Genomic DNA, 72,089 nt, shown 5'->3' with positions numbered 1-72,089 from the left:
TTAGCTTAGCACCCGATCGTTTAGTATGTTGCTATTGCTTTCTTCATAACTTATACATGTTCCTATGACTATGAGATTATGCAACTCCCGTTTACCGGAGGAACACTTTATGTGCTACCAAACGTCACAACGTAACTGGGTGATTATAAAGGATCTCTACAGGTGTCTCCAATGGTAGATGTTGGGTTGGCGTATTTTGAGAATAGGATTTGTCACTCCGATTGTCGGAGAGGTATCTCTGGGCCCTCTCGGTAATGCACATCACATAAGCCTTGCAAGCATTGCAACTAATGAGTTAGTTGCGGGATGATGTATTACAGAACGAGTAAAGAGGATTGCCAGTAACGAGATTGAACTAGGTATTGGATACCGACGATCGAATCTCGGGCAAGTAACATACCGATGACAAAGGGAACAACGTATGTTGTTATGCGGTCTGACCGATAAAGATCTTTGTAGAATATGTAGGAGCCAATATGGGCATCCAGGTCCCGCTATTGGTTATTGACCGGAGACGTGTCTCGGTCATGTCTACATTGTTCTCGAACCGTAGGGTCCGCACGCTTAACGTTACGATGACAGTTATTATGAGTTTATGCATTTTGATGTACCGAAGATTGTTCGGAGTCCCGGATGTGATCATGGACATGACGAGGAGTCTCGAAATGGTCGAGACATAAAGATTGATATATTGGAAGCCTATGTTTGGATATCGGAAGTGTTCCGGGTGAAATTGGGATTTTACCGGAGTACCGGGAGATTACCTGAACCCCCCGGGAGCTATATGGGCCTTAGTGGGCTTTAGTGGAAAGGAGAAAGGGGCAGCCCAAGGACGGCTGTGCGCCTCCCCCTCCCCTAGTCCTATCAGTACAAGGAGAGGTGGCCGGCCCCCCTCTCTCTCTTTCCCCCCTCAAGGAATCCTATTCCAACTAGGATTGGGGGGGGGAATCCTACTCCCAGAGGGAGTAGGACTCTCCTGGCGCGCCCTCCCTTGGTCGGCCAGCCTCCCCACCTCTAGTCCTTTATATATGGAGGCAGGGCACCCCAAAGGACACACAAGTTGATCCTTGAGATCGTTCCTTAGCCGTGTGCGGTGCCCCCTGCCACCATATTCCACCTCGATCATATTGTAGCGGTGCTTAGGCGAAGCCCTGCGACGGTAGAACATCAAGATCGTCACCACGCCGTCGTGCTGACGGAACTCCTCCCCGACGCTTTGCTGGATCAGAGCCCGGGGATCGTCATCGAGCTGTACGTGTGTTAAGAACTCGGAGGTGCCGGAGTAACGGTGCTTGGATCTGTCGGATCGGGAAGACGTACGACTACTTCCTCTACGTTGTGTCAACGCTTCTGCAGTCGGTCTGCGTGGGTACGTAGACAACACTCTCCCCTCTCGTTGCTATGCATCACCATGACCTTGTGTGTGCGTAGGAATTTTTTTTGAAATTACTATGTTCCCCAACAAAAACACCAGGAGTTGCAGTCGTGGGCGACACATGCAGTTGCATGCCAAGTGTCGGACATGCAACTTCTCCCTCCCCGACAAAATACCACAGAGTTGCAGTCTCGTTTAAGACATGCAGTTGCAGTCTGAGGCAACACTTGCAGTTGCATGCGTAGTGTCGGGCATGCAACTACCCCCTCCTCTCCCCATCGCTCTCCGACAAAAACATAAAGGACATTTGCAGTTGGGAGGGAGGCGTGCAATTGCAGTCGAGGGCAGCACGTGGAGTTGCAAGCCTAGTGTCAGGCATACAACTGCCCCCCTCTCACGCTGCCCACCGACCAAACAAAAAGGTTGGGTGCGGTTGGGTGTGTTGACATGCAGTTGTAGTTGAAGGCAAGACTTGAGTTACAAGCCTAGTGTCTGGCATGCAACTTCCCCTCTCTCCCTCCGCCCTCAAACGAGACACATGGCCAATTGCAATCAGGACGGAGGCATGCAATTGCATTTGAGGGTGGCACTTGTAGTTGCAGCCATTTTGGGAGACATGAAATTGCAGTCAGGGTGACACTTGCAGTTGCATGCCTAGTGTTGGACATGCAATTGCCCACCTCTCTCATCGCTTACTTAAAAAAACGGTCAGTTGCAGTCAAGTGTGTAGGCATGCAGTTGCAGCCGAGGGCGACACTTGCAGTTGCAAGCCTAATGCCAGACATCTAACTACCGACCCCTCTCTCGCTGCCCACCATAAGAAAAGGTCTGTTGCGGTCGGATGTATGTACATGCAGTTGCACTCGAGGGCGACACTTGCAATTGCAGGCCTATTGTCGGACATGCAACTTCCCCCTTCTCCCACCACCCTCCGACTAAAACACAAGGCTAGTTGCAGTCGAGAGGGAGACATTCAGTCGGGGGGGTGACACTTGTAGTTGCATGCCTAGTATTGGACATGCAACTCACCCCCTCTTCAATAGCCCACTTACAAAACAAAGGTCAATTGCATTCGGGGTGTGTGAGCATGCAGTTTCAGTCAAGGGCAACACTTGCAACTGCATGCCTAGTGTTACCCCCGCCTCTCCCCACTGCCCACTAACACTTGCAGTTGCAAGCCTAGTGTCGGAGCTGCAACTGCCCCCTTCTCCCCATAAAAAAGGAGGAAATATACGCAAAAGCCAGTCCTTCACCAATTGCATGTGGAGTAAGACGTGTGTAGTTATGCATGGATAAGCAAACTTGCTACATACAATCAATATTTCCTTTGAGGCTAAAAATTTAAAAATAAACAAAAACATAGTTCCTTGTCCAAAAAAATAAAAAATAAAAACATAGTTACACGCCAATACGATGTGTGCAGTCACATGTGGATGGATGTACATGTAGCTGATAGTATGATTTGAAAAATGACAAAAATAAATGTGAACAGTTAAGAATTAATAAAATATAAAAATAAAAATGAAAAAACACACAAACGTACTTCAAAGAAAGAATTATGAGAGAAAAGAGAACAAGAAAAGAATGAGAAGAATGGAAATAAATAATAATTTCAAAAGAAGCAACAAAAATAAAATTCAAAAGGAAAACTATCCTTGAAATCCAAAATGAATTGGCTCAAGCCATTTTGAAAAAAAATATAAACAATGTTGCAATCGGAAAAAGGAAATGCAACACAAATTTGCACCAATCTTAGTGCATAGATTGAACGGTTTATCGTATAACCAAATCTTATATGAGAAAACCTTGACATACAACATGGAGGTAAAAAAACATGAAGAAAAATTAAGAGTGTGCATTGACATGACATGCTAAAAGATATAGGGGAAGACACTGAGCGTGGAGGACACCCATGCTGGTCTAGTAGAAAAAATGAGAAAAAACAAGACAACACACTTCCTCTTTGCGGTTTGCACGATCTATTTCTAACCACATCCCAACAAACAAACAAAAAAGAAACAGGCTGGACACATCATCCTAACAGGCCGATTTAATCCAGACAAGCAGTTAGCATAAAAAATATTCAATGGAGGCGTCGACTAAGACTTGGATAGAAATCAGTCGACTAATTTTTAGTCCCTCCATTATTAACTAAGATAATTTGAAGGCCATTGGCATCACAAAGAGCCCTCTCACTAATTTCAAACATTGCACTTAAGAAGCAAATAGGATCGGCCATGAACTTGCGAGGGTAGCTAGGTTTTCTAGGGCTTGCATGGTTTGAGGAGCCTCAAATGGAGATAATTGTTGTTCTTATTTAGTAAAGTTATCTTTTTCCAGAAATACTTATCTTAACTTTTTTTGACATAAAGACTGTAAGGGAATCCCTACAGTATAATTGGTGCAACAAACCCAAATTACAAGTATCATGCCTTGAACCTGGGTGAGTGGGAAGGCATCAGCCCCTTCCCACCACTAGGCTATGCCTTAGTCTGCTACTTGTCTTAACTTAGCATAAGATAGCTGACCACACATGCCATGTGGTAATAAAGTTATCTTTTTTGTTAAGAAAAGAGAAGCATTATTAATTACTCAGATAATTGGACTGACTAAGATTAATCTTTGGAAATGTTAACGCCCACACGTATGGCACGAAGTAACATGGCTCAAACACCTCCATTACCATCCATTTTTGCCTCGTCAAAACATATGACATTAGCAGGAATCTTTTTGGTTTTCGGATTAAAAATGTTTTATCTCCTAATTAAAAATCCAATTAAAAAATCTGTTTCACCATTCAAGTTGTCTCGACGAGATCTTCAAAACTAGATACCATGTTGATATGTTTCGACAAAATTTACTTTTGGCCAAAAGTTGTCATGATGTTTACACAGTAGTTGACATAGTGTTTACACTAAAGTTGCCATGACATGTTTTATCTACCTTTTCTAGATTTAAAGCTACCTTTGTATTTTCAACTACTTTTAACGACAATTTTTGTTAATTGGCCATGCCAATTTTTAGTAATTAACCACAGCAAATTTAATGCATGGATCATGGCAATTTTTAGTAATCCATCGTGGAAAATTTAGTTTATAGATCATGGCAATTTTAGTTTATAGATCATGGCTATTCCAGTACTTTGACCATAGAAATTATTTTTTGTATGGACCATGATAAATTTAAGTGCATGTATCATAACAAATTTAAGTAATTCACCATGGAAATTTTATGGTTCATGGCAAGTCTAGTTTCTTAATTCTCCGTTTTATAATATGTCAAAATTTACTTTTAAAGGTAGAAGAAAAAATAGCTAAAATATGTCATGGCAACTTTAGTGTACATATCATGGCAATTCATGTGCAATAGACATGGCAACTTTGAACCCCCAAAAAGCCGTCGAAACATATTGATATGAGATCTAGTTTCGAAAATCTCACCGCGATGGATTTAATGGTAAAAACAGATATTCAATCAGATTTTTCATTTAAGCGATAAAACATTTTAAAAACTGGAAATCCAAAAAGATTCTCACACGCATGCATGCGGTGACATGGCACAATATGTGTGTATAGGACGTGTGGACGGATGTTGCTCTCATCACACGTGTGGGCGTTATCAGCGTCCTTAATCTTTCTGTCCATCATTTCTCTTAGGCCTTGTTCGGCACTTGTGTTTTTACACCCCCCATGGGCTAGGGGATTAGAGGGGATTTGGTGATCCCCTCCCCTCCACCAAATCCCCTCAATTCCCCAATAATTCCCACCCCCATAATTCCCTATGTTTGGTACAACACTGGCTGGCAGAGCAGTAAAAACATCCTGATAAGATGATGAAAATTAAAAATCTAATATTTTTGCATCCGTTGGCTGGGATAAGATGGTGCAAAACAAAATTCAACTTTTATAGCTTAAACAGTATCATAGCAAGAAAAACTTGCTAAAACCCATACACAATCCATCACAACTAGCATCTTGCTATCAAATGGACAATAATGAAGAATACGAATATTACAAAATAGTGCAAATATATTAGGAATTGCACACTTCATGAACAGAGTAGCAGGTCCTTAAATAATTCCAACACAACTAGCTTCTGTGGGTGGCAGCTCTTTCCTTTCCTACTATCTGGTTCTTGGAGGTGGCAGCCAAGACTCAAAATAACTCTACAAAAAAGCAACGATCTTGAGCCCACATGAAAAAAGAGGAAAAAAATACTACTACAAGTGTTATGGACCATAGGAACTTCAGTGTACATGCGAAGATCGGTCAACTATCCGAGATATATTCCAGAGAAGTTTCTGAGAAAAAGGGGCAGAAGCATTATTTAGTTCTACTTTGCAGTGCTTCAAGTTGCAACGAGATATCAAATTGAACTCTAGCTTACCAACTAACTCAACCAAAGTGGGAACAACTAAGAGCTCAAATCTTGAACATACCTCATGGGAACATTTGACTCCGGAGCCACATAACAGTGGTCTCTTTATCATCATCAGCGGCATTTATGAAAATTTCACGGTTTGCAGCATCCTTGAAGACATTGAACACCTTGATCTTCTCTGCGCGGGTGACATCCTCCATTGTTTTGAGCACATCCATGCATTTGGTGATAGACAAGTCATCTAATTTTGTTGCCTCTGCCCTTTCATTGTCCAAGTATGTAGCTTCATCATCTACTTGCCTTTTCTTCAGCTCTATGTACTTCTCTAATGCTCCAGCAATCACATCTCCACTGTTCTTGGGCTTCTTCTTCTTGGGCTTCTTTTGGGGCATCTTTCCTGAACCAGCCATGGTACGACCCCCTTCTTCGATTGGATCGACATCCTCCTTCCTATGAGCAGCATCCATTTGATCCAGAATTTGCAAGTCGTCATCATCACTTTGCAATTGATTCATCATCTCCAAGTCATCGGTTTCTTTTACTTCCTCGACCTCTCTTTCATCTTCAAAGCCTTCACCAATTTGTGATGGTTGTCCAATGGATGTGAAATTATAGGTACCCTCGGATGTATGCCCTGCAAAATGCATGTAAGTAACCAAGCAAGAGGCAACCAAGTGAGAGGTAGCAACAGAAGTTGGTAAACTTACCGTCGTACAGTTCTCCTAGCAAGTCAAAGTGAGGAAAAGATTTCTTCTAGAATTTCCCAATATTTGGATATGACTATAAAGAACCAGAATAATATATTAGTATTAACATGGTACAAATTGTAGCCATATCAAAAGGTGGAATTAAATAACTTACAATAAGCAGATTGTCCCAAAGGTCGGTGTCGGCTTCTATCATGCATCTTTTGTCTTCCCAGCCAACACCGCTTTGCTTTCGAGCTTCTTTTAGCATCCTGTATTCCCTTTTGAGATCCTTCTCCTTATCTTGAATTTGAAGCTTCGAGAACTTCGCTTGTTTATGTTTGGCATGGAATTTTGTCACCATCAAGTTCCAAGTTTCCTTGCTCCATCCATTTTGTCCTTGGTGGTAAGGAGTATCGTGCTCCTGAAGTATCTCCACCAAACCTTTTTCAAGTCCTAAACTCCATTGTGCTCTTTATTTCACAACTACACAAGCCAATTAAAGTACAAGGCTAAGAATGGTGTTTGACAAATTCAGATTCAGATCAAATGGCTACATGCATGAAAATACTTGTGACATGAAACATGCTAGTACAACAATGCTACTGTTCTTATAGTGAAAAACAAGTCGAAGATGAGAAACAAGAATACCTTTTTGGTGAACTCCTTTTGGTAACCTTTGGTGAATCCTTTTTAGCACCAAGAACACCTTTCTTTTTTAGTATGGCAGCAGCTTGCGCCAAGTTGAATTTGGGAGATCCTTTTGCATACATATCTGTTTAGATAAAACAAATTAACACACAAAATAAGACAATTAATCGGTTGAATTAGAAAGATTCAATCACATCCACAAACTTACAAAGAGTTAGTTATGCTGGAAATCATTCCACATTTGCATTGCAATTTCATCTCTCAAAGCGTTGCCTTGGGTGTTGTTCCCTTGGTAGTTATCATCGCCATTAGATACATTGACAAAATCAGCCAGAGGTATGTTATCTGGTTGGTTGTCAAGCCATTCCTCATCATCGGCATGCTTTTTGATGATGTTATTGAAGATAGCGGTAGCTGCTGGAATCCTCGCTTGGTTCCTAATTGAATGTAGTGTCCCAACATTGAGAATTGGGAATCGCTTCTTAAGAACTCCTAGGGTCTTTTCTACATGATTTCTCAACACGGCGTGCCGAAGATTGTATAATTCTTTGTGGTTTTGTGGACGATGGTGGCCATGTACAAATTCATTCAAGTGATACCTCACACCCCATATGGTGCAAGGAAGGATGTGGTGTTTGCGTAACCTATGTTTTTAAGGCGACGCCTTACCGCCTTAGGGAGGGGGGCGCTTTGGTGCCTAGGCAACGCCTAGGCGGGCGCTTTGGATGCCTAGGCACCCAAAGAGGTCGATTTTCCAAAGCGGAGGGGGAGCGCTTCAACGCCTAGGCGTCGCCTTAGGGACGCTTTAAAAACATAGTGCGTAACCACCATCGACGAGGTAAAACTTCCCATTAGGTACTTTAAATCCAGAGTTAATGGCAGACCGAAGAACCCTAGCATTTGTTGCTGACCCCTCCCAGCCACATGATATAAATGTGATCTTCAAGTCAAAGTCACATGCAATCATTATGTTTTGGCTGAGGGTGCCCTTTCTATTCCGAAATGGGGCGGCACTCTCAGGTGTAATGCTAATAGGAACATGGGATCCATCAATAGCACCTATACAATTCTAGAAAAAAATAGACTGCAAATTAATTTTTGAAATTTTAATGAAGAAAGATAAGGGATTCTTTTTAAGTGTCAAGATAAGAACCTTGAAGTATGGATAGAATCGTTCATCGGTAGCAATTATTGGATGAGGTTCGTCAATGCGTGGAGGCTCCACAAAGCGAGTACATAGGGCAGGGATGATATCAAAGGTGGATCCACTGTGTCTGAATTCCAGTTGCAAATCTTCATATGATGAATTATGTGACAACATGTATAGGAAAAATGCTAACTTCTCCACCTTGAGCCTTGTGTCTTTTATCAATTCTTTCCTTCTAAGATATGATGCTAAAGACTTAAAGATGTATGGTTCCATCCTAAAAGCTACCAAGCAATTCTTCACGTGTCCTTCAAGAAGTTCGTCAACATGCTCCTTGCCGTAAAGGATTGAGCTATGCCTTTGTCTTTTTTCACCCTGTCCTCTACTGTCCACTAAGTACGAGTGCAATAATGGAAGAATGAAAAGGACCATTGATGACCCACAAGTATAGGGGATCTATCATAGTCCTTTCGATAAGTAAGAGTGTCGAACCCAACGAGGAGCAGAAGGAAATGATAAGCGGTTTTCGGCAAGGTATTCTCTGCAAGTACTGAAATAAGTGGTAACAGATAGTTTTGTGATAAGGTAAATTATAATGAGCAACAAGTAACAAAAGTAAATAAGGTGTAGCAAGGTGGCCCAATCCTTTTTGTAGCAAAGGACAAGCCGGACAAATTCTTATATAAGGAAAAGAGCTCCTGAGGACACATGGGAATTGCAAGATGTTGATGGAGATTGCCCTCTCCCGATGAGAGGAGCGTTGGTGATGACGATGGTGATGATTTCCCCCTCCCGGAGGGAAGTGTCCCCGGCAGAACAGCTCTGCCGGAGCCCTAGATTGGTTCCGCCAAGGTTCCACCTCGTGGCGGCGGAGTCTCGTCCCGAAAGGTTGCTTATTATTTTTTTCTCATAGAAAGACTTCATATAGGAGAAGATGGGCATCGGAGAGCCACCAGGGGGCCCACGAGGTAGGGGGTGGGCCCCCTGGCCTTCATCTTTGGCGACGATTTTTCTTTATTTATTTTAAGATATTCCGTGGAGTTTCAGGACTTTTGGAGTTGCACAGAATAGGTCTCCAATATTTGCTCCTTTTCCAGCCAGAATTCCAGCTACCGGCATTCCCCCTCTTCATGGTAAACCTTGTAAAATAAGAGAGAATAGCCATAAGTATTGTGACATAACGTGAAATAACAGCCCATAATGCAATAAATATTAACATAAAAGCATGACACAAAATGGACGTATCAACTCCCCCAAGCTTAGACCTCACTTGTCCTCAAGCGAAAAGCCGATAACAATAAATATGTCCTCATGTTTAGAGGTAGAGGCGTCAATAAAAATAAAATACGGACATGAAGGCATCATGATTGTTTCATAATAGCAACATATATAGATTTGTCATATGATTACTTATGTTCAAGTGATGATCTTTTCACAATGCAAAAGTATGAATCAGAAACCTTATTAGGCACTAACAAATTATAACCTCAGTCATTGAAGCAATTGCAATTTATCATAACATCGGAAGGAGTCTATGTCAGAGCTTAAAAGCAAGTCCACATACTCAACTATCACTTAGTCCTTCATAATTGCTAACACTCACGCAATACTTGTGGTTATGAAGTTGAAAGCACAAGTGCTCCCTAGGTGGTTTTGATAATTGATGACAACATATCTCTTGTTGGACTAACATTTCTATCTAGCATGTTTCAGATAAGTTCAACAATGGAGTGGCATGGGCTAAAGGTTGTGGGAACTCCTTCAACATGCTAAGGACAAAGGATTGGCTAAAGCTTAAAGCTCAAGACTCCTCATTTTACATTTTAGTGATCCAAGATCACATTGAGTCCATAGGAAAAGCCAATACTATCAAGGAGGGATGAGGTGTTGCTTAATGAGCCTCTTGCTTCATGTGCTTAATGATATGCTCCAAAATCCTCAGCTACTTTCCCACTTCCACATATGACCTAAACCCTAAGCCAAACTCGGTCCTACCGATTCTTCCTATCCGGCGCCACCGAGTTTCACTTGTCATAAGCCACTGCCAAACCCTAATCAGTTCAGTCTCACCGATGGGATCTCGGTCTCACCAAGATGGGCTTGCAAACTCTCTGTTACCCATTGCAATATTCTCGGTCCCACCGAGATATGCAATCGGTCCCACCGAGTTTGCTTGACCAAATCTCAGTTTCACTTATTACCCAAATCGGTCCCACTGAGTTTGAGTAATCGGTCAAACCCAGTTTTGGATTTACCCTAACCCTAGCACATCGGTCCCACCGAGTTGATCCAGTCGGTCCCACCGAAAATCTCTAACGGTCACTAGGTTTACCTTTTCGGTCCGACCGAGTTTGTTGATTCGGTCCCACCGAGATTGGAAAACTGTGTGTAACGGTTGGATTTTGTGTGGAGGCTATATATACCCCTCCACCTCCTCTTCATTCGTAGAGAGAGCCGTCAGAACACATACACAATTCCAACTCATATGTTCTGAGAGAGAACCACCTACTCATGTGTTGAGACCAAGATATTCCATTCCTACCATATGAATCTTGATCTCTAGCCTTCCCCAAGTTGATTTCCACTCAAACCCTCTTTCCATCAGATCCAAATCCTATGAGAGAGAGTTGAGTGTTGGGGAGACTATCATTTGAAGCACAAGAGCAAGGAGTTCATTACCTACACACCATTTGTTACTTCTTGGAGAGTGGTGTCTCCTAGATTGGCTAGGTGTCACTTGGGAGCCTCCGACAAGATTGTGGAGTTGAACCAAGGAGTTTGTAAGGGCAAGGAGATCGCCTACTTCGTGAAGATCTACCGCTAGTGAGGCAAGTCCTTCGTGGGCGATGGCCATGGTGGGATAGACAAGGTTGCTACTTCGTGGACCCTTTGTGGGTGGTTGCTTCTTCGTGGACCCTTCGTGGGTGGAGCCCTCCGTGGACTCGCGCAACCGTTACCCTTCGTGGGTGGAGCCCTCCGTGGACTCGCGCAACCGTTACCCTTCGTGGGTTGAAGTCTCCATCAACGTGGATGTAGGATAGCACCACCTATCCGAACCACGGGAAAAACATCCATGTCTCCAATTGCGTTTGAATTCTCCAAACCCTTCCCTTTACATTCTTGCAAGTTGCATGCTTTACTTTCCGCTGCCTATATACTCTTTGCATGCTTGCTTGATATGTATTGTGTATGTTGAAATTGTGCCTAAAACTCCACTCAAACCAAAAAGGCCTAAAAATTGCAACTTTAGCACTAAGTGTCTAATCACCCCCCTCTAGACACATCTACTTCAAGGTCCTACAAGTGGTATCAGAGCTTTGGTCTCCATTGCCTTGGTTTAATCACCATTGGAGGAAGATGGATGTGTCTACTTTAGGGAGTCTTAGACATAGAGTGCCTATTCTTGATGGAGAGTATTTTCATGAGTGGAAAAATGAAATGCTTGTAATCTTCAATCAATATCATTTGAACAAGTATATTGCTAGTCCTTGTGCTCCTCATATTGATCCTTTGCATCCTACCCTAGATGAAGATATTGACATGATTCGCAATCTTAGAATTATTGATCTCATCATTAGAGGATTGCCCAAAAATTTGATTGCTAGTTTGCCTACTCTTAATTGTGCCTATACTATATGGAAATTTCTTGAGGAACGATTTCCCGATCATTCCTTGAAAACTTTGGATGAAATTCTCCATAAATCTATTACCTTGAGTAAGATGAACTCTAGTGATCATAGTTTTGGTAATTGTCTATTTGAACTTACCAATCTTAAGCATGCTAAAGGAGATGTTGGAATCATTAGTAATATCATATTCGAAGCTATAAGAATTCATAAAAGTGACCACCTTGATGATCATTTATCTAATGAATTACCCTCTCTAGGAAATGATGAGTCACAAGATCATGATGAACATGGATACTATGATGATGATGATGATAGTGACTTCGATCTTGATGATGCAATGAGACATTTTGGTCTTACGGAAAATCTTCGGGGATATGCGTCAGGAGGAAAGGAATGGGTTCTTGATAGTGGATGTACTGATCATATGACCGGAGATGAAGAGATGTTCCGTGAGCTTGCTGAAAATGACGGCCCTCGAAAATATGTCACCTTTGGTGATAATTAAAGGGTAAAGTGGTTGGCCTTGGTAAGGTGGCCATCTCACATAATAGTTCCATTCAAAATGTCGTGCTCGTTGAATCTCTTGGCTACAACTTACTTTCAGTATCTAGACTTGCTGATTTCGGTTTGAATGTCCTATTTACTGAGGTAGATTGCCAAGTATTTCGTCGAGACAACCATAAAATGGTCTTTACCGGTATGCGTAGAGGTGATATTTACATTGTCGATTTCTCTAAAAAGGCACAACCTAAAACTTGCTTTGTTGCTAAATCCTCAAAAGGTTGGTTGTGGCATAGACGACTAGGTCACGTTGGCATGAGAAACCTTGACAAGCTTATTAAAGGAAATCATATCCTTGGAGTTAACGATGTCATATTTGATAAGGATAGACTTTGCAGTGCTTGTCAAGCAGGTAAACAGGTTGGAGGAAGGCATCCTGTGAAGAACATCATGACCACAAGAAGGCCACTCGAGCTACTTCATATGGATCTCTTTGGTCCCAACGCCTACAAGAGTCTCGGTGGAAATTCTTTTGGTCTAGTTATAGTTGATGATTTTTCAAGATTTACGTGGGTATTCTTTCTTAATGACAAGTTGCAGGTCTAGAAGATCTTCAGAAACTTCGCTAGGAAGGCCCAAAATCAGTTTGACGTGAAGATCAAGAAGGTTCGGAGTGACAACGGAACGGAGTTCAAGAACGCAAATGTGGACACCTTTCTTGACGAAGAAGGGATTTCACACGAGTTCTCGGCTACGTACACACCTCAACAAAATGGAGTTGTTGAAAGGAAGAACCGGACGCTCATCGAAATGGCAAGAACGATGCTTGATGAATACAAGACGCCGAAGCACTTTTGGGCAGAAGCGGTTGAGACAGCTTGTCATGCAACAAATCGCTTATATCTTCACAAGCTACTCGGCAAGACGGCATACGAGCTTCTCACCGGTAACAAATCCCAAGTTGGATACTTTCGAGTATTCGGCTCAAAGTGCTACATTCTTGATAAGCATCATCGTTCAAAGTTTGCTCCTAAATCTCATGAAGGTTTTCTACTAGGTTATGGCTCAAACTCTCACACTTACCGTGTCTACAACAATTTCACCCGAAAGGTTGAAGAGACGGTAGATGTGAAGTTTGATGAATCTAATGGCTCGCAAGTAGAGCAATTGCCAATTGATGTAGGAGACAAAGACCCTTCAGAAGCAATTCAAGACTTGTCCATTGGCAAAATTCGTCCAACGGAGGTGAAGGAGAGTACTTCATCCGTCCAAGTGGAAGCTTCTACTTCACGACAAGGTGAACCAAGAATCGACACGGAAGCATCCACAAGTGGGACACACCAAGATGAAGAAAACGAGGAAATACATCAAGACAAACATCAACAACCTCCTTCTCCACCACGACAAGAGAACGATGACATCAACAATGAAGAAGGCCAAGAAGAAGAACAAGATGAAGAAGATGTTCAACGAAGACCCAAGCAAAAGCTCTCACGAGTTCGAGCAAGAATTGCCAAAGATCATCCCGTCGAGCAAATCCTCAATGATATACAAACTGGGAGAATCACTCGCTCAAAAACTCGTTTAGCTAACTTTTGTGAAAACTATTCATTCATCTCTAGCATTGAACCTATGAAGGTTGAAGAAGCATTGGAAGATCCGGATTGGATAAACGCTATGCATGAAGAGCTACACAATTTTGAGAGAAACCAAGTTTGGACATTGGTTGAGAAGCCCGACGACAACCACAACATCATTGGTACCAAATGGGTGTTTCGCAACAAGCAAGATGAAGATGGACAAGTGGTTCGCAACAAAGCACGTCTCGTCGCCCAAGGGTACACACAAGTCGAAGGTATGGACTATGGTGAGACATATGCTCCCGTTGCTAGACTTGAGTCCATTCGCATCTTACTTGCCTATGCTAATCACCATAATATCACCTTGTACCAAATGGACATTAAAAGTGCTTTTCTAAATGGTGAAATAGAGGAGGAAGTTTATGTCAAACAACCTCCCGGCTTTATCAATCCTAAGAAACCAAATCATGTTTACAAACTTCACAAAGCTCTTTATGGTCTTAAACAAGCTCGTAGAGCATGGTATAAATGCTTGACCAAGGTCCTTATTACAAGTGGTTTTGAAATTGGTAAAATTGATTCTACTCTTTTTACTAAAAGGGTTAATGGAGAACTATTTGTATGCCAAATTTATGTTGATGATATCATATTTGGTTCAACTAACCCTCTCTTTAGTGAAAAGTTTGGAAAGCTAATGTCAGAGAAGTTTGAGATGTCTATGATGAGTGAACTCAAATTCTTTCTCGGTTTGCAAATCAAGCAAACTAAGGAAGGTACATTTGTCTCTCAAACAAAGTACACCAAGGACTTATTCAAGAAGTTCAATATGCAAGAATGCAAAGGTATGTCTACACCCATGCCTACTAGTGGACATAATGATTTGACCAAAGAAGGTGAACCGGTTGATCAAAAGGTTTATCGCTCTATGATTGGTTCATTGTTATACCTATGTGCTTCACGTCCCGATATTATGCTAAGTGTGTGCATGTGTGCACGATATCAAGCTGCTCCTAAAGATTGTCATCTTAAGGCTGTGAAAAGGATAGTAAGATATTTAATCCATACACCAAATTTTGGCATTTGGTATCCTAAGAGGTCCTCTTTTGATATTGTTGGCTATTCCGACTCGGATTATGCTGGAGACAAGGTTGATAGAAAGTCCACTTCGGGTACTTGTCAATTTCTTGGTAGATCTCTTGTGTCTTGGTCGTCCAAGAAACAAAACTCAGTATCCTTATCCACCGCCGAAGCGGAATACATTGCCGCTGGTTCATGTTGTGCTCAATTACTTTGGATGACCCAAACTCTTAAGATTATGGGATTTATGGGAAACATGTTCCACTGCTTTGTGACAATGAAAGTGCTATCAAAATTGGTCATAATCCTGTACAACATTCTCGAACTAAGCATATTGAAGTTCGTCATCATTTCATTCGAGATCATGTTGCTAAGGGTGACATTAATCTTAAGCATGTTCGCACCGATAAGCAATTAGCGAATATATTCACTAAACCACTTGATGAGAAAGTGTTTTGCAGGTTGAGAGGAGAATTGAACATCATTGATGCTTTGAACTTGGAGTAGAAACTCCATTGGATACATGCAAGACATGAGCTTATGACTAATCCATGATATATCTCTTATGATAACTATCTTATGTCTTGGATACATTTGCACCTTGCATGTTGTCTAACCCATGTAGATGCTTGGTTGAATCTAATTCCATGAGATTGCGACTCACTCACATCTTGAGCAATCTCTACATCACCAAGACTCTACACAATGGCGGTTGAAGACAAGGAAGCACAAAACCATTCAAACATATCCTTTGACAAATTCTATGTTGAGCTTCATGATTGTCATTTTTGGATACACAAGTGCTCTTCCTTGCAAGAACTAACCCATGTAGGTAGATGAACTCAAACTCCAAGTGGTGCTCCCAACTCTTGATGAGCTACATCAACCTTGAGCACCCACACAAGTTCAACTACATGAGCAAGAACCACACCACCACCCAAGGTATGTTATTCCACCTTAGAGAAGATTTACTCCAAGACATGAGTCAAAGCAACTCAACAAGATGTGAATACATCAAGATGCTTAAACGAAAAATGGTAACCCCATTTTGAGCTTAAACGATGAGTATGACCTATGATCAAGTGTTCTCACTTGACTCCTAAGTCAACATACTCTAACATAGGTGACTATGTCACCGCCCAACTCTAGATGAAGTTCTCTTGTGTTCTTTTCTGTGTTATTGCATTTGTCTCATGCATGTTTAGTTTCTTTCTCTTTTTTTAAAAACAAAAAAAACTTCATCTAGATCTTTCAGTTTCTTCTCTTTTCTTTCTATTTATGTTCTGTATTTTCTGCATTTAATTCCTTGCAAATCCTTCAGGTAATTCATTGCAAATCTTTGTGAGATTCTACATGTCTAGTGAGCTAAGGTGACAAGTGTTTTTCTCTGTGTATGCCACTCGGTGCCACCGACTTTGCAATCAGAAAAACAGTTTGCCACTTGTTCTACATTTCTTCTTATCCAGCTCCACTCAATGAATCTTGTCCTCCACAAGCATCACAATTTTATCCTCTGCTTTGTGCTGAATCTCAAGGACCAAGCCTATTCGACGGATTCCAGGAAAAACCTTCTTGGAAATTGATGTCAAAGGGGGAGAGAGAGATCACATCAAAGCTTGTAGGAGAGAGAGATCACATCAAGGGAGAGAAACAGTCTCAAGGACCAAACCTACAAGAGAGAAAGTATTAAGGGGGAGAGAGAGACCTCAAGGGGGAGATAAGACCTCAAGGGGGAGAGAAATACTCAAGGATCCCAGATGCTTGATGTTCAAGAGGAGAGATGTCACATGTCTTTTTGGGGGAAAGACATGTATTTGCATTAAGTTCTATCCATTTGTATCTTTCAGCTCTGATTTTCTGTTCCCTATCTTCTCCCAATATCCCATGTAAGATTCAGGGGGAGCAAGACACCTAAGGGAAAGAAATCAGTCAAATTCATTGCATATCTTTATTCTTGGGGACATGTTGAATCCAATGTGGTACCTAGTACTTACTCTCTACATGTCATCCCAGTCTTGGTATTCTTGTGGTTTCTTTTGTTTGCTCTGGCTAAGTGGATGTACCTGTGTTATCTAACTTTGTTTGTGCAGGTTCATTCCATCCTAAGCCAACTCAAGACCACAAGGTAAGTATATGCATCAAAATCATGAGTATGAGGAGTTCTTGCTTATGTACATACTGTTTGCAAGAAGGACTCATGAGCATGAAGGTATTTTCCTTGATAATCTTTTGCTCTGATGCATATGGCCAAGATACATGTAACACATTGCCTACTCTATCATGGTTATGCTCTCACATGCCTCTATATTTCATATTTACATGAGTGCATACATGTAGGGGGAGCCTATGCTTGTTACATGTCCTTCCAAAGCTTTACTTGCTGTTCTTTATATCTTTATCTAAAGCTTTGATGTATGTTGCCATCAATTACCAAAAAGGGGGAGATTGAAAGCACAAGTGCTCCCTAGGTGGTTTTGTTAATTGATGACAACATATCTCTTGTTGGACTAACATTTCTATCTAGCATGTTTCAGATAAGTTCAACAATGGAGTGGCATGGACTAAAGGTTGTGGGAACTCCTTCAAGATGCTAAGGACAAAGGATTGGCTAAAGCTTAAAGCTCAAGACTCCTCATTTTACATTTTAGTGATCCAAGATCACATTGAGTCCATAGGAAAAGCCAATACTATCAAGGAGGGATGAGGTGTTGCTTAATGAGCCTCTTGCTTCATGTGCTTAATGATATGCTCCAAAATCCTCAGCTACTTTCCCACTTCCACATATGACCTAAACCCTAAGCCAAACTCGGTCCTACCGATTCTTCCTATCCGGCGCCACCAAGTTTCACTTGTCATAAGCCACTGCCAAACCCTAATCAGTTCGGTCTCACCGATGGGATCTCGGTCTCACCGAGATGGGCTTGCAAACTCTCTGTTACCCATTGCAATATTCTCGGTCCCACCGAGATATGCAATCGGTCCCATCGAGTTTGCTTGACCAAATCTCAGTTTCACTTATTACCCAAATCGGTCCCACCGAGTTTGAGTAATCGGTCAAACCGAGTTTTGGATTTACCCTAACCCTAGCACATCGGTCCCATCGAGTTGATCCAGTCGGTCCCACCGAAAATCTCTAACGGTCACTAGGTTTACCTTTTCGGTCCGGCCGAGTTTGTTGATTCGGTCCCACCGAGATTGGAAAACTGTGTGTAACGGTTGGATTTTGTGTGGAGGCTATATATACCCCTCCACCTCCTCTTCATTCGTAGAGAGAGCCATCAGAACACATACACAATTCCAACTCATATATTCTGAGAGAGAACCACCTACTCATGTGTTGAGACCAAGATATTCCATTCCTACCATATGAATCTTGATCTCTAGCCTTCCCCAAGTTGCTTTCCACTCAAACCCTCTTTCCATCAGATCCAAATCCTATGAGAGAGAGTTGAGTGTTGGGGAGACTATCATTTGAAGCACAAGAGCAAGGAGTTCATTACCTACACACCATTTGTTACTTCTTGGAGAGTGGTGTCTCCTAGATTGGCTAGGTGTCACTTGGGATCCTCCGACAAGATTGTGGAGTTGAACCAAGGAGTTTGTAAGGGCAAGGAGATCGCCTACTTCGTGAAGATCTACCGCTAGTGAGGCAAGTCCTTCGTGGGCGATGGCCATGGTGGGATAGACAAGGTTGCTACTTCGTGGACCCTTTGTGGGTGGTTGCTTCTTCGTGGACCCTTCATGGGTGGAGCCCTCCATGGACTCGCGCAACCGTTACCCTTCGTGGGTGGAGCCCTCCGTGGACTCACGCAACCATTACCCTTCGTGGGTTGAAGTCTCCATCAACGTGGATGTAGGATAGCACCACCTATCCGAACCACAGGAAAAACATCCGTGTCTCCAATTGCGTTTGAATTCTCCAAACCCTTCCCTTTACATTCTTGCAAGTTGCATGCTTTACTTTCCGCTGCCTATATACTCTTTGCATGCTTGCTTGATATGTATTGTGTATGTTGAAATTGTGCCTAAAACTCCACTCAAACCAAAAAGGCCTAAAAATTGCAACTTTAGCACTAAGTGTCTAATCACCCCCCTCTAGACACATCTACTTCAAGGTCCTACAGAAGTTTCAATCAGACACAGAGAAAGATTGGGGCTTATAATGCTGCCTCCAAACTTATTCACCTTTGGGTGATGTCAACAATAATAGTTCATGCTAACGTACATCCAATTGGATATATATATTAGGATTACCCCACCATGAAGTGCTTGCCAAAGGATAAAATGAAAAAGGGAAAGGTGAAGATTACCTTGACTCTTGCATAAGATAGAGGATAATAATAAAAGATAGGCCCTTCGCAGAGGGAAGCAGAGGTTGCCATGTGCTTTTATGGTTGGATGCACAAAGTCTTAATGCAAAAGAATGTCACTTTATATTGCCCCTTGTATGTGAACCTTTATTATGCAGTCCGTCGCTTTTATTGCGTCCACAACAAGTTCATACAAAGCTTATTTCTCTGCACTAATAAGTCATGCATATTTAAAGAGCAATTTTTATTGCTTGCACCGATGACAACTTACTTGAAGGATCTTACTCAATCCATAGGTAGATGTGGTGGACTCTCATGGCTAAACTGGTTTAAGGGTATTTGGAAGCACAAGTAGTATCTCTACTTGGTGCTGAGAATTTGGCTAGCATGAGGGGGAAAGGCAAACTCAACATGTTTGAATGATCCATGACAATATACTTTAACTGAGATGCGAGAAAACATAACCCATTACGTTGTCTTCCTTGTCCAACATCAACTCTTTAGCATGTCATACTTAATGAGTGCTCCCAATTATGAAAGATGTCAATGATAGTATATCTATATGTGAAACCTCTCTCTCCTTATTACTTCCTGTTAATTGCCACGATGACTAAAGCTATATTTGCCAACTCCTAACAACTTTTTAATCATCACACTCTTTCTATGTGAAGTCATTACTCTCAATAAGATCAATATGAACTCTTTGTTTCTTTTTATTCTTTCTTTTATTCACTCAAGATCATGGCAAAATAATCAAGCCCTTGACTCAACACTAATCTTTATTATATATAGCTCACCGACTAGATTGCATAGAGGGATCATAAAGCAAACTTCAAAACTAGATCATGTCGTGACTTTATTCTACTAAATCAAGATACTACTAATAGGATTGAACTAAGAAAAACGGTAAAGATAGGAGTTGTGATGGTGATACGATACCGGGGCACCTCCCCCAAGCTTGGCAGTTGCCAAGGGGAGTGCCCATACCCATGTGATGAGGTCTCCTTCTTTGTTGTTGGAGGTGGAGGTGTTGTTGATGATGCAAGCTTGTCGTCCCCTTCCATGGCATAGGCTCACCCTCATAGAAGGATGATCGAGTCTCCGGAATTCTCAAATCTGCAACGGAAACAGCTCGACACGAAAACAGGGGATATTTGCGTGATACGGGGGTCAAAACCTTCAGGAGAATATATAATGAATTTTTACCGACCAAAATACGTATCGTGCAGGAAAATGGAGTCCGGAGGGCACACGAGGTGCTCATGAGGTAGGGGGCGCGCCCAGGAGGGTAGGGCGCGCCCTCCACCCTCGTGGAGGGCTCGTGTCCTCCCTGGACTGCTACCTATTTTTCTATTTTTCTAAATATTCCAAAATGGAGAAATATTGCCTTAAAAATTGTTTTGGAGTCGGTTTACTCACCGTACCACATACCTATTCCTTTTCGGAGTCTGGAACATTCTGGAAAGTGTCCCTTATGTATTCCTCCAGGGTTACGGTTTCAATAACATTGGTTTCAACATTTATAGGATTACCTGAGATATAGTGCTTGATTCTTTGACCGTTTACCACCTTCGGATTTGTGCCTTCGAAATTGTTGATTTTTATGGCACCGGAACGATAGACCTCCTCGATAACGTAGGGACCTTCCCATTTAGAGAGAAGTTTTCCTGCAAAAAATCTTAAATGAGAGTTGTATAGCAATACATAATCGCCTATATTAAACTCACGCTTTTGTATCCTTTTGTCATGCCATCTTTTAACTTTTTCTTTAAACAACTTGGCATTTTCATAGGCTTGGGTTCTCCATTCATCAAGTGAGCTAATATCAAATAACCTCTTCTCACCGGCAAGTTTGAAATCATAGTTAAGCTCTTTAATAGCCTAATATGCCTTATGTTCTAGTTCGAGAGGTAAGTGACATGCTTTTCCATAAACCATTTTATACGGAGACATACCCATAGGATTCTTATATGCAGTTCTATATGCCCATAATGCATCATCAAGTTTCTTAGACCAATTCTTTCTAGACCTATTAATAGTCTTTTGCAAAATTAATTTGAGCTCTCTATTACTCAATTCTACTTGACCACTAGACTGTGGGTGATAAGGAGATGCAATTCTATGATTAACGTCATATTTGGCAAGCATTTTACGGAAAGCACCATGAATAAAGTGTGAACCACCATCAGTCATTAAATATCTAGGGACTCCAAACCTCGGAAAAATAACTTCCTTAAGCATTTTAATAGAAGTGTTATGATCAGCACTACTAGTTGGAATAGCTTCTACCCACTTAGTAACGTAATCAACAGCAACTAAAATATGAGTGTATCCATTGGAGGCAAGAAAAGGTCCCGTATAATCACAGCCCCAAACATCAAATGGTTCAATAACAAGTGAATAATTCATAGGCATTTCTTGACGTCTACTAATATTACCAATTCTTTGACATTCATCACAAGATAAAACAAACTTACGGGCATCCTTGAAGAGAGTAGGCCAATAAAAACCAGATTGCAATACCTTATGTGCAGTTCTATCTCCAGCGTGGTGTCCTCCATAAGCTTCGGAGTGACACTTGCGTAGGATCTGTTCCTGTTCATGCTCAGGTACACAACGTCTAATAACACCATCTACTCCTTTATAAAGATGTGGGTCATCCCAAAAATAATGTCTCAAATCATAAAAGAACTTTTTCTTTTGTTGGTATGTGAAGCTAGGTGGTATAAATTTAGCAACAATATAATTAGCAAAATCAACATACCATGGAGTGCTACGAGAAGTGCTTATGACATTTAATTGTTCATCAGGAAAGCTATCATTAATAGGCAGTGGGTCACTAAGAACATTCTCTAACCTAGATAAGTTGTTTGCAACTGGGTTCTCAGCTCCTTTTCTATCAACAATATGCAAATCAAATTCTTGCAGCAAGAGAACCCATCTAATAAGTCTAGGTTTAGCATCTTTCTTTTCCATAAGATATTTAATAGCAGCATGATCAGTGTGAATAGTTACTTTAGAATCAACAATATAGGGTCTGAATTTATCACAAGCAAACACAACTGCTAAAAGTTCCTTTTCGGTAGTAGCATAATTTCTTTGAGCATTGTCTAGAGTCTTACTAGCATAATGGATAACATTTAATTTCTTATCAACTCTTTGCCCTAGAACAACATCTACAGCATAATCACTAGCATCACACATAATTTCAAAGGGTAAATTCCAATCAGGTGGCTGAACAATAGGTGCAGAGACTAATGTTTTCTTAAGTATTTCAAATGCTTCTACACAATCATCATCAAAAACAAATGGTACATCTTTTTGTAATAAATTAGTCAGAGGCCGAGAAATTTTTGAGAAGTCCTTAATGAACCTCCTATAAAATCTGGCGTGACCAAGGAAACTTCTTATACCTTTGATGTCCTTGGGACATGGCATCTTTTCAATAGCGTCAACCTTGGCTTTATCAACTTCAATACCTCTTTCAGAAACTTTGTGCCCCAAGACAATACCTTCATTAACCATAAAGTGGCACTTTTCCCAATTCAAGACAAGATTAGTTTCTTCACATCTCTGCAAAACTCGACCAAGATTGCTCAAGTAATCATCAAAAGAGGAACCATAGACGGAAAAGTCGTCCATGAAAACCTCACAAATCTTTTCACAAAAATTAGAGAATATAGCCATCATGCATCTTTGAAAGGTAGCAGGTGCATTACATAAACCAAAAGGCATACGTCTATAAGCAAAAGTACCAAAAGGGCATGTAAAAGTAGTCTTTGATTGATCTTTAGCCGACACGGGTATTTGAGAGAAACCAGAATAACCATCTAGAAAGCAATAATGTGTATGTTTGCATAATCTTTCTAGCATTTGATCAATAAAAGGTAAGGGGTAATGATCTTTCTTAGTGGCTTTATTTAATTTGCGGAAATCAATTACCATCCTATAACCTGTAATAATTCTTTGAGGAATCAATTCATCTTTATCATTAGGGACAACAGTAATACCTCCCTTCTTAGGGACACAATGGACAGGACTTACCCACTGACTATCAGCAACGGGATAAATTATACCTGCCTCCAAAAGCTTGAGTATTTCCTTCCTTACCACTTCTTTCATTTTAGGATTCAAACGTCGTTGAGGATCACATACTGGTTTAGCATCCGCTTCCAAATTTATTTTATGCTGACATAGAGTGGGACTAATGCCCTTAAGATCATCAAGAGTATATCCAATAGCGGCACGGTGCTTCTTCAGAGTTTTCAATAATCTTTCTTCTTCATACTCTGAAAGGTTAGCACTAATAATAACAGGATATATTTTCTTTTCATCAAGATAAGCATACTTAAGATTATCAGGCAACGGTTTAAGCTTAAAAACGGGATCACCCTTGGGTGGAGGAGGATCCCCTAGGATTTCAACAGGCAAATTGTGTTTCAGAATAGGTTCATGTTTAAAGAATATTTCATCTATTTCCTTTCTTTCATTCATAAACATATCATTTTTATGGTCTATCAAATAGTGTTCTAAAGGATCACTAGGAGGTACAGCAATAGAAGCAAGACCAATAATTTCATCCTTACTAGGCAATTCTTCCTCACGGTGTTGTTTACTAAATTTAGAGAAATTAAACTCATGAACCATATCATCCAAGCCAACAGTAACAACATTCTTTTTGTAGTCTATCGTAGCATTAACAATATTCAAGAAGGGTCTACCAAAAATAATGGGACAAAAGCTATCTTGTGGAGAACCAAGAACAAGAAAGTCAGCGGGATATTTGATTTTCCCACACAAGACTTCAACATCTCTAACAATTCCCATTGCAGATATAGTATCTCTATTGGCAAGTTTAATTGTAACATCAATATCTTCTAACTCAGCAGGTGCGATATCATGCATAATTTCTTTATATAAGTCAATGGGTATAACACTAGCACTAGCACCCATATCACATAAGCCATGATAACAATGATCTCCTATTTTAACAGAAATAATAGGCACGCCTACCACAGGTCTATGTTTATCTCTATCACAGGGTTTAGCAATTCTAACAGTTTCACCAGAGAATTCAATGACATGCCCATCAATATTATCAGACAAGAGATCTTTAACAATAGCAATATTAGGTTCTACTTTGACTTGCTCAGGAGGTGTATAAGTTCTAGTATTGCTTTTACGAACAACAGTTGAAGCTTTAGCATGATCCTTTACTCTAGCAGGGAAAGGTGGTTTCTCAACATAAGAGGTGGGAACAATAGGATCATTATAAGTGATGGTCTTTTCTTCAACTTTAATAGGTGCAGCTACTTTTACTTCTATGGGAGGATGGTATTTAAACCACTTCTCCTTGGGGAGATCAACATAAGTAGCAAAAGATTCACAGAAAGAAGCTACTATCTCAGAGTCAAGTCCATATTTAGTGCTAAACTTACGGAAAATATTGGTATCCATAAAAGATTTAACACAATCAAACTTAGGTGTCATACCTGACTCCTTACCTTCGTCGAGGTCCCAATCTTCAGAGTTGCGTTTAATTCTATCCAATAAATTCCATCTGAATTCAATAGTCTTCATCATAAAAGAGCCAGCACAAGAAGTATCGAGCATGGTGCGATTGTTATCAGAAAGCCGAGCATAAAAATTCTGGAGAAATGTCAATTTTGAGAGCTCATGATTGGGGCATGAATATAACATTGACTTAAGCCTCCCCCAAGCTTGAGCGATGCTTTCTCCTTCGCGAGGCCAAAAATTATATATATAATTGTGATCACGATAAACAAGATGCATAGGGTAATACTTTTGATGAAATTTCAATTTCATTCTTTTATAGTTCCATGATCTCGTATCATCACATAGCCTATACCATGTCGATGCGTCTCCCTCCAAAGATAAAGGGAAAGCCTTCTTCTTAACAACATCATCGGGTATACCTGCAAGCTTAAATAATCCACAAATATCATCCAAATAGCGTAGATGCTCGTCGGAATGCTTTGTCCCATCTCCTGTAAAAGTATTAGCCAGCAGTTTTTCCATAATACCCGAAGGAAATGCAAAAGGAGTTTCATTTTCAATAGGTTCAGTAGGTTGAGGAGCAACTCTTTGCTCTGCTGGACGGGGTGAAGATACCCCGAACAAGCCCCTCAGAGATTCAGTTTCCATAGTAACAAGTGACAGAAAATTTCAGCACACTATATAAATTTTTCCTTACCAAATTCCACCTACCAAAGGCGCTACACTCCCCGGCAACGGCGCCAGAAAAGAGTCTTGATGACCCACAAATATAGGGGATCTATCGTAGTCCTTTCGATAAGTAAGAATGTCGAACCCAACGAGGAGCAGAAGGAAATGATAAGCGGTTTCAGCAAGGTATTCTCTGCAAGTACTGAAATAAGTGGTAACGGATAGTTTTATGATAAGGTAAATTATAATGAGCAACAAGTAACAAAAGTAAATAAGGTGCAGCAAGGTGGCCCAATCCTTTTTGTAGCAGAGGACAAGCCGGACAAATTCTTATATAAGGAAAAGAGCTCCCGAGGACACATGGGAATATCGTCAAGTTAGTTTTCATCACGCTCATATGATTCGCGTTCGGTACTTTGATAATTTGATATGTGAGTGGACCGGTGCTTGGGTGCTGTTCTTACTTGAACAAGCATCCCACTTATGATTAACCTCTATTGCAAGCATCTGCAACTACAACAAAAGTATTAAGATAAACTTAACCATAGCATGAAACATATGGATCCAAATCAGCCCATTACGAAGCAACACATAAACTAGGGTTTAAGCTTCTGTCACTCTAGCAACCCATCATCTACTTATTACTTCTCAATGCCTTCCTTTAAGCCCAAATAATGGTGAAGTGTTATGTAGTCGACGTTCACATAACACCACTAGAGGTTAGACAACATACATCTCATCAAAATATCGAACGAATACCAAATTCACGTGACTACTAATAGCAAGACTTCTCCCGTGTCCTCAGGAACAAACGTAACTACTCACAAAGCATATTCATGTTCATAATCAGAGGGGTAATAGTATGCATAAAGGATCTGAACATATGATCTTTCACCAAGTAAACCAACTAGCATTAACTACAAGGAGTAATCAACACTACTAGCAACCTACTAGCACCAATCCCGGACTTAGAGACAAGAATTGGATACAAGAGATGAATTAGGGTTTAGACATGAGATGGTGCTGGTGAAGATGTTGATGGAGATTGCCCTCTCCCGATAAGAGGAGCGTTGGTGATGACGATGGTGATGATTTCCCCCTCCCGGAGGGAAGTGTCCCCGGCAGAACAGCTCTGCCGGAGCCCTAGATTGGTTCCACCAAGGTTCCGCCTCGTGGTGGCGGAGTCTCGTCCCAAAAGGTTGCTTATTATTTTTTTCTCATCGAAAGACTTCATATAGAAGATGGGCGTCGGAGAGCCACCAGGGGGCCCACGAGGTAGGGGTTGGGCCCCCTGGCCTTCATCTTTGGTGACGATTTTTCTTTATTTATTTTAAGATATTCCGTGGAGTTTCAGGACTTTTGGAGTTGCGCAGAATAGGTCTCCAATATTTGCTCTTTTTCCAGCCAGAATTCCAGCTGCCGGCATTCCCCCTCTTCATGGTAAACCTTGTAAAATAAGAGAGAATAGCCATAAGTATTATGACATAACGTGAAATAACAGCCCATAATGCAATAAATATTAACATAAAAGCATGACGCAAAATGGACGTATCAACCATCTCATCATCATCTTCCTCTCTTCTCTTCCTAATATGATCTAGACCCCGTGACTTCATTTCAAAACTAACACCGAAACAATCAAGGAACAGTGCCAAGAATTAGAGAGCTAACAAGTCGTAGTAAATACAAGGCATACCAAACTTTGGCGTCTTAACGGGATCCCACGAAGGCGACAGCTTGTCCACTCCCACTATAAACCAAGGCTCAAGTACCTATAGAAAACAAATCAGTTGGTCTAAGGGTTAGATAACCCAAGGACAGCTATCCAAGGACAGCTACAAATTGGAAAATGTAAATTCAAAATAAATCAAAGTAACTCTTTTCTAAAAAAACAGTATAACACTCTTTTGCAATATCAAATAATTACAGTTTCATGGACATGACTAAACTTGCGAACAGATCAGTTTTTCCTCTGTTGTAAAGATGTCACCTAGCAGTATGGACAAAAAGCAAGCAGCTGAATCTATTCTATGTACTGAAACGACAGATAATAATGATGATCTTCATGTAAGTACTTACAGTTAGAGATTAGTTTCTGGATTTCTATACACATTGATTGACAATGATTGATGTTTCAAAAAGAAAACTACACACATTTCTATACATGACAGAAAGCAAGAAAATCATTCAGTGATCGATGTTTCGCAATGTTGGACAGTGCCAGAAAATGGTATGAACAGATTACTAGATGCAAACATCATCTTCATTTACATATTGATTGACTTGGACAGTACTACATCAATCTGAAATATATTCACATTTTACTCAAAATTATTCAGACTACTTGGCAAAAGCGTGAAAGAGACGCTTCCCCAACAGGAAAAGGAGCGAGCTGCATATACGGAAAACTATATTCACATTTTAGTCTAAATTACACAGACTACTTGGTAAGATAAAAACCATATCCACATCAGGAAAAAAATAGTACATCTTAGAATAGAAGCTGCAGATCAGAGCTAGCACCAAGCAAGCATATTAACCTTACAACCTACACTTTCACATCCAGTGCACAACTATCTTAGCGTACAAGCTGCAGATCAAATCTTGTAAGCTTGTAAGTTGTCCAGTAAACAAATCACATCTTCATAGCACCAAGCAACCCTAGAGAAAGGGGATGAGAGGGGAGGGATGAGGAGGAACAAGTCCTTGCCGGCGAAAACGCCAGGTTACCAGAAGGATATGGTGTTCTGGACGTCGGAGGCGGCAGGGGCCGAGGCGCGCGTGTACGGCGGCGGCAATGATGTGGACGAAGATGGCGGCAATGAAGTGGACGAAGACGGCGGCATGACCGGCGGATGGTCTGGTTCGGCTTGGACGGAGTCGACGAAGGGCGGAGGGCCGAGGGGCCGGACGGCGGACAGAGGAGGGGGCAGAGGGCGGAGGGTGCAGCGCCGTCACGGTCGGGGAAGAATTTCTTGAGGGGATGTCTGCTCTCACACCGGTATCGAGGGTTTCTCCGTGTAATTTTGGGGATGGGCCGGCCCAATACCGGGGTACCGAATGGGCTGCGGGGAATTTCGGGGATTTCTATATCGGGCCGGGAAAATACCCTTTAAAACGTGGAGATACTCTAGTGCCGAACGAGGCCTTAGGGTCTCTTTGATTCAAAGAATCTCTACTCCTAATGGACGAATTGGTTGAATAGTCCCCCCCACTTTCAACCGGTTTATTTTCAACCGGTTTTTCTTCGTCCCACCTCCCACCAGCCCCTCCCACCGGTTTTTCTCTTTTCTCGTCTGACCGGCAATACCCAACGTATTTATGGTAATCAATCATAATTAATCCACGTATAGTAATAAATCAATCCAGGTATGGTAAGGTCATAACTCAGGAAATTTTGAATATGGCAATTATATGGTAATAAATTTAAATTACCCCAAAGGCTATCAATCCAGATATGGTAAGGCCATAACTCGGGAAATATCGAATATGGTAATAAATTTAAATTACCACCAGGTATGGTAAGGCTATGCACGTATAGTAATAAATCATATAGTAATAAATCATAATTAATCCACGTATAGTAATAAATCAATACAGGTATGGTAAGGTCATAACTCAAGAAATTTTGAATATGGTAATAAATTTAAATTACCCCAAAGGCTATCAATCCAGGTATGGTAAGGCCATAAATCGGGAAATATCGAATATGGTAATAAATTTAAATTACCCCAAAGGCTATCAAACCAGGTATGGTAAGGCCATAACTCGGGAAATATCGAATATGGTAATAAATTTAAATTACCACTAGGTATGGTAAGGCTATCCACATATAGTAATAAATCATATAGTAATAAATCATAATTAATCCACGTATAGTAATAAATCAATCCAGGTATGGTAAGGTCATAACTCAGGAAATTTTGAATATGGTAATTATATGGTAATAAATTTAAATTACCCCAAAGGCTATCAATCCAGGTATGGTAAGGCCATAACTCGGGAAATATCGAATATGGTAATAAATTTAAATTACCACCAGGTATGGTAAGGCTATCGATCCAGGTATGGCACACCCTCACCTGATCACCTATCACAATCTCCAGCCCCATGCACGCACCAAAGAACCCACCCGACACCAAACGCAGCTCCTCTCGACCCCCTCGAGTAAACGCCGCCACCGTCGTGCGATCTTCCTGACACAGACGCCGTCACTGCCTCCTTCCCACCTACGGCGTCCCCCACGTCCATGGTGACGGTGCTCGCGTCCTACACTGACCCTCCGCCTCATATAGGTTGGTCGTTGATGGAGTGAGATGTGCCGCTGCGGTTTGGGGAGGCGCAATCACGATCTGGTTGGGATCTCAGTGTGGACTCGTTCTCTACGATGAAGGATGGCGCTGCCTCCCTGGCAAATGGGATCGGAGGAAGGGGCTCTACGTCGTGAATGTCGGCGAGGCAGCGGCCAAAGGCGAGCCAGACGGTGAGCACGGGTGTTCGTCCCATGAAATAGGCGGCCACGGAGCGCGGATCTGAGGCCACCCCAATCGCCGGTGGCCCTTCCTCCCATCGCTCATCGCCTCCATTCTCTCTCTCCTCTAAATCTTTGTCGCCCCTGCCTGATTCTGGCCGACGCCATCCGGCTCTCGCATCGACCACCACCAGCACGGTTGCGGACGAGGCGCAACCGCAGACGCCGCCGCCGCCATCCTCATCCACCTCCTCCACCATCCTTCCCAGCCGTCGTCGGGGGCACCCGCCATCTACGCTCTAGCCCACCCGCTCCCTCCTATCCCCTCCCCCTGCCTGCCAGCCCCGTGATCCATCGCACAGATGGCAGGTACTACAGCGACCTCCTCCCCAGCGGATCCGGCCTCCTCCGATGGAGATCCATCCTGGGCACCGCCTTATTCTCATGCGTGCACGTCTATATCAACGTCTCATTCCACCTCACCTCACCTGAGCCTTTACCTTCCCACCTCTGCTTCAGATCCACATCACTTTGCAAGGTATGTGCTTGATTGTTCCAAACTGGATCGATGGATTATGCAAGGTACTTTGGGTGTCGTCATTGACGGCAATTGTCATGCCATGCTACCATCGGAGGGGTCCCTCATCGATGATTAGGGTCTTCCGAACAGCACGAGCTCCATTGAGAAGGATGTTTTTAATTCTGGTTTTGCCTACATGCTTTCTTTGCCTGTATCTACTTAGCTAATGTCTTCTTATAGATAGTAGTTGCTGAAGTGGTGATCAAAGTTGTTCACTATAAGGAAACAACCATGATAACAAAAGTGTATATTCCCTGACCTTTGACCTGAAGTACTTTTTCATTAGAAACTTGCAACAGCCAGGCATTGAAATTAGCAACAGCTTCGTACGTACTGAACTAATTTGCAGCAACACGTACTGAACTAAGTTAGGTTATGCTCATCGTTCCAACATGCTTAGTGATAACCACCTAGCAAGCTGATCAAACATGAAAAAATTGAAGTGCTACTGCTAATCGTACTATTCTGAATGTGAAAATCTATTTAATTGGCTCTTCTCTAATTGTACACTTGCATAAATCTCAGATCTTGCAAATTACAGTATAACCATAAAAGTCATGCTTTGACTCCTATAGGGCCTTTTGCACTTTAATATGACTAATAATTTGCCTTAATATCACAGATTGTATTACTACCTTTCTAAGTGAATGACATTCAAGAAGGTCATTAAATAAAACCAAGAAATCCTTCTGGTATTGGAGTGTAGGAAAGTTGAGACTATAAAACCAAAATGTTATATTTACGTTTATTAGAGAAGGTTCTTTACTTTTTATAGGAAAACACAAAATGTTGCGATGTAGAGTCTAGGTGGTGGGCCTCCTTGATCCACTTGGTGGATGAGGGCGACTCCGGTCCTGGCACCCATAGTGCCAGTGATCCAAAAATCATAGGGCCTGGATATAGCTCTAGCAGATGTATGCGGCTTGCGCATCGAGCTTGGTCGTCTCGAGCATGGAGATAGGCGAGTTGTAGACCAAGAGCTGATATAGAGATAGGCGAGTTGTAGACAAGAGCTGGTGGGCAGCAAGAAACGCATGCACACCAAAGAACAAATCTGAGTCACATGCCTACTTCTATTGGTTTCTACAAAGAGCGGCTAGCTTAGATCTTAGACCAGTCGGTCACTGTCGAGGTCGCCAAGGTGATCTTACAGCACCGCCGTGGGGATTTCTCATGATTTTATGTAGGCAAGCCGCAAGCGGTGGTGGTGATTGGCTGGGTGGTGTCGCTGCCTTGGGAAGAGACGAAGTGATGGTAAAAGTAAGCAGGATCCGATGATTCTTCCGTGGGGATAGCCAAAGTCAAGATGTCGACTACAGACTCGTCGCAGACTTGCAGTGAACCTGGATGTGGCAAGCCTGATTTGTGGATCGATGGCGGGTCTTGACTTTGTTAGGCCGGGATTGGATGGTTGCGGAGGGTGGTGTGCTTGATTGGGTTACCATGGAAGAATATGGCCTCCTCGTGGATCTGGTCATGCCCATCCTAGAGAACATTGTGTCCCTAGCTCCCTCGAGGAGCAAGGACAGTGCAAGCGGCAGCAGGGGGTAGGGGTAGATGTGGGGAGGGATGTCGGCGGCTGCTCGAGGTCATCATGATGAAACCCTTGATGTCCCATCTTTATCAATGGAAGTGGAAGAGCACGAAGTCGAGATTGGATAGGAGTTTGAGTTCTTTTTGGCACCGATCGGTTCCCTACTTTAGAGATGTATTTTTTTGCGTGCGAGCAAACAGTGGGTTGATTCTAAAAGGGATAGGCACTTTTCAACAGAAGTGCATGATGGACCAAAAATATGACCTCATTTTATTTGTTTGATAGATATCGTATTATTCGTTGTTGTTCGTTCGGTGAAATTTCCTAATATTTGATTGTTGTGTTTCTAATTAGAGCACCCCATAATCACCCAATATGAGGGGATGATAAATGAAAGATACTGACTATAAATTTTAAAGAGCCCGTGGCAACGCACGGGCGTTATACTAGTTTTCATAGGATCTTTGATGGATTAGAATCCTTAGGAATTTTTCCTATGTAGGCCGTTTGATTCATAGGATTGAATCCTGTAGGATTTTTTTCCAAAGGATTCATTTGTACTACATTTCACAGGAATTCTAACATCCACTCCAATCTTTTGGAAGAAATTCTTTGTTTTTCCCACAACACAATCAAACGAACTCAAATCCTATAGGGATCCAATGAACATGCTATTCCAATCCTACATTTTTTCTATTCCTGTGTTTTTGCAATCCTATGAATCAAAGAGGCCCTTAAGCTATTCTTGAATCCATGGTTCTTGCATCCCGCTCATTTTCCTCAACTAGTAAACTTGCACGTGCAAGGCACGTCAAACTTTAACCAAATAAGAATCACACCAACATAAAATAATGAGAAAGTCTATTTTTAGTCCTTCAATTAATTGAGAAGTGCAGGTTTCATACCTCAACTTAAAAACAGGACAACTTGCAACTTGAACTTTTCAAACCAAAGAAGTTTTGTCCCTCGACTCAGCTGAAGCTCACTCGGCATGGTTTCGACCGGGTCATGTCCACGTAGCAATGTTTTCCTTTTCATTTGAATCCATCTTTAGTGTGGACATTTTGTCGGACATTTGGAATGCAATGTGTACACGAAGCACTTGACGTCGTTGTCCCAGAAGCCACACGCCACCGCCGTCAGTAGCCCTGTCAGCTACCACGCCAAAACTTTGTGACTCATAGTCAAAATACAAACATAATTCTCATCCAGAATGAACTTTGTTCAAAAGATAATTTAAAATAAGTATGTATTATGACCGGGGAATCCAATTTGGATGGAGAACAAAATTGTTGCACAAAGATGGCTTCAAACAGAGCTAGAAATGTACATGCCCATAGAGTGGTTTTGCGTATAGATACAGACTGAGCAGCCAAATGAGAAATGTGCTTGATCACTTAAAAACCTTCACAACATACCAGATTCGGATATATAATGCATGTGCTCACATCTTCAAATGTTGTAAATAATCATTAATAGTCAAGTGGCAGACAAGATTTACACTCATTTGCAGAATAAAGAACGTTCAGACAATCAACAGCCTTTCACACCATACAAAAAGGATTTAGACACGATGATCTCTGCTACTTCAGCCGACAAATTAGAGCAAGAAGCCTCACAACCATTGTAAATTTTGGCAGACTTTCAGTCAAAAAAGAACTAACTCTAAAATATTATACTCATTTGGTCTTATAAACGGGGAACGTCCCCTGATCCTAACGGAGATGCAGCTGCATGATGATTCTCTAGCTCTGACATGTTAAAACCATGGGGAAGTAATAAAATCTATAGAATCTACATAATATGTTACAATTGATGTTATACCGAGCATACATGGAAGTCGGCATAGGATGAGTAAATAGTTGCTTCCGATTTGGATTTAAAGCACATCTTAGTTAAGCAGAACACGTATACAAAAATTGTAGTACATTACACCCAGTATTAGGTCAAGATATAAGAAGGCAAGATGCTTCATTGAAGAGCAAAAAAAGGCACCATAATAAACATGTGATCAGCAAAGGGACAACTAATACGGAGAGAAATAATTAAATGTCGTCCCATCAGATGACTATAAAAAGCTTAATTATGTCCCCGCAAGAGTACAAGTCACATGCTAGTGCACAGAAGTTATAGACCATCAGCAGTTCTATTGTTATCATACGTTGAACATTTGTAGTGTCATATTCCTGCAGGTAAGTCGATATGGATTTTCACAAGTTTAGCCTCTTCTTTTGGTCATACACCAGGTTGCTGAGTTTGGCCCTCCGAGACAACATCGACAAGGAGCTTATAATTGTTGAGGTTACTGATTCTTAGCAATCTGATGCAATGTAACCTTTTTCGAGAATAACACAACTATGCCTATCAACCAATCAAAATTATATATCGTAGCATATCAATCACAATGCATGATGAAAAATTGTATGTCCTGATACATTGATTCTTTTAAATGCACTTCCAAAATATACGTACTCCCTCCGGTCCAAATTAATCGACGCAACTCTTGTACAACTTTAGTACAAAGTTGAACTAAAGCTGCGTCAATTAATTTGGATCGGAGGGAGTAGTAAAATTCGTGTTGCATATAGCACATTCCGCTATATATGGCTCATTTCTGCACGTCCCCCTATTGTTTTTACTAAAAGAAGGCAAAGGGACAGTCGAATAGAAATACATATCTCGAAACTATCTTCTCATAGATGGCAATATGTTCATGAAGCATAACACAATTAAATTTTTGTTTATAGCGACAGATTAGTTGTTTTATGCGTAACAGTTTCGAACTTTAGCTAAGACTCATTTCTTTTCATATATGGATAAAAAATGCAACAAATTTTGACTTCTCATGTTACTTCATATTGAAATGATAGCGGACACTCAAAATAGCCATTTCAGTAGAACTTTAAGGAAGCCTAGAAAAAAATCCTTGGAAAAGATTTGGCCTTCTTACAAAAGAGAATTTTCCTAACAGAATTCCAGAAGCCATATGTTCCTTTGATACTTGAATTGTTGCCTATGTTACCTGCACACAGGAGCAGTTTAGATACTGATACAACACAAATATATGGCGTGAGATGGAAACAATTCTCTTACTTGCTGCTGACCAGCACTGATAAGTATTTCTGTATCTACTTGTCCAGTAACACCTGGCACCTTACCAAAGCACAGTTAAATATCAAATATGCTCGGGGAACACATTTCAATATTATTGGCTGAAACAATAGCATCAGAGTTTGAAAAAAAAATGACATTGGTGTAGAAGTTTAGTTTGAGAAGAAATATTGCAAGTGTAGCACAGGTAGAAGCTGATTGTCTAGTTCAAAAATATAGGAGCTTGGAAGTACAGAAGATAGGAAGTACAGATTATAGTGGGAGATTAATGATCGCTCACAGGAAAGAAATTCAGTGTCCTCATTGAGCCGCTTGCTGTTGATAGAAATTCAGTTCAGATTATCCTATTTCACATCCATAGAATATGTGTAGGGAAAATAATAATAATCAGACATGTACTCTATAGAATACTGTAGTACTCAATGTGAATCCTAGTCCATGCCAGAAGGAAAAAAATTAGAAGAAGCTCTGCAATATTGGAATAAATTCAGAAAAGGACATATTGCCTTAGAGTAAAGTAAGCAGAGGCGACGGAACAAGATTCCTGATAATGTCCAACCTAAATAAAAAACCTAAAGTTCTCCTTTAACGATCCACAGTAAAAAATAAAATAAGAAACTGAAAATTCTACTCTTCCATATGTAACTGTCAATTACCATAATGAAAAGAATATCCTCTCGCCTTCACCATAAGCCATAAATCAAATTGTTTATTTAGATACAGTAAAAACCATAACAAAAACAGAGCCAACTTTGAGAAATAAGGACTTCATAGCATGTTCAATTTTGTCCAACTGAACATGAATCATGGCTGCAAGCATCAATCGATTGTATCTCGTAACTATGACAAACATGTAGTGGGATTGGTGAAGAATTGCCTATGTATTTACTCAGTGAAGGGAGACGTAGTCTCATATGGGTAGCACAAAAGCCACAATAGTGCTGACGTTCTCCACCATGGCTCCGTTCTGTTCCTCACATGTACATCGCTAGCAGCATGGACAGTGTTCGTCGCAGCACTATTATGGCTGGCATTAGAGAATACTTACAGAACAAACAGTAAAACAAATAAATGAACCATGAGTGTACATGCATCTTCTCTTGAATGCAGATTAGCGTCTGCTCGCGCGTAGAAGCTGGTGTTGCTGCTGTAGATTGGCATCCGCCTGCAGATTAGCGAGACCGGCGACAAGCGCGCCGGCGAGGGCACAATGGCGACGGCGACTCGGGGTGGGGGGGTGGGGCGACGGCCCCAAGGAGTGTGCCCGGTCCAGCGAGAGGACAAGGAGCCTCACTGAGAACGCGTGGCGAGGGCGTCGGGAAGGCGGCGAGGAGGCCGGGAGAGAGGGCTCCCATGAAAAGTGGTGGGCAGTTCGGGAGAGGGAAGTGCGAAGGGCTTGACGGCTCCGGCGGTGAAAGGCGAGGCAGCCCGTCGCGACCTGCGGCGAAGGGCATGATGTCGTGGTTCTAAGTCTGACAGTAGAGTGGGGGGTAGGTATGGAGAGGCAAGGTCCTAGCTATGGAGAGGTTGTAAACACAAGTGATGTACGAGTTCAGGCCCTTCTCGGAGGAAGTAAAAGCCCTACGTCTCGGAGCCCGGAGGCGGTCGAGTGGATTATGTGTATATGAATTACAGGATGCCGAACCCTTCTGCCTGTGGAGGGGGGTGGCTTATATAGAGTGCGCCAGGACCCCAGCCATCCCACGTAATGAAGGGTTTAAGGTGTATTTAGTCCGGGGCGTTACTGGTAACGTCCCACATAAAGTGTCTTAACTATCATAAAGTCTACTTAACTACAGGCCGTTGCAGTGCAGAGTGCCTTTTGACCTCCTGGTAGTCGAGTGAGTCTTCGTGGTCGAGTCCTTCAAGTCAGTCGAGTGAATCCCTCGTTGGTCGACTGGAAGGTGACCTCTTCTAAGGGTGTCCTTGGGCAGGGTACTTAGATCAGGTCTGTGACCCTACCCTAGGTACATGACTCCATCATTAGCCCCCGAATGGATTGAGGCTTTGAGTGACGGAGGAGTTGATGCTGTTTCCGATTAACCTTTGCACACTGGTCGTGCGTTGTCCTGAACCAGAGAATCTCTTCGTTGATAGTGAGCAACTTGTTTTTAGTCGACTCGATCCATTCTTTTCTTTCGTCGAGTGATCTTTCGGGCTTCGTCGATTTCCGAGCGACGGATCGCAGGAAATCCCACGCCTGACAGACCGATCTGCCGTTCACGGATTCCGCGGGATGCGAAATTTGGGGAAACGCGCGAATCGGAGCGGACCGCGGCGTTCGGATGAGACGGGGCATAGACGCCTCGATCCCCGCACCGCTTTCTTCGCAACGTATCCCGCCCGCGTAACAGTTCCAGGATATGATTAGATCTGCCGGGTCCACCCGTCATCCACTCGGAAGGGATCTTATAAATGCGCCCGACGAGGGTTTTTTGAACAGTGCCTCAGCATTCTCTCTTTTTGCCTCCATCGTCTCCGCCCAACGTGCTCGCTCTCGCCTCCGCACCACTTCTCCTCACGCGCCCCGCCGGAAGCCATGATCAAGGAGAAGACGGCGGCACTGGAACGCGCGAAGAAGGCGTCGGCGACGGAGAAGGCGAAGGGGAGATCCACCAGCCGCGGTGGGTCGTCGTCCAGATCCCGCCTGCCGAAAGGCTGGGTCCAGGGAGATTGGATCCAGTCGACCATTACGGAGAAGGATCTCCTCGACATGGCCAACGAGGGCCTGATCCCCCATGGAGCTGCGAGGCTTCCGGGGAAAGAGTGGCAGCCCCAGCCGGAAGAGGGTGAGTGCGTGCTTCTGGCTACCCATGTCGACCGCGGATTCTCTTTGCCGCCGAGCATTTTCTTCCGTGGTTTCTTGAACTTTTTTGGAGCGCAACTCCACCACTTCACCCCGAATTCTATCGCCTATCTTGCCGCATTTGTGTCCATGTGCGAGAGTTTTCTGGGCTGTCGACCGCACTGGGGCTTGTTCAAGCACATATTCACATGTCGCTCTCAAACTGTGAAGAAGGCGAGTCTAGGCGACGAAAGAACCCGAGTGGTCCAAATGTGTGGAGGTCTGGGGATCCAGGTGAGAAACAAGAGCACCTTCCCAGCCATGACATTTCCCGAGTCAGTCAGAGGCTGGCAGTCGACCTGGTTCTACTGCCAGGATGAGTCGACACCGGGGCAGTCGAGTGGACTCCCTCCATTTACCATGGACCAAGTGAACAAACCCTCCTCTCTGAAGCTGATTCCGGAGGAGAAAGCTGACGTGAAGATGTTGATGGAGCGCGTAGTTCAGTTGGTTCGGGAGGGAGTGACGGGCATGGATCTCCTGGAAGTTTTCCTTAGGCGCCGAATCCAGCCTCTTCAGTTCCGGAGCCACTGCATGTGGTTGTACTGTGGGACTGAGGATGTGACTCGGGTCAATCCATAAGCAGTCGACGATGCCACTCTGGAAAGGTGGATGGCCGCTGTTACTGGGAACAAGGACAACCCTCGCGGGGCCAGAAGGATTCCTCCACTCGACTGCCACAGTGACCCAAACAAGGCATGTCTGCCCCACTTCCCGTTGTATTCTCATCATATTTTATTTCTGCTTTCTCTGCCGATCGGTCGACTGATCTTTGTCTTGTTGTCCCTCAGACCCTCACTGAACTGTACTCGATGCCCAACGGAGCGCAGGCTCCGACTGAGGAGGGAGAAGCGAGCGGGGGCGAGAGCCAGGAGGAGGAGTGGGACTCGGACGCCGCCGAGGCCGATGATGATGACGATGATGATGATGATGATGACGATGAGGACGGGGAAGAGGAGGAGGAGGAGGAGGAGGTCGCACCACCGCGCTCGGAAAGGCGGTCGAAACTTGTCCATGACCCTGCGACTGAACGTGGCGAGGGGGTCGCGACTGTTACTCAGTCGACCAAGCGCCCCCGGACCACCTCTCCGGCGCCGACTGAAAAGGCGCCGAAGCAGCCCAGGGCAGCCCCGTCGAAGCCAACCAAGCACCTGCCAAAGATGAAGGTGTCCATCCCCACCATATCAGGGTAATCATGTTGCTTAAGTCTTCTTGTTTTGTGTGAACTTTATCTCTGGTTGGCGCTGGAGTTAGTCGACTGACTCTTTGGAGTCGCAGTGCTGCTACTTCTGAGACCTCGGCCCGGGCTGACGAGCATGAGATGGAGGACGCAGCAACCTCAAAACCTGGTACTATATTCTTAACACTGTCTTTAGTCGACTGACTCATGATCTAATCCTGATTCTTTTCTGTAGCTCCATCCAATGTTGTAATCACTCTCCCTGATGATGATGAAGATGAGGAACCGCTGAAGTACAGAAGGAGTAGGAAAGCGTCTGCCAGAAGGGTGACCCAGGATGTGACGGTGCCTGAGGCTCTGCTCGCGGAGGAGGGGAACACCACTCGACACACCGTGTCCTTCGCAGATCCACTGACGAGTGCTCCGCAGCCCTCCCTCTTCACGACGCACCACGTCCCAGAGGACCAAGCTGGCGCAGCGAAGGAGGCAATACGCCAGGCAGGGATCATGATGGAGCAGTTGAAGACCATCCGGGATGCGAGCCAGGCAGCTTACGACGCCAGTTCCGCCCTCCAACGCAATGTTCAGGTCAGTCGACCACCATTTTCTTTCCAGAATTTATAGTAGTCACCCACTGGGTGTGTCGAGTTAAACTCCGTGTTAGCGGGGGCACGCTGAGTGCACCCGCTGGGTGTAGTCCCCAAGGCTAAGGTCGACTGCGGGCAGTCGGCCTTAGGCTTTATAATTTCAGTCTTTCCGTCATTCGACTATGTCGAATGGATTTCGCAAACCGGTCGACTGGTCGACTCTGTCTTCGACTGGTCGATTAGTGGGGGCACGCTGAGTGCACCCACTGGGTGTAGTCCCCGAGACTGTGGTCGACTGCTGGGAGTCGATTACCGTCTAAAAGAATATATCTCTTTTTTTTGAGGTCGACTGGTCGACTCTGTCTTCAAATAGGATTAGTGGGGGCACGCTGAGTGCACCCACTGGGTGTAGTCCCCAAGGCTAAGGTCGACTGCGGGCAGTCGGCCTTAGGCTTTATAATTTCAGTCTTTCCGTCATTCGACTAAGGCGACTGGATTTCGCAAACCGGTCGACTGGTCGACTCTGTCTTCGACTGGTCGATTAGTGGGGGCACGCTGAGTGCACCCACTGGGTGTAGTCCCCGAGACGACGGTCGAATGCTCGTATTCAGCTGTAGTCTTAGAAACGCGTGATTTTTCCTTTTTCACTCGGAAGTGAATTATATTTGACATTTTAGTCGATTGGTTCTTCGCAGAACTCCTGTGATCTTGTGGCTCGCTACTCTGAGCTGGAAAACAAGCACATTCAGCTCGAGCTGAATTTGAAGCTGGTTCAGGAGAATCTGACGAAGGCAAAGGAGGAGACCGAACGTATGTTTGGTGAGACCTTGACGACTGCTTTTTCCCTTTATTTGTTTCAAAATCTGATCTTGCTGTAACTTGCAGGTAAGGTGAGGGAGGCCCAACGGAAGAAGGACCTTGAACTAGCTGAGAAGATCAAGCTTGTTGACGAGAAGTTAGCTTCAGTCGCCAAGCTTGAGCAAGAAAATGCCAATCTGAAAGCTGCTCTTGGGAAGAAAAAAGATCTGGAGGCCTTCCTGAATGGTCTTGCCAAGAAGCTGTTTCTTATGCTTGAAGGTAAATCTCTATGCTCGGCGATCATTTCCAACCGTGGTTTTTCCATTCGACCATCGCCTTGACTCGGTGATCGTCCTTGCAGAATTTTGTCAAAACTTTGAAGAAGAAACTAGCCGGCTGGAACCAAACCTTGACCCCGTCAATTCTCCGATGGATGACGAAGTTGCCATGAATGTTTTCCGACTGGAGTCCCGTGTTGCAGCTGTCGTGGACTATCTTGCAAGGCTGAAGGTCGCCACATCTCGCATCGACTCGACGCTCTGGCCCGGGGAGACACTTCAGAACGACCTCGAGTCGCTGATGGCTCGCTTGAACACGATCCCTGGTCGAGTGCAGGAGTGGAAAAAGTCCTCGGCTCGGTGCGGTGCAGATGTTGCTCTGTGTCTGGCCTGAGTCCACTGCAAAGATGCGCGAGAAGACAAGCTGGCGGCCCTCCGGGTGGCCAACACCAAGAAACACGACTTCAGGTCCTTTATGGAAACTTTCCTTGCGGCTGCCACTCAGATCGCAGATGGAATTGATCTTGATGAGTTTGTTGCACCTTCCAGCCCTCCACAGGAGGGGTAAAAAACTTCTTCTAAACTCGACGCTTTAAATTTGCCTCGGTATGCCGAGTGGAGTTGTAACCGATAAACCTTAACGGGCTTAGCGCCTGAGCACTTTCGGTTCCTTTAAGTATCGATCCGAACTTGAATTTGGTGTTTGAATATGATTGCTTTTGGCTCGAAATGCCTTTTGCAGGTTCAAAGCGGGGCGGTTACTGCAATCGACTTATTCCTTAGTCCACTTAGGCGAGCGCTGGGCTGCAGCTAAGCCCCCGAGTGAGAGGTTTGCTCTTCACTCGGTAGGAATTTTGATAACTTAGGCGAGCGCTGGGCTGCAGCTAAGCCCCTGAGTGAGAGGTTTGCTCTTCACTCGGTAGGATTTCTGATAACTTAGGCGAGCGCTGGGCTGCAGCTAAGCCCCCGAGTGAGAGGTTTGCTCTTCACTCGGTAGGATTTTTGACAACTTAGGCGAGCACTGGGCTGCAGCTAAGCCCCCGAGTGAGAGGTTTGCTCTTCACTCGGTAGGATTTCTGATAACTTAGGTGAGCGCTGGGCTGCAGCTAAGCCCCCGAGTGAGAGGTTTGCTCTTCACTCGGTAGGATTTCTGATAACTTAGGCGAGCGCTGGGCTGCAGCTAAGCCCCCGAGTGAGAGGTTTGCTCTTCACTCGGTAGGATTTTTGACAACTTAGGCGAGCACTGGGCTGCAGCTAAGCCCCCGAGTGAGAGGTTTGCTCTTCACTCGGTAGGATTTTTGATAACTTAGGCGAGTACTTGGACTGCAGCTAAGCCTCCGAGTGAGAGGTTTGCTCTTCACTTGGTAGGATTTTTGATAACTTAGGCGAGTACTTGGACTGCAGCTAAGCCTCCGAGTGAGAGGTTTGCTCTTCACTCGGTAGGATTTTTGACAACTTAGGCAAGCACTGGGCTGCAGCTAAGCCCCCGAGTGAGAGGTTTGCTCTTCACTCGGTAGGATTTCTGATAACTTAGGCGAGCACTGGGCTGCAGCTAAGCCTCCGAGTGGAAGTTTGGCTTACCACTCGGTAGGATTTTATTTAATCTTAGGCGAAACGGATTCGCAGCTAAGCCCCCGAGTGAGAGGCTTGCTCTTCACTCGGTAGGAATTTTGATAACTTAGGCGAGCACTGGGCTGCAGCTAAGCCTCCGAGTGAGAGGTTTGCTCTTCACTCGGTAGGATTTCTGATAACTTAGGCGAGCACTGGGCTGCAGCTAAGCCTCCGAGTGGAAGTCTGGCTTACCACTCGGTAGGATTTTATTTAATCTTAGGCGAAACGGATTCGCAGCTAAGCCCCCGAGTGAGAGGCTTGCTCTTCACTCGGTAGGAATTTATTTAATCTTAGGCGAAATGGATTCGCAGCTAAGCCTCCGAGTGGGAGTCTGACTCACCACTCGGAGGATTTTTACAAACTTAGGCGAAATGGATTCGCGGCTAAGTCACCCAGTGGGTGCACCACTCGGAGGATTTTTACAAACTTAGGCGAAACGGATTCGCGGCTAAGTCACCCACTGAGGGGAAATTTTATTGGACAAAATAAAAAGTGACAAAAATTATGGAGGAACTATGACACTATTATTTTGAGATCCATGGACTACAGAAGTACTTTATTGCAACTCATCCGAGTGATTAAGTTTAAGTGTGAAATGGGCGGAGTAGTTCCGCGTTCCAAGCTCGGGGCTCGTCGATATTATGCTCGACGTTGTAAAGACGGTACGCCCCGTTGTGGAGAACTTTGGTGACGATGAAGGGTCCTTCCCAAGAAGGGGCAAGCTTGTGTTGTTTCTTCTGATCCACTCGGAGAACTAAATCTCCTTCCTGGAAGGCTCGACCCCTCACATTTCTGGCGTGGAAACGACGCAAATCTTGTTGGTAGATGGTCGACCGGATCAGAGCCATCTCCCTTTCTTCCTCTAAAAGGTCGACTGCGTCCTGCCGCGCGTGTTCAACTTCTGCTTCGTTGTAGATTTCGACTCGAGGAGCATTGTGGAGAAGATCACTCGGTAAGACTGCTTCAGCTCCGTAGACCAAGAAGAATGGAGTTCTTCCGGTCGACCGATTAGGTGTGGTCCGCAGTCCCCAAAGCACCGAGGGAAGTTCGTCGACCCAAGCTCCAGCTGCATGCTTGAGATCACGCATCAGTCGGGGTTTCAATCCCTTGAGAATTAGGCCATTGGCTCGCTCTGCTTGTCCATTCGACTGCGGATGAGCGACTGAAGCGTAGTCGACTCGTGTGCCTTGAGAGTTACAGAAATCTCTAAATTCCTCCGAGTCAAAGTTCGACCCATTATCCGTAATGATGTTGTGCGGGACTCCATATCTGAATATTAGTTCCCTGATGAAGCTAACAGCAGCGCCGGCGTCAAGGCTCTTGATTGGTTTAGCCTCAATCCACTTGGTGAATTTGTTGACTGCCACCAGTACATGCGTGAAGCCACTTCGCCCTGTTCTCAAAGGACCGACCATGTCCAACCCCCATACCGCGAAAAGCCAGACGAGTGGGATGGTCTTCAGAGCCGATGCAGGCTTGTGCGACATATTCGAGTAGAACTGACATCCCTCGCACTTATCCACTATTTCCTTTGCCATCTCATTCGCCTTTGGCCAGTAAAATCCGGCTCGGTAGGCTTTGGCCACGATGGTCCGAGAGGACGCATGATGACCACAGGTTCCCGAGTGGATATCATTGAGGATGATTCGACCTTCTTCTGGTGTTATGCACTTCTGACCAACTCCAGTCGCGCTTTCTCTGTATAATTGTCCTTTGATTACGGTAAAGGCCTTAGATCGACGGACGATCTGTCGAGCCTCTTCCTCATCCTCCGAGAGCTCTTTTCTCAGGATATACGCGATATATGGAACTGTCCAATCGGGAATGACCACCAAGACCTCCATGACCAAGTCGACCACTGCTGGGACTTCAACCTCAGTCGGATCTGTGGCACTCTTGGGCTGTGGAGCTTCTTCGGTGAAAGGATCTTCTTTGACTGGCGGAGTGTGTATATGCTCCAAGAACACACCACTCGGAATGGCTTCTCTCTTGGAACCTATCTTTGCTAGATCATCAGCTGCTTGATTTTTCAGTCGGGGTATATGATGGAGCTCCAACCCCTCGAACTTCTTTTCCAGCTTCCTCACTGCACTGCAGTATCCAGTCATGGCTGGGCTTCTCACGTCCCACTCCTTCATCACTTGGTTGACCACTAAATCCGAGTCGCCATAGACCATCAGGCGACGGACGCCGAGTGAAATGGCCATGCGCAATCCGTATAAGAGGGCCTCATATTCTGCCTCATCGTTGGAGGAATCAAAGTGAATCTGGAGCACATATCTGAGCTTATCTCCTCTGGGGGAAACCAGGACAACCCCAGCACCGGAACCATTCAACATCTTAGAGCCATCAAAGAACATGGTCCAATGCTCCGAGTGAACTTCAGTCGGCTGCTGCTGTTCAATCCACTCGGCGAGGAAATCTGCTATTGCCTGGGACTTAATGGCTTTCTTTGCCTTAAACTTGATATCAAGGGGAAGAAGTTCAATCGCCCATTTAGCCACTCGACCAGTTGCATCTCTGTTGTGCAAAATCTCTGATAGTGGAGCGTCGCTGACGACTGTGATGGAATGATCAGAGAAATAATGAGCAACCTTCTTTGTGGTCATGTATATTCCATACACAAGCTTCTGATAATGAGGATATCTCTGCTTGGATGGAGTCAAGACTTCAGACAAATAATACACTGGGCGCTGAACTTTGAGAGCTTTTCCTTCTTCTTCCCGCTCGACCGTAAGCACAGTACTGACGACTTGTCCTGTGGCTGCGATATAGAGCAGCAGAGGCTCTTTGCTGATTGGAGCAGCAAGCACCGGCTGGGTGGAGAGCAGAGCTTTTAGCTCGGCAAACGCTGCATCAGCTTCTGGAGTCCACTCGAACTTGTCTGCCTTCTTCATCAGTCGGTAAAGAGGCAATGCCTTTTCACCGAGTCGTGAGATGAATCGACTTAATGCGGCCAAGCATCCAGTAAGCTTCTGGACATCGTGCACTCGCACAGGGCGTTTCATTCGGAGAATAGTGCCGATCTTCTCTGGATTAGCGTCGATTCCTCGCTCGGAAACAAAGAAAACCGAGTAACTTGCCACCAGGAACTCCAAATGTGCACTTTGATGGATTGAGCTTGATATCATACCTTCTGAGGTTGGCAAATGTTTCGGCGAGGTCAGCGAGTAGGTCGGAACCTTTTCGTGACTTGACGACGATATCATCCATATACGCTTCCACATTCCGACTGATTTGAGTGAGAAGACACTTCTGAATCATTCGCATAAATGTGGCTCCGGCATTCTTGAGGCCGAATGGCATGGTGATATAGCAGAAGCACCCGAATGGAGTGATGAAAGCTGTTTTTACCTCGTCGGGTCTGTACAGATGGATCTGGTGGTACCCGGAGTAGGCGTCTAGAAAAGACAGTCTCTCGTATCCCGCGGTCGAGTCAACAATTTGATCTATGCGAGGGAGAGGAAAATGATCTTTCGGGCAGGCCCGGTTGATGTGCTTGAAATCAATGCACATTCGGAGCGATTTGTCCTTCTTAGGAACCATGACAACATTAGCGAGCCACTCGGAGTGGTATATCTCTCGGATAAATCCTGCCGCCAACAGTCGAGCCACTTCCTCACCAATGGCTTTTCTCTTCTGGACGGCGGACCGCCGAAGATGCTCTTTGACTGGTTTTGCAGATGAGTCGACTCTTAGGCGATGCTCAGCCAGTCCCCTGGGAACACCTGGCATGTCAGCGGGCTTCCATGCAAAAATGTCCCAGTTCTCACGGAGGAACTGGATGAGCCTTTCTTCCTATTTCGGGTCGAGTGTTGTGGAGATGTGGGTCGGAGCTGCATCGGGGTCGGTCGGGTGAATGTGAACAGGCTTTGTCTCACCAGACGACTGAAATGCAGATTCTGTGGCGGGTTTCTTGGATCGCAGCAAATCACTCGGATCTGCGTTTTGCTTGTATTCTTCGAACTCGACCGCTATCACCTGGGAATCGGCAATCTTTGAGCCCTTCTGAAAGCACTCTTCTGCCTTTTTCCGATCACCGGTGACAGTGATCACTCCTTTGGGGCCGGGCATCTTCAATTTGAGGTACACGTAACATGGTCGAGCCATGAATCGTGCATAAGCTGGTCTCCCCAAAATGGCATGATATGCACTCTGAAAATCCACGACCTCAAACGTCAACTTCTCTTTGCGAAAATGTTTCGAATCACCAAACACCACGTCTAGAGCTATTTGGCCGAGTGACTCGGCTTTCTTCCCTGGTATAACTCCATGAAAGCTCATGTTACTGGTGCTCAGTCAGGACATCGGAATGCCCATTCCTTTCAGCGTGTCTGCATACAACAAATTCAGCCCACTACCACCGTCCATCAGCACTTTTGTCAGTCGAGTGCCTTCGACAACTAGATCGACCACCAAAGCTTGCCTCCCAGGGGTGGCAATATGAGTCGGGTGATCAGATTGGTCGAATGTGATGGGTGTTTGGGACCATCTCAGATAATTTGCTTTTGCTGGGGCGACCATGTTCACCTCTCGGTTAATGACTTTCAATCGACTCTTGCTTTCCACATCTGCAAAGATCATCAGAGTGGAGTTGATATGTGGATATCCTTCCTCACTGTCCTCCTTGTCTGCGGGCTTGTCCGACTCCTTCTCCTTGTCCTTAGACTGTTTTCCCTGAAACTGCTGGATCAGGAGTCGACATTGGCGAGTGGTATGCTTCGGGTAGATGATATTCCCCTCTTCATCTTTCTTTGTGTGGATGTGACACGGCATATCCATCACGTCATTCCCTTCCTTATCCTTTACCTTCTTAGGGTTCCAGGATCCTTGTGGTTTCCCTTTAAACTTTCCCTGAGTCACGGCCAGAGCCTCTCCAGGAGCTGCCGGTTCAGCCTTCCGCTTCTGTTTCCGACTGGTGTTTCCCTTTTCTGACTGACTCGGCTTGTGCTTGCCGCTTCGGAGTCGGTCTTCTTCTTCGCCGTTGGTGTACTTGGTAGCAATCTCCATCATCCAACTCAAGGTCATGTCACCGGTTCGACCAAATTTCAAACTCAATTCTCTATTCTTGACACCATCCTTAAAGGCGCAGACCGCCTGATGATCAGACACATTCTCCACAGTATGGTGCAAAGTGATCCATCTCTGAATATACTCCCTGAGAGTCTCATTGTTCTTCTGCACGCAGACTTGCAGCTCCGTCAATCCAGCCGGTCGCTTGCAAGTTCCTTCAAACGTTCTGATGAACACTCGGGACAGATCTTCCCAAGTGTAAATGCTGCTAGGAGGTAATTGAGTCAACCATGCCCTGGCAGAACCTTCCAGCATGAGGAGCAAATGCTTCATGGCCACCTCGTCGTTCCCACCACCAATCTGAACCGCCACTCGGTAGTCCTCAAGCCAAGTTTCAGGCTTAGACTCACCAGTGAACTTGCTGACTCCTGTTGCCAACCTGAAATTGGGAGGGATAACTGTGGCTCTGATAGCTCTGCTGAAACATTCAGGACCAGAAACATGCACTCGACTGCTTGTGGGCGCATCTCTGTCGAGTCCACCTCGATGGGCTCTGTTCCGGTCGACTAAGCCTTGCACGATAATGGATCGCGCGTCAAAGCCTGGTTCTCTGGGGTCGACTGGAACTCTTCGCCCCGCACTGAGCTGGCGTCTGTCATCTTGCTGCCGAGGAGCGTAAGACCCACCCCTCGGAGGGGAATTGGGCACTCGACGCCTATCATCTCGGTCGAGTCGGTCACCATATTGGTCTCGCCGATTCTCGCGCCCTTCACGCCGCGGAGGCGATCTGGGGCTGTGAGCCGACTGAGCCGTATTCGCAGCGACGGATCGACTGTGAATTCTGTTGCGCGACTGCGACACGGCCGAATTCTGATCTCCTGCTGCCCGGAGCAGATCCCTGATCTGCATCAAGCCTCTACCATCTTCCGACTGAGAGGGCTGGATGGACTCTGCTATACGGGTCGCAGCTGCTAAATTCTGGATTGGGGTTCGATATACCTGAGTCGGCGGGAAGAGTTGACGTCGACTGGTGTCGGGAACTCGTTGCCGCGCGCTCTCGTCGAGTGCTCGCTGAAGATTCTCTAGTCGACTGCGTTCAGCCAAATTGGCTAAACGAGCCTCCTCCAAGGCGCGAGCCTCGGGGGTTTCTCCTGCGATGGGAGTACGCAGGACATCCACGTTCCTGCGGCGAAGTTCCTCTCTTTGCAGAGAGTCGAGTGGCTCGGGCTGGTACTCTTCGTGGTCTCGTGCGGGGTCGCCTCCGTCGCCTGCCCCACCATCACGGGCGAAGCCAGGGGGACTGCGGGGCCCGTCGACCATCAGGATTTCCGCCGCTGGATCACTGCTATCGCACTCGGATGCAGTCTCTACGGAGCCAGTCGACAGGTCGAACAGGCCGTAGAGAGATTCGTCGGGCTCGATTGCCGCAACTTGGGTGGTGGCCGTCTGGCGAGCCACCGCGCGCCTCACCCATCGCTGAAGTCTCGACCGGCCCGAGCGCTTGCGCTGGCGGGAGACCGGGAGAGTGGTCGATGGGGGAGTCGACCGATACGGAGTTGACGGTTGCCGCAGCAGAACGCCGCGGACACATGCGCGAAAATGTGTCGCACCGCGGACGGGGAGCGCATCGACGTCGAGTGGAGCCTCCTGGAGCCAGGCGGAGTCGTCGGCGACGAAGATGAGAGCACCGAGACGGATCTCTCGACCCTCAACCAAAACTCCAGCAGTCATCATGATGAAAGTACTCGGAAGAACCGCAACTTCTCCACAAAATCGCTAAAACACCTGCCCCACGGTGGGCGTCAACTGTCGTGGTTCTAAGTCTGACAGTAGAGTGGGGGGTAGGTATGGAGAGGCAAGGTCCTAGCTATGAAGAGGTTGTAAACACAAGTGATGTACGAGTTCAGGCCCTTCTCGGAGGAAGTAAAAGCCCTACGTCTCGGAGCCCGGAGGCGGTCGAGTGGATTATGTATATATGAATTACAGGATGCCGAACCCTTCTGCCTGTGGAGGGGGGTGGCTTATATAGAGTGCGCCAGGACCCCAGCCATCCCACGTAATGAAGGGTTTAAGGTGTATTTAGTCCGGGGTGTTACTGGTAACGTCCCACATAAAGTGTCTTAACTATCATAAAGTCTACTTAACTACAGGCCGTTGCAGTGCAGAGTGCCTTTTGACCTCCTGGTAGTCGAGTGAGTCTTCATGGTCGAGTCCTTCAAGTCAGTCGAGTGAACCCCTCGTTGGTCGACTGGAAGGTGACCTCTTCTAAGGGTGTCCTTGGGCAGGGTACTTAGATCAGGTCTGTGACCCTATCCTAGGTACATGACTCCATCACATGACGGGCGGCGAATAGCGGCGGTGAACGGCTGCTGGAGGAACAGGGGGCGTCGAACGGCGCACGGGAGGAACCGTCCGTGTTGTGTCGTTCGTTGGGAGGAGGGGGCAGTAGGTCATGCCTCGTGCGTTGTTGCCAGAGTTTTTTTTTTGAACGACAGGGCAGGGTTAGCGATCGATGGGTTAGTGGCTTGATACGTGGTTTGTATCGTTAAACACTAGAGGGTTAAACGTTGGAGGATTAAGAGCCATTAGATCTTGTTGATGAATGGGTCTGAATGTTTGGTTCTCCGCCCTTTCTTTCTTTTATAGTGATAGTAGATAGTAGATAATTCTCCACATAGCACGAAACTTGGCTCATCAATGTGAAGCAGTGTCGTGGACCACACACCAATTCCCGTGGGTTGCTCATCTTTGGTTATCCAGACCCACAAGGATATGAGGGAGAGCCCACGTGCCTTTGGTGATCCTGTCGCGGTCCAGGTTGATGTAGAGGAAGTGGTGGCAAAGGCGCCGCCATTGGTAAATATGTTTTCGCATACCCGATCTGATATTCCCACAGTTGGGCGTCAACTGTGAATGTATTTTTTAAAGTACTTCCTTCGTTCTTAAATATAAGTTTTTGTAGAGATTTCACTATGGACTACATAGAGAGTAAAATGAGTGAATTTACACTCTAAAATGCATCTACATACATCCGTATGTGGCCCATAATAAAATCTCTACAAAGACTTATATTTAGGAACGGAGAGAGTACCTAACAATAGTGCATGACTCACAATTTTATGTTTTTGACAATGGAACATAACCTCAAGTTTCGAGATGGCAACGGGGATGAACCCCCGTCGGGTTTTGCTTGCCCCTTCTTGTCTTCATGAGAGAAACCGAAGCCTGTCGCCGTCCCTGAAACCATGTGTGAGGAAAAAATTTTGCCCATCCCATTGAGTTTTCCATACCCATGGGGAACCTATCCCCGTGAGCGATCATAAAAAATAACAGCAACATTTGGGAGGTGGCACCAGACAGGTAAGAAGATGGGTGCATGGATTTGAGATTTTTAGGGTTGGATCTACAGTTTGATGAAGGAGTATGGTAAGCTAGCAATTACAAGTGAATTTTTCACGGAGACAGGATAATGGGGTTTTGGCCAGCCTAGGTCCATCCTGAGAACCACATGTCATATGTTTCACGGATTGTGTCGGTTTCAGAAGTGTGTAGTGTTGGAATGCTTTTGCACCCACAAAACCTAACGAGTTTTAAATTTACCCAAGAAGCCCGGTGGGGGTAGAAAAAAACCATCCCCGTTCCTTAAATAGGGTAAAAAAAACACAGAGACACGGGTTTCGTCAGCCCGTTGTCATCTTGACTCAAGTTATCAGATGCACATAAGACATAGAGTTTACTCATGCTTAGGCCCTAACGTGTCGAGGAACAACTGTAATCCACCTCCTATGACATTATATCATGAAGGGGGGAGGGTGTCAATTCGCCTAGTTGGGGTGGATCGTATGTGTTGCTAAGCTAATCCAGCGGATTTTAGAGCATCACCAACAGTGGCTGTAAAAAACGCGTGCACACGATAAAAGGAGAATTTAGCACGCATGGGACGGTTTCGCGCGCTCCAGCAAAGACGGGGAAATCAGACGCGTGGGAAACGATTGCGCGTGGGAAAAAAATCGTGCGATCACACGCTAGATTTGGCGCTCCGCTTCCGGCGCGCCTATAAAATGCAGCGCCCGCAATGCACCGTTCCATCACTATCCACATCGCCACGCGCCCTCTGCCGCTCTCTCCTCGCTCCCTCTACCGCTTTCTCGCCTCACCGCCAACGTGCCACCACCGCGCCACCATGCCGCCGCATCACCGGGGAGCTTCGGGCTACCGCGGCGTCCACGTGCGCCCGTCCGTCACCTACTCCACCGAGATTCGTTCCGACGACGTGCGCCTCGGCCTCGGCACCTTCAACACCGCCCAGGAGGGCGCCCGCGCGTACGACGCTGCGGAGTGGCGCCTCCGGTGCTCCCGTTGGGACATGAACTTTCTGGACATGGTGACGCGGGAGCGGGCGCAGGAGTTGGCGCCTCCCCGCGGCTTATCATTGACGAGGATCGTCGCGAGAACCGAAGGCGGAAGCGCCGACTCAGCCTGGCCGATATGGACGAGGAAGCCATGGCGATGTGGCGCCAACGCTTCCCGTAGGACGTCATCAACGAGCAACAATTCTTCGCCAAGAGGAGGGCGAAGAGGGAGGAGAGGAGGGCGGAGCGAGCCGCCTATCACGAGGACAGGCGAACGCGGAAGGCGGCCGCTAAATTCAACATCGCGCTAGGAGATGCATCGTCTTGGGGCTCCAACGACGAGCGGTTCCTTGACGCCTACATTCAGACGTCGGAGGAGGACATCACCGAGGCGGAGTCCGAGTCGGAGGATGACGAGTAGTAGTAATTTTTCGTTTTATTTATCTCTACTATCTCTATTATTAAAGGAGAATCGAACGTCGTGATGGTTTAACCTCGATCTCGATGATTCGACCTCCGTCGAGCCTCCCTCCTATCGCTAGTTTTACCACCCACGTCCTCCCACCGATTGTTTTCAATCCCTCTAAAAACCAGAGACAAGTAGACAAGGGAACCAAGGGGTTCAATCAACACCTTCCTCCCCACCTCGTACGGTCTACACACCACATGGGCAAAGAAAAAAACAATGGTTCGACCTCCCGTTGCACGATCGGCCCTGCTTTTTTCGCGTTCAATAGGCGCTTTTGTCCACGATCTATCCACCCGAAGCCCACGCACACCACGTCCGTCTCTCCCACCCAGTACTTCTTCCCAGCCGCAACCGCCGATCTGCTCTCATGCTGCCACACAGATCTGCTCTCCCACTCTCCGTTCTCCTAGATATGGTGCCGAGCTCCTCCGCACACCTGCTCCCCGTGCCATTACGGCACCGGCAATGCATGCTGCTGCTGGGTTCGGGTACGCGACGCGACCTTCGCTGGTGTGCCACCAACGACGAGCCGGCGCGCGGTCGTTGTCCCCTTCCACGTGGGCCGACCTGGACGGAAGGTTGCTGATCCGCCAGGCGACGGCTTTCACCTCCACTGGCGCGCCATCCTCGACTGAGAGGCGATGGCTCGACTTCCTCTGATCTGGTGGTAGGATGAAATCACTTTCTCTCTTGCTTCTATGCTTGATTTGGTTCTGTTTTTGTGCTGATCTGGTTTACTTTCATGGGTGTTTTGAGTTACTCGCATGTACGAAATCTTTTCCTCTCTTTAGATAACTCATGATCCAACCCTTGTACTCACGGTTCAGTACAGGAAATATTCTATATTTTACGGTCACAGTGTACATGGTGAAAAATATTCTATATTTTCTTTTCTATTGATACAACAATGATGTATGATTATTATATGGCGTCCAAATGAGGCATGTGATTCTAATATGATGTGTTTGTGAAATGCGAGCAGTAGCCAGTACATATTTTCCTCTTGTGATTTTGATAGCTCGGTGATGGCGGGCGAAGCCAGCAAGCATCGACACACATCCTAACCAATTCGGTTTGGTGTCATCTTGGATCTGACTAATTTACTTCTTATTCTGCATGAAGTTCTAATGGATTAATATTCTTGTAGGTTGATTTGAATCCCCGAGTATGTGGTTATGCATGAGTTGTGGAAGCAAAGGTGTGTGTCGGCTGGAGCTGATTTATGGGGCTGTAATTTGGACGATACAAAACTGTAATAATATAGACTCCCACTCAAAATTTCACTGCACCAAAGGCGCTCGTAACTGCTTGACTTTGTTTCTTCATACTACGTGACATAATACCTATGGGACATGAAATTAGTAATTACCCATAAATATTGTCTGTACTGGATTGCCAAAATTAGATTTATTTGTTTCTCTCTCCTGAGCAAATTTTTATAACACTGCTACGAAAGAAGTCCAGATCACCCCCTGGGGTTTCACAAATCGGCTAATTCACCCCCTAAGCTCTAAAACCAGTTAAGTAACCCCCTGAGGTCTCAAATACCAGTCAAATCACCCCCTCGCGCTGATTATAGTGGTTTCTGCAGGTGGTTTTGCTTGCGCGGCGTTGGACGACTGCCACGTCTGCTTGATGGGGTGGGTCTAGTTAAACTGCTCCTCCTGTTTTGGCCTTGTCTCCCTTCTTTCCTTTGATGATGCGGCGGCAGCCGGCAGAGCAAAACCAGCCAATGCCAAACCAATCAAAGATTCTACAGTGAAATAAAACTGACCTTGTAGTTCAAGCATGCTGGGGATCATGCTATATTTTCTGGTACACGGTTGACTCCTATGCATGCTCAGTTTCGGTCAGCTAATACAACACTGAGAATACTGCCAATTCACATAGAAAATGAGCAACATCATGCAGCCCAAATACTGCTAATTTGAAAAGGAAAATTAAGAAGCAGGACATAGCCAAAATTCAGCAATAGTTCCACATTACATTCACTACTTTTTATTATCTCTCAACCTGCCACAATGCCAAAGTACTGCTTAATTCACCCTCATACTAACTAAGCCAACACTACCATTACACTTTACACAGACAAATGGTAAAACAACTGAAACAAGCCAGAACAGCATTGCAAGTTTCTTCATTTTCTGAACTTTAGTGCACCTAGCTTTTCTTGAATCTCTAGCTTCTTTGCAAACTCTGAAGCTTGCTATCACAACTTCAGCATGTGTGTCCAACTTGCTTCCAGCCAGTAGAAGTATTTACATCCATCAGTCTACCAATTATGCACACAAAAGAGCAAATCAAATTTCCTGATGGAATAATTACCAAAATTAGTAATCTAATATTACCATTAGTCCGGCTGGTTGTAAACATGGTCACAGGATCGTACACATATGGAATAATTACCAAAACTAGTAATCTAATTTTAGCTGGATCTTATACGGTTTCAGCTATTTTAAACGAGTACAAAAATCACATACTAGTTTGATGTTTTCTTTTGTCCTGATATTAGCTCATGTTTCTTTTCTTTCTACTTAATAGTTCTAGGAGACGATAGTAGGCATGAGTGTGACACAGGGTCAACTTCATCAATGACCCAGTAGAAGTTTATCCATCTCAGCCTGAAAGATCGAACAATCAGTCCATTAAATTGGAATCATGTGAATGTTACTACGGAATGGTCTTACCTCCGGCCAGATGCAAACGTGGTCACGTAGGGAATCTGCCAATAGGGGATTGGCGACCCCATGTTACCGCAGAGGCCGAGCGCTGAAGGCAATCCCGGGACTGGCGAATAGGGGAGAGGAGAGGAACTTGGGAACAGAGGAGGACGAACTTCAGCTGTCTACCATGCTGACGTACACGGGAGGAGAGGAACAAGAGAACATGCGAGGACGAGCTTGAGCTGGCGCCTTCCATCAAGCCGACGTGGTAGTAGTCCAACGTCACACAAGGAAAACCGCCCCCAGAAACCACTATAATCAGCGCAAAGGGGTGATTTGCCTGGTATTAGAGACTTCAGGGGGTTACTTAACTGGTTTTAGAGCTGAGGGGGTGGGTTAGCCGGTTTATGAAATCCCAGGGGATGATCTGGACTTCTTTCCACTGCTACTCAAATATAACTTGTGTTTCTCTCTCCTGCATTTTTTGCATCGTCCTCCGTACAAAAACATGATGGGATTTGGTCCAGGTGACAACATACAAGACCGTAACAATCAACCTGTTTTAATTTACTGAAACTGGGTAGACGCTAGACAAAGACGTGATTATCCTTGGTATAGCTCCAAAGAACTTTAATGTGCCAATCAAACGTGATCCTTGGTGGTAGATTGGAAGCTTGCTACATGTTTTTCTCAATGGGCATACCTGCTATTATCTTGCCAAAGCCCAAGTTTATACAATTATGCTTCTGTAACTACAATGTCAGTACATTATGCTAGGTATGTGCCTCTTTACTTGTCTCTTTCTGCTTTGTTTTGTGTTTTCTGTTTAGTTATGGGGTGCCTTATTCTTTAGTAATACTGCACTGTTGTGCAAAATTATGGCCTAACTTTACTGGGCAGAATTATGGCCTAACTTTACTGTACACTTGCAATTTTTCTCCTGCATGATCTACCAAGTGGTGTTAAAATTTACTGGGCAGAATTATAGACTGATTTATGAAGGACACAAAACACCATACATGATTTAGTTGCAGCTCATGAAGTGCTGATCACGTTGCTTCACCAAAGGTTCACATTATAATTAGCAATCTGAATTGGTTTTCACAAACATACAAATGTTAATACCCTTTTCTATGAGCTTTTTACCATGTGAAGCTTGTCTGTTTAATATGTCCCATAATCCTGAGAAGAATCATGACCATTGATGAAATCCAGCTCTTTTTTTTTGAAAAAATGCTAGGAAAAACAAGTTCAGAGTGATTTTTCCTTTTCCGCGAGAGCTGACATAGTTTAAAAAGAGTGCACTTCCGACCATGCTTGTAGGATAAAATGACCACGGCGTTAGTCATGGTCAAGTTGACTGAAGCATGTGTATCCAAACTGATACATGTACTGCATTATGTCTTTTGTACAGAGATATGGACATGCTTTGTGCTTGTATTTGTAGTTTAGTGAGTTTACTCCTTCTCGGACAAACTTAAAATTCCAAATGTTTACTGGGAATGTGTTTTGATCCTAGAGTGGAGATGCGGAAAGCAAGTGTGAAAAAGGCAGCAAAGTTTGTCAGCACTAGCTCGAATGCATGCCTTTGTGAAACTGAATGACATTTTACCACACCTTGTGACACCTTTCTGAGTAGATGAGAACTAATAAAAAACAAGTTTAATTATTTTCATCGTGCCATTCATTGATTCTGGTGTGCCCTCGACACTCCTATGCATGGCGCATCTGACCTATTAAGTGAACTTTTTCTTCCAATCCAGCACCATTATGTTGTAATGATCAAGCTTTTCGTCGACTGCAAAAGTTCCCACAAAATATTACATTGTTTATTTCTCTCCTAAATCACTATTTGTTATAAAAATAGTGAAAGAAATAAACAACATAATCTTCAGTATGTGGTATTGTGGTTTTAAAATTTGTTGGATATAAACTGGCAACACTATCATGTGAACTTGGATTTATAGATGTCTTAGTATTAATTTGATATGTCAACTAACAGTAGCACATCTCTAACAATGATACTGGAAGAATTGTTGTGTATTTGTAGGAAACACTATATAATGAGCATATAACTTTCTAGATGATTCACTGACGCATTGTTGATTTTAAAGCATGGAAATTACTGGCATTTGTTATGAGCGGTCTTAAATATGTTTGCTTCTCTCTCAGATAGAAAACTTTGTTCCTTGCAACGTGTTGATGTCTACCTCTATGCTTATTCCAAAGTGAGGATATGTATATGTCTATAACGACATGCACACATCTTTAGTAGTATGACTGAGGTGTCTATCAGCAGATGATTATGAGAATCACTAGAAGGTTCATCGGATTTGAAGATGGTGACACATGATGGTGGAGTACAAAAAAGGAGGAAGAATACATATTTGTCTTCTTGCAAAGTTGTCACAGAAAAGGAGTTCCACTACATTAAGTGATTTCAGGGGTACGATATGGTCGTAGTTGGCAGAGTAGGAAGCATGAGCGAATAACATCATTTTTCATGTCGCAGTTCGCTGAAACAACCATGTAATCAATAGTGCTCTATCCTTTTGCTATTCTGTAGCCACCGGAGATAAAGAAGATGGTGGCTCGATCTGTTTCGGCTGGGTGCTGGAGGCTATTGGGACCGAGATGAAACTAGCGATACCCTGTTGTAGCTTGTAATATTTAGTATCCTTGTTAAATTTTGCCCTATGCCTTATAGGTTTTTGGAGCCGGAGGTGAATTTGATCATTGCCCCAGTATAACTAATTATTTGTTGGCAGAGTTGACATTCATGTCAATGTGTTTCACTTAATGTCTCTTGTTAGTTGTCAGGTCATAATGGAGAATCATGTGTTGTAACAAAGAGAGTGAAAATAGAGTCGAATTGTTCTGTAGTGGTTGCTTTGGCTACTGTCAAATTTGTTCGTCAAGAAGACATCCCAAAAACCCAGCCCAATTTTACACCCTTTGACATTAAGCCTTCTCTGCCTGGGTTTGATAGTTGTGCACTATAATTGCATGGTGTTTCGGTCAGAATTTGATGCGAGCGATATATGAGTCCAGATGTGGCAAGAAGCATATAGTGGTGCAAGAATAGGTGTAGCCATTAGGAACAACAGCTATGAGCCCATGACTAGCACCAACAATGCTAGAGTAAGGGTGGATGAAGAGAATGGTAGTGAGGCAGGAGGGAAGGGAGAAACATATCACTTTCGTTGCATGCAAGAAAAGGGTGCCTAATGAAACACAAAGGCTGACTTGGAGCAATGTAGTGAGTGGACATGAATGAAAATCATAACATCTACATTTTATTTCGTATCTGTGGCAACGCATGGGCAGTCAACTAGTCTATCATAGGAGAAGGCTATAAACTATCTATGCACTATCTATGTATCGTAGGAGGAGGCTATGATGAACTACCTATCGTTTATCTACGTACTATCGAAGCCAAATGTGTATTGAATCATAGTACAAAAAGGAATAAAATATAGCGCGAATGCTAGAGCGGCTCGCGCGCGCTAAATTTTGCAGCGGCCACTGAAGCAAACGCTCCGCGCCGCGCAAAAACTCACGAACAGTGCGCTGCAAACACTTTTTTAACGCACCGCGCGCGTAGCGCGGCTGTTGAAGATGCTCTTAGGGGTTGTTTGTATACCAGAATTATAGTAAACCAATTTTGCATAAACACATTAACGGTTCTAACTAACTAAAATCTTGTTTGGTTAGTCTAACAAATTCATGGATAAGTACTCTCTTCGTTTCTAAATATAAGTGTTTTTAGACATTCCAAATGAACTACAACATACGAATGTATGTAGATATATTTTAGAGTATAGATTCATTTATCTTACTCCGTATGTAGTCATTTATTGAAATCTCTAAGAAGACTTATATTTTGAAACAAAGGGAGTACATCTTAGTTTTGGTAAAACTCGAAAAATGATTATTTAGGAGAACGACTAATAGTCGTTTTTCTATAAACCAACTCAGTGTCTGCAGCCTGCAACCTGCAACCGATGTGCAACGGAGCTGACATATGCGTCTCCATCACTGTCGACCGCTGGTCCTCCCCGACAGGCAGTCCTGTCGCACATCCTACCTACCGCATTCTTCGCCAACGGCAGTCTCCCCCTTGAGGAACTCTTCATCTGAGCAGCAACCACTCCAGCATCAAGGCTCGGCATTCTGGAAACAATTTGGCCTTGACATTTTGTGCGCCCGCAACAAATTTATTCTACGCTAACCCTTTTTCTTCCAATTTGGCCATGAATGACTACTAGTAATACGGTTGTTAACAACGTCTGCCACAACGCGCCCAATGAACCATCATCGCCGACGTCTAGCAATTATGCACGTATGAGGAACTATCGAGCATGCCTCCACTCCATGGCCTCATTGGCATTCTTGTCGCCTCTGGGTCTTTCTTATCCAAGTCGAGCTACGGCACTACAGCGTCGCACAAATGATGGACACCATCCGCCGAGTACCACGAAGTGGCCTACCATGTCTTCTAGCCGGGCGTGACCATCTCTCTCTCTCTCTCTCTTTTTCAGGGTGGAAGAGAATTTTATTCCATAAAAACAGGGTTACAATCTTGAGCCAACTGCTCCTCATAGCATGGAGGACTCGAACTCAACCATACCGCAGGACAACACTCGGTACGGCTATAATGTGCCAAAAAATGTACTACCCTATTTTGATCTCTACTAATTTTTAGAGAAACAAACTCTCTATCAACCAGAAGTGCCTTAATCTCGGCATCTAAATGACCATAAACCGACCTAGATAAAGTGTCACCCAAAATAGTGGCTAAAGCACATGAGGAATCCGATTGGACAATCAATGGTTTATCCGAGTGCTGAATGGCTAGTGTCATTCTTTACATGAGGGCATGAATCTCTGATTTCAGTGTATCATTGCAATTGAAGATGTACCTGTAAGCAGCAAAAAATACTGATCCATCCTCATTACGTAAGACCATGCCAACCGCAGCACGTCCATCTTCCCTAGAAAATGATCCATCAACAGAGAGAGCAACCCATCTTGCCGGAGGACGGGCCACTGTTTAGGTGTTTTTGATACTTTGTTTAATACAATTGGTTGAAGCTTATACTGTTCCATCTTCCCTTTGATTATCTCCTCCATGCCATAATTCCAAACCAAGTTGAGGGACTTGTAATAACTCTGCAAATAATCTACTGTCACCTCAACTGGGGTACATCTTTTCCATGTGACATCAACCCGGCAATCTGACCCATGGGGCCCGCGCGCATGGGCACCCGACCCGAATGGGTAGGGTATGAGTTGCCATCTTCATCCATGGATAAGCCCGATGGGTAACCCGACTAGTCATGGGTAGAGTATGGGCATAAGGTCTTACCCACAGGCTGCCCGATGAGTCACCCGATTAATATTAATAATTGTATAAATGTTTTATTTCCTAAACATGTGTGCCATAAGATACACATACATCACGTATGTTACAAGTAGCACAAAGCCTCAAACCCAAGGCACAAACAGCCGACTCATGCAACCCCTCTCGTCCGTACTGTTGGGAAACCGGCCCACCACGAGGGTGGCGGTGGCTAGCGCACGAAGCGCTCGGGATAGCCCCTCCCGATTCCGCACTTTACGTTAATTGGGTACTTATCTCTTGACCCTGTACCCCTATATAAAGAGACGAGAAGCAATCATTGTAACCGTTGATCATTGATTAATAAAGATAGTCTCCTTCATATTTCTCCGTGTCATCTACTTTTGGGTGTTCGACTACTTCGTCTACGACGCTCGCTCTCGCTCCGCAACTTCGGACCGGACTCGCCGGCGGAGTTGCGGAACACGTTATCAGCATGCTTCGCTCCATCAACTTTCCGTCAAGCTGCATCACGTAGGCTTTCGTCGATCCCGCGGAGGTATAAGATCCGATCTTCACTTTTGCAAAATGGATTCCTTTCGTTACTGCGATTCTGTTTTTGCGATTAGTTTATTTTTCAGATTTATTTCACCTATAGTGTGGATTTTCCTCCCAAGAACCGAGCTGACGAATACGTTGCCGACCAATGCCGATATTCTTTGATCAAGAGGAACTTGTTGACTGCACTATAGGGAGTCGGTACAAATCGTGACCCGGATGGTCACGGTACCGCCGCAAAAGCACCTGCTGTGCCATGCGCCGTCGGAGTTCCGGATGAACAGGACGAAGACCTGCATCCCGAGGCCGACATCCACATGACGCCGTGCCAAGCCATCGACGGCGTCGCTATGGCCCTGCTGGCTGTTCCCATGCCCGCTGCACGCTCACGCTGCTGCGCGCTCGCTTGCCCTGCTGGCTGCCGTCGCCGTGCGCCGTAGCCATCGCCGGTCGCGACCCCGCTGGTCGCGCACGACTGCGCGCCGCCCCGTGCCCTGCTGGCACTGCGCTGCTCGGAGGGCCGACGCGCCCCCGCTGCTCCTGCCCGCATCTGCCCTGCCGAGCGACGTTGCGCATGGCCGCCGTCCCCACGCAGGCCTGCTGGCCACGCCACCCAGCCCCTGACCCGCACTTCGCTCGTCCCGTCGCCATGGCCGCGTCCTGCTGGCGCACGCTGATGTCTACTATACAACCTTCTTCTTGTAGACGTTGTTGGGCCTCCAAGTGCAGAGGTTTGTAGGACAGTAGCAAATTTCCCTCAAGTGGATGACCTAAAGTTTATCAATCCATAGGAGGCGTAGGATGAAGATGGTCTCTCTCAAGAAACCCTGCAACCAAATAACAAAGAGTCTCTTGTGTCCCCAACACACCCAATACAATGGTAAATTGTATAGGTGCACTAGTTCAGCGAAGAGATGGTTATACAAGTGGTATATGGATAATAGATAATGGTTTTTATAATCTGAAATTATAAAAACAGCAAGGTAACTAATGATAAAAGTGAGAGTAAACGGTATTGCAATGCGTTGAAATAAGGCCTAGGGTTCATACTTTCACTAGTGCAAGTTCTCTCAACAATAATAACATAATTGGATCACATAACTATCCCTCAACATGCAACAAAGAATCACTCCAAAGTCACTAATATCGGAGAACAAACGAAGAGATTATGGTAGGGTACGAAACCACCTCAAAGTTATTCTTTCCAATTGGGATATTCCTATAGGTGTCACAAATAGCCCTAGAGTTTGTACTAAAATAACACCTTAAGACACAAATCAACCAAAACCCTAATGTTACCTAGATACTCCAATGTCACCTCAAGTATCCGTGGGTATGATTATACGATATGCATCACACAATCTCAGATTCATCTATTCAACCAACACATAGAACCTCAAAGAGTGCACCAGAGTTTCTACCGAAGAATCACGATGAAAATGTGTGCCAACCCCTATGCGTAGGTTCATGGGCGGAACCCGCAATTTGATCACCAAAACATACATCAAGTGAATCACGTGATATCCATTGTCACCACAGATATGCACGGCAAGCCATACATCAAGTGTTCTCAAATCCTTAAAGACTCAATCCGATAAGATAACTTCAACGGGAAAACTTAATCCATTACAAGAGAGTAGAGGGGGAGAAACAACATAAGATCCAACTATAATAGCAAAGCTCGCGATACATCAAGATCGTACCACCTCAAGAACACGAGAGAGAGAGAGAGAGATCAAACACATAGCTACTGGTACATACCCTCAGCCCTGAGGGAGAACTACTCCCTCCTCGTCATGGAGAGCACCGGGATGATGAAGATGGCCATCGGAGAGGGATTGCCTCCTCCGGAAGGGTGCCGGAACGGGTCTAGATTAGTTTTTGGTGGCTACAGAGGCTTCTGGCGGCGGAACTCGCGATCTATTGTGCTCTCTAATAGTTTTAGGGTATATGGATATATATAGGCAGAAGAAATACATTAGGGGAGCCACAAGGGGCCCACGAGGGTGGAGGGCGCGCCCAGGGGGGTGGGCGCCCCCCCTGCCTCGTGGCTTCCTCGTTGATCCCCTGACGTGCACTCCAAGTCTCCTTTATTGCTTTCTTTCCAAAAATAACTTTTCCGAAGGTTTCATTCCATTTGGACTCTGTTTGATATTCCTTTTCTGCGAAACACTAAAACAAGGGAAAAACAGAAACTGGCACTAGGCTCTGGGTTAATAGGTTAGTCCCAAAAATCACATAAAATAGCATATAAATGCATATAAAACATCCAAGGTTGATAATATAATAGCATGGAACAATCAAAAATTATAGATACATTGGAGACGTATCAACATCCCCAAGGTTAATTCCTGCTCGTCCTCGAGTAGGTAAATGATAAAAACAGAATTTTTGATGTGGAATGCTACCTAGCATATTTATCCATGTAATCTTCTTTATTGTGGCAAGAATATTCAGATCCATAATATTCAAGACAAAACTTTAATATTGACATAAAAACTATAATACTTCAAGCATACTAACTAAGCAATCATATCTTCTCGAAATAACATGGCCAAAGAAAGCTATCCCTACAAAATCATATAGTCTGGCTATGCTCCATATTCACCACACAAAATATTTAAATCATGCACAACCCCAATGACAAGCCAAGCAATTGTTTTGTACTTTTGATGTTCTCAAACTTTTTCAATCTTCACGCAATACATGAGCGTGAGCCATGGATATAGCACTATAGGTGGAATAGAATGGTGGTTGTGGAGAAGACAAAAAGGGAGGAGATAGTCTCACATCAACTAGGCGTATCAATGGGCTATGGAGATGCCCATCAATAGATATCAATGTGAGTGAGTAGGGATTGCCATGCAATGGATGCACTAGAGCTATAAGTGTATGAAAGCTCAACAAAAGAAACTAGTGGGTGTGCATCCAACTCGCTTGCTCACGAAGACCTAGGGCATTTTGAGGAAGCCCATCATTGGAATATACAAGCCAAGTTCTATAATGAAAGATTCCCACTAGTATATAGAAGTGATAACATAGGAGACTCTCTATTATGAAGATCATGGTGCTACTTTGAACAACAAGTGTGGTAAAAGGATAGTAGCATTGTCCCTTCTTTCTTTTTCTCTCATATTTTTTTATTTAGGCCTTTTGTCTTTTTTATGGCCTCTTTTTTTATTTTTTATTTGGGCTTCTTTGGCCTCTTATTTATTTATTTATTTATTTATTCTCGTCCGGAGTCTCATCCCGACTTGTGGGGGAATCATAGTCTCCATCATCCTTTCCTCACTGGGACAATGCTCTAATAATGATTATCATCACACTTTTATTTACTTACAGCTCAAGAATTACAACTCGATTCTTAAACCAAAATATGACTCTATATGAATGCCCCCGGCGGTGTACTGGGATGTGCAATGACTCATGAGTGACATGTATGAAAGAATTATGAACGGTGGCTTTGCCACAAATACAATGTCAACTACATGATTATGCAAAGCAATATGACAATGATGGAGCGTGTCATAATAACGGAACGGTGGAAAGTTGCATGGCAATATATCTCGGAATGACTATGGAAATGCCATGATAGGTAGGTATGGTGGCTGTTTTGAGGAAGGTATATGGTGGGTTTATGATACCGGCAAAAGGTGTGTGGTATTAGAGAGGCTAGCAATGGTGGAAGGGTAAGAGTGCGTATAATCCATGAACTCAACGTTAGTCATAAAGAACTCACATACTTATTGTAAAAATCTATTAGTTATCGAAACAAAGTACTACACGCATGCTCCTAGGGGGATAGATTGGTAGTAAAAGACCATCGCTCGTCCCCGACCGCCACTCATAAGGAAGACAATCAATAAATAAATCATGCTCCGACTTCGTCACATCACGGTTCACCATACGTGCATGCTACGGGAATCACAAACTTCAACACAAGTATTTCTCAAATTCACAACTACTCAACTAGCATGACTCTAATATCACCATCTTCATATCTCAAAACAATCATCAAGTATCAAACTTCTCATAGTATTCAATGCACTTTATACGAAAGTTTTTATTATATCCCTCTTGGATGCCCATCATATTAGGACTAAATTCATAACCAAAGAAAACTACCATGCTGTTCTAAAGACTCTCAAAATAATATAAGTGAATCATGAGAGTTCAACAATTTCTTCAAAATAAAACCACCGCCATGCTCTAAAAAGATATAAGTGAAGCACTAGAGCAATGACAAACTACTCCAAAAGATAAAAGTGAAGATCAATGAGTAGTCGAATAATTATGCAACTATGTGAAGACTCTCTAACATTTAAGAATTTAAGATCTTGGTATTTTATTCAAACAGCAAGCAAAACTAAATAAAATGATGCTCCAAGCAAAACACATATCATGTGGTGAATAAAAATATAGCTCCAAGTAAAGTTACCGATGAACGAAGACGAAAGAGGGAATGCCATCCAGGGCATCCCCAATCTTAGGCTCTTGGTTTTCCTTGAATATTGAATTGGGGTGCCTTGGGCATCCCCAAGGTTAGGATCTTGCCACTCCTTATTCCATAGTCCATCGAATCTTTACCCAAAACTTGAAAACTTCACAACACAAAACTTAACAGAAAACTCGTAAGCTCCGTTAGTATAAGAAAATAAATCACCACTTAGGTACTTTTGTGAACTCATTCTAAATTCATATTGGTGTAATAACTACTGTATTCCAACTTATCTATGGTTCATAGCCTCCGATACTACTCATAGATTCATTATAATAAGCAAACGACACATGGAAAACAGAATCTGTCAAAAAACAGAACAGTCTGTTGTAATCTGGATCAACCGTATACTTCTGGAACTCATAAAATTCTCAAATAAATTTTTTCAAGTGAGTAATTTATATATTAATCATCTGCAAAAATAATTAACTAAATATCACTATCAAAATAAAAATGGCAGCAATTCTCGTGAGCGCTAAAGTTTCTGTTTTTTACAGCAAGATCACAAAGACTTCACCCAAGTCTTCCCAAAGGTTCTACTTGGCACAAACACTAATTAAAACATAAAAAAATCAATCATAACAGATGCTAGATAAATTATTTATTACTAAACAGGAACAAAAAGCAAGGAACAAAAATAAAATTGGGTTGCCTCCCAACAAGCACTATCGTTTAACGCCCCTAGCTAGGCATGATGATTTCAATGATGCTCACGTAAAGGATAAGAATTGAAACATAAAGAGAGCATCATGAAGAATATGATTATCACATTTAAGTCTAACCCACTTCCTATGCATAGGAACTTTGTGAGCAAACAACTTATGGAAACAAGAATCAACTTGCATAGGAAGGTAAAACAAGCATAACTTCAAAACTTTAAGCGCATAGAGAGGAAACTTGATATTATTGCAATTCCTACAAGCATATATTCCTCCCTCATAATAATTTTCAGTAGCATCATGAATGAATTCACCAATATAACCAGCACCTAAAGCATTCTTTTCATGATCTACAAGCATAGAATTTTTATTACTCTCCACATAAGCAAAATTCTTCTCATTCGGAATAGTGGGAGTATCATAAGAAACTCAAATACTATAAATTGTTTCCACATTAAAAGAGTAATGTTCAGAAAAGGGGTAACCATAATCATGACAAGTTTTATAAATATAATCACTACTTTTTATAGCATAAGTATCATCACAATAATAATCATAAGTAGGAGGCATGCTATCATCATTATAAATTTGCATATCAAAACTTGGGAGACTAAAAATATCATCTTCATCAAATATAGCTTACCCAAGCTTGTGGCTTTGCATATCATTAGCATCATGGATATTCAAGGAATTCATAGTAACAACATTGCAATCATGCTCATCATTCAAAGATTTAGTGCCAAACATTTTAATGCATTCTTCTTCTAGCACTTGAGCACAATTATCGGAATCCTTATTTTCATGATAGATATTAAAAAGATGAAGCATATGAGGTATCCTCAATTCCATTTTTTAATTTTCTTTTATAAACTAAACTAGCGAAAAAAAAGAAACTAAAGATTTGATTGCAAGATCTAAAGATATACCTTCAAGCACTCACCTCCCCGGCAGCGGCGCTGATGTCTACTACACACCCTTCTTCTTGTAGACGTTGTTGGGCCTCCAAGTGCAGAGGTTTGTAGGACAGTACCAAATTTCCCTCAAGTGGATGACCTAAGGTTTATCAATCCGTAGGAGGCGTAGGATGAAGATGGTCTCTCTCAAGCAACCATGCAACCAAATAACAAAGAGTCTTTTGTGTCCCCAACACACCCAATACAATGGTAAATTGTATAGGTGCACTAGTTCGGCGAAGAGATGGTGATACAAGTGGTATATGGATAGTAGATAAAGGTATTTGTAATCTGAAATTATAAAAACAGCAAGGTAACTAATGATAAAAGTGAGCATAAATGGTATTGCAATGCGTTGAAACAAGGCCTAGGGTTCATACTTTCACTAGTGCAAGTTCCCTCAACAATAATAACATAATTGGATCATATAACTATCCCTCAACATGCAACAAAGAATCACTCCAAAGTCACTAATAGCAGAGAACAAACGAAGAGATTATGGTAGGGTATGAAACCACCTCAAAGATATTCTTTCCAATCAATCCGTTGGGCTATTCCTATAAGTGTCACAAACAGCCCTAGAGTTCGTACTAGAATAACACCTTAAGACACAAATCAACCAAAACCCTAATGTCACCTAGATACTCCAATGTCACCTCAAGTATCCGTAGGTATGATTATACGATATGCATCACACAATCTCAGATTCATCTATTCAACCAACACATAGAACCTCAAAGAGTGCCCCAAAGTTTCTACTGGAGAATCACGACGAAAATGTGTGCCAACCCCTATGCATAGGTTCATGGGTGGAACCCGCAAGTTGATCACCAAAACATACATCAAGTGAATCACGTGATATCCCATTGTCACCACAGATACGCACGGCAAGACATACATCAAGTGTTCTCAAATCTTTAAAGACTCAATCCGATAATATAACTTCAAAGGGGAAACTCAATCCATTACAAGAGAGTAGATGGGGGAAGAAACATCATAGGATCCAAATATAATAGCAAAGCTCACGATACATCAGGATCGTACTACCTCAAGAACACGAGAGAGAGAGGGAGAGAGATCAAACACATAGCTACTAGTACATACCCTCAGCCCCGAGGGAGAACTACTCCCTCCTCATCATGGAGAGCACCGGGATGATGAAGATGGCCACCGGAGAAGGATTCCCCCTCCGACAGGGTGTCGAAACGGGTCTAGATTGGTTTTCGGTGGCTATGGAGGCTTCTGGCGGCGGAACTCCCAATCTAATCTCGGTTCTGGAAGTTTTAGGATACGTAGGTATATATGGGTGCAGGAAGTATGTCGGTGGAGCTTCGGGGGCCCCACAAGGCAGGGGGCGCCCCCCACCCTCATGGGCACCTCCCTTCTCTCCTGACGTGCGGTCCAAGTCCATCCGGTAGCTTTCCTTCCAAAAATAACTTCTCTAGTTGATTTCATTCGTTTTGACTCCGTTTGATATTCCTTTTCTTCGAAACATTGAAATAGCAAAAAAACAACAAATATGGGTTGGGCCTCCGGTTAATAGGTTAGTCCCAAAAATAATATAAAAGTGCATAATAAAGCCCAATGTTTCCCAAAACAGTCGATAACATAGCACGGAGCAATCAAAAATTATAGATACGTTGGAGACGTATCAAGCATCCCTAAGCTTAATTCATGCTCGTCCTCGAGTAGGTAAATTATAAAAGAAAGAATTTTTGATGTGGAATGCTAGTTGGCATAATTTCAATGCAATTCTTCTTAATTGTGGTATGAATATTCAGATCCGAAAGATTCAAGACAAAAGTTCATATTGACATAAAAATGATAATACTTCAAGCATACTAACTAAGCAATTATGTCTTCTCAAAATAACATGGCCAAAGAAAGTTCATCCCTACAAAATCATATAGTTTAGTCATGTTTCATTTTCGTCACACAAGAATGCTCTCATCATGCACAACCCCGATGACAAGCCAAGCAATTGTTTCATACTTAGTAATCTCAAACCTATAAACTTTCACGCAATATATGAGCACGAGCCATGGACATAGCACTATGGGTGAAATAGAATATAATGAGGGGGTTATGTGGAGAAGACAAAAAAGGAGAAAGTCTCACATCAACGAGGCTAATCAATGGGCTATGGAGATGCCCATCAATTGATGTTAATGCAAGGAGTAGGGATTGCCATGCAACGGATGCACTAGAGCTATAAATGTATGAAAGCTCAACAAAAGAAACTAGTGGGTGTGCATCCAACTTGCTTGCTCACGAAGACCTAGGGCACTTGAGGAGGCCCATTGTTGGAATATACAAGCCAAGTTCTATAATGAAAAATTCCCACTAGTATATGAAAGTGATAACATGATAGACTCTCTACTATGAAGATCATGGTGCTACTTTGAAGCACAAGTGTGGTAAAAGGATAGTAACATTGTCCCTTCTCTCTTTTTCTCTCATTTTTTGGGCCTTTTCTTTTTTTATGGCCTTTCTCTTTTTTGGGCCTTCTCTTTTTTTATGGTCTTTCTCTTCTTTCTTTTTTATTCCTCACTTGGGACAATGCTCTAATAATGATGATCATCACACTTCTATTTATTTACAACTCAATGATTACAACTCGATACTAGAACAAAGATGACTCTATATGAATGCCTCCGGCGGTGTACCAGGATATGCAATGAACCAAGAGTGACATGTATGAAAGAATTATGAACGGTGGCTTTGCCACAAATACTATGTCAACTACATGATCATGCTAAGCAATATGAGAATGATGAATGTGTCATGATGAACGGAATGATGGAAAGTTGCATGGCAATATATCTCAGAATGGCTATGGAATTTCCATAATAGGTAGGTATGGTGGCTGTTTTGAGGAAGATATAAGGAGGTTTATGTGTGAAAGAGCGTATCATATCACGGGGTTTGGATGCACCGGCGAAGTTTGCACCAACTCTCAATGTGAGAAAGGGTAATGCACGGTACCGAAGAGGCTAGCAATGATGGAAGGGTGAGAGTGTGTATAATCCATGGAGTCAACATTAGTCATAAAGAACTCACATACTTATTGCAAAAATCTACAAGTCATCAAAAACCTCGGCACTACGCGCATGCTCCTAGGGGGATATATTGGTAGGAAAAGACCATCGCTCGTCCCCGACTGCCACTCATAAGGAGGACAATCAAATAACACCTCATGTTTCAAATTTGTTACATAACATTTACCATACATGCATGCTATGGGACTTGCAAACATCAACACAAGCATTCCTAAAATTCACAACTACTCAACTAGCACGACTTTGATATTATTACCTCCATATCTCAAAACAATCATCAAGCATCAAACTTCTCTTAGTATTCAATACTCTATGTGAAAGTTTTTACTATTCTTGGATGCCTAGCATATTAGGATTATTTAAGCAAATTACCATGCTATTTAAGACTCTAAAAATAATATAAGTGAAGCATGAGAGTTCATCTATTTCTATAAAACAAAACTACCACCATGCTCTAAAAGATATAAGTGAAGTACTAGAGCAAACAACAAACTATTCTGAAAGATATAAGTGAAGATCAATGAGTAGTCGAATAATTATGCAACTATGTGAAGACTATCTAACATTTAATAATTTAAGATCTTTGTATTTTATTCAAGCAGCAAGCAAAACAAAAGAAAATGACATTCTAAGAATAGCTAACATCATGTGAAGAAGCAACAACTTAGCATCAACTGAAACTAACCGATAGTTGTTGAAGAAGAAAGGTGGGATGCCAACCAGGGCATCCCCAAGCTTAGAAGCTTGAGACTTATTGAAATATTATCTTGGGATGCCTTGGGCATCCCCAAGCTTGAGCTTTTGTGTCTCCTTAATTCCTCTCATATCATGGTCTCCCTAAATCTCAAAAGCTTCATCCACACAAAACTCAACAAGGACTCGTGAGATAAGTTAGTATGAACCATTGCCAAAACCTTATCATACTCTACTGTAGCAAATCACTAAAATTATTATTCAACATTGCATACTAAAATGCCTCTGCATATTTAAAAATCCTATCCTCAAATATAATCATTAAAGAAGCAAACATATGCAAACAATGCAAACATAACAGCAATCTGCCTAAACAGGATAGTCTGTAAAGAATGTAGCAACATCCATACTTCCCTAGCTTCAAAAATTATGAAAGAAAATTACCACTGTAGTAAATTTATCAGAGCTAATATTAAAAAGGTTTCAACATGTTATCACATTCTGACTTTTCTAGTGAATTATTGCAACAGCGGTAAACTTTCTGTTTTCAAACAGCAACATGAAGACTTGTAACATAGGCATAGTAAAGGCTACCAATGCCAATTTTATTGAAATAAAAGATGCAAAACATTGTTCTAAATAAAAGCAAGTAATTCTTAACAAAATAATTTGACGCTCCAAGCAAAGACATATCATGTGGTGAATAAAAATATAGCTTCAAGTAAAGTTACCGATGAACGAAGACGAAAGAGGGGATGCCTTCCGGGGCATCCCCAAGCTTAGGCTCTTATTTGTCCTTGAATATTACCTTGGGGTGCCTTTGGAATCCCCAATCTTAGGCTCTTACCACTCCTTATTCCATAATCCATCGAATCTTTACCCAAAACTTGAAAACTTCACAACACAAAACTTAAAGTAGAAAACTCGTGAGCTCCGTTAGCGAAAGAAAGCAAAACACCACTTCAAGGTACTGTAATGAACTCATTCTTTATTTATATTGGTGTTAAACCTAATGTATTCCGACTTTTCTATGGTTAATAAACTCTTTTACTAGCCATAGATTCATTAAAATAAGCAAACAACACATGAAAAACAGAATCTGTCAAAAACAGAACAGTCTGTAGTAATCTGGATCAAACGTATACTTCTGGAACTCATAAAATTCTCAAATAAATTTCTGGACCTGAGTAATTTATCTATTAATAATCTGCAAAAGGAATTAACTAAATATCACTCTCCAAATAAAAATGGAAGCAATTCTCGTGAGCGCTAAAGTTTCTGTTTTTTACAGCATGATCATAAAGACTTCACCCA

Source organism: Triticum aestivum, chromosome 2A, assembly GCF_018294505.1.
Source record: "Triticum aestivum cultivar Chinese Spring chromosome 2A, IWGSC CS RefSeq v2.1, whole genome shotgun sequence".
Classification (NCBI taxonomy): Eukaryota; Viridiplantae; Streptophyta; class Magnoliopsida; order Poales; family Poaceae; genus Triticum; species Triticum aestivum.
Note: the sequence above shows the minus strand (reverse complement) of the source record.